This window comes from Urtica dioica, chromosome 12, assembly GCF_054948205.1.
Source record: "Urtica dioica subsp. dioica isolate 48M chromosome 12, U.dioica_male_clone48M_v1_H2, whole genome shotgun sequence".
NCBI classification, from domain to species: Eukaryota; Viridiplantae; Streptophyta; class Magnoliopsida; order Rosales; family Urticaceae; genus Urtica; species Urtica dioica.
The window spans coordinates 8,119,493-8,191,581 of NC_142767.1; the positions used below are offsets into that span (position 1 = coordinate 8,119,493).

Consider the following 72,089-nt stretch of genomic DNA (forward strand, 5'->3'; position numbering starts at 1 on the left):
CTCTCTCTCTCTGATACCTCTATGAAAGTATGAGTCTAGGCTTGATCTCACTGAATCAATCTGTTTGATTTCTCATACAAGGTTTGTACGAGAGGTGCCAATCGAAGAGAGAGGATACGAGAGGTATCGAAGCGTAGATACTTCTATCTTTGCTATTGACCATTGAATTCATGTCAGTTAAGTTATATGTAGTCATATGAATGAATATTTGGGAGCTGATATCGAGCAACTTGTTGGTCTGAAATTATGATCAGAGTAGAAGTTATGTATCTACTTATAGTTTATTTTGCCCCTTCTCGGTATTTCTCCCATTGAATGGAACAACATTAAGTCCTAGTCATTAACTCATCATTGAATGATTACTCGTAGGCAAGTCAATGTTTTCTAATCTATAATGATCTGTAATGCAGCTTAATGGGAGTTTCTTGATTGAATTCATGAATTTCTTATTGTATAGGAAAGGGGTTGTCTACTTGTGTTTCTATAAAAATTTAAGAAGAAGATAGGGCAAAGTAAAAACTCATCTCGCATACTTGAAGATATTAAGAATGGCGTGATAAGACTTCAAAAAAGAGATGGAAGCTACATAACTTTGCTCTGATATAGTTGTATCATGGTGGTTATTGGTTCTATTCTATGTTTAATGTTTCTCTCTATTAGACTAGACAGTTGAATTCTCAAGACTGTTCGCTCATTTGATTTTTGTATCATTGAATTTCGCTTCTCTTAAAGCCAGCCTTTTATCGTCTCATGTATGGTTGGTTAGTTTTATGGCATGGCATTAAAGTTATTGAATGGCTTTGCTTACTCTTTTATGTAACTTTCTCAGCTTAATCTGTAGTCTTCTCTTGGATCGTGGTTATATCTTTGTTCTTTGTTTCATGAGTAGTAAATTAAGTTCATTTTCCTATCCTTCTATTCCAAATTTTGGACATAATTGAGAATTGGGAAAACCATTTCCATTTTGTTTGAATTTATCTTACATTCTACGTAAATGTTATAACTAGATTATATATGGATCCTATAAAATATACCACATTTTCTATGATCATCTCAAAAACAACTAATTGGCTTATTCGAAACCAGATAATACACTCAAGCTCAAGTGTACGTGCGTTGAGAGTTCATTCTCTTTTGGTTTCATTATGGCATTCCATGAAGATCTGTCTTTTTATTGATCTGCTGCCTAAAAGCTATTTTTTCTCTTCATGGACTCTGACCTTTATAGAGGGGTTACTCAATTTGGGGGATTTTTCTAGAGTTCGGCTAATTGTGCCTACGTCTGGTGGGATGATACTCTTGATGGAAAATAATTTCACAATTGATGGTAGAATAAATAAAAGTTGGTCTTAGCTTAACGATCCACCTTTAAGAGCCTTCTATTTCAAACTCCCCGTGGATTTCAACGTAGGCTTATCCTGAATTTGAGTTCGCTCACTTCCACTCAACTCACTCCCCAAATAGTTGATCTACGTTCATAATGATACGTGATCTACAATACCATAAATACATTGTTGTCAATGGTGCCCACAAGAAGAGTTGTAATCTTTATTTTGTACATTTGATGTAATAAAGTCTCATGAAGACTCTTGCTTGTAATTGCCTATTCATTCATTAATAAATTTGAAACGTTCATTCAATCTTCCTTGTCTGAAGCTTTATGATAAAATCTTAGTCTTTTAGACCATAAACAAACTAAACAACTTACGAAGAGACAAATGTAGATTTGCATGAACAAACTCTTCGTAGTTTGCTTAAAACGATATATTTGCAATCTTAGGGTCAAAGGACTATTGACCTCAGTACGATTGTTAGAAGAATCTATGATGTCTGGTTATGAGGCATTGAGAGTTGGAGACTCTATAGTTCTTCTAGGTATCTTCCGAAGGTACTGAATTGACCAGTGCACTTCTAGAGACAAGATAAGAACAAACAATTTAACCTCTTATGTCTCGAAGTCACTATGTATGAATTGCATCATGCTTACCTTAATCCTGAAATGAGACATGTCATTTCACACCTTAGTATTCTCATTTGAAAAAGTCAGAGTTCGGACTCACTATGTGATTCCGAACAGGGCCTATTGGTGAAGTACTAAGTTGTGAGAATGTCATGAGTAACTTTGTGAAGTTCTCATAGATATGGAATTCATGTACAAGATTGCTGAAATGCAATGTATGTCACCTCATGCTTTGTTCCTTGGAGTGTGAATAAATGAACTGGCCAGTGTCCAAATTGAGTCCTGACTCTTTTGGATGAAACAATGTGACTTGTTAGCTCCTCGTCAATACATTGTTTCTAACTTATTCACAAGCGACAAAGGAGTTGAGGAAATAACAGCTAGAAGGGTAAACTGGTAATTTAGTAAATCCCGACTAGCTGATGACATTCATGAAGGGTAAACATAGATAATATTCAGTGGATCCGCTCATCATAATTAGGTCGAATTCTTGAGTAGAAAATAAATTCATTTGAACCGAGAGATTTTCAGTGTCAGCTCTTTAGTGGAGTCAGTTGGCATTAAGCTAAACTTGGAAAAGGTTTGTGAACTTTTGAGTCCAAGTGTTTAGCTCAAGCTTTGTTCATTTGGGTCCATGAGGTCACTGTCACGAATCACATCGATAGGAATAGTTAAACTGGAAGCTAAGTCAAAACAAGAACGAAAATTGTCAAAAGAGTTTTTTGTCTTTTGAGACAAAGGATGAAATGAATGTCAATAAATTTTTTGACAAGTTCATTTGATGACTTAATGTCACTCGGCCATGACTTGATCATTGGGCCTTGTGATAAATTTCATTTCATAAGAATTTTATTGAAAATTCTTAATGGGCCTTTTTCATGTTGTCATGAACAAGTGGAAAAGCTTCTAGAAGGCCTTTCTAGTATTAGAATAGGCGCCCACCACCCAAGAGGAAAGATAGATTATTTTGTGCATAAATGTATCAAGATACTTGCCAAAAGAAAAAGAGGAAACAAATTTGCATATGGAATGCATAGGGGAATCGGCCAAGTAGAGTCAAGGCAAGGCAAGGAACAAAAAAGGAAACAAATACAAGCCTTCTAGAAGGCTGCCTTGGCCGTGTGACTTAAGTGGGAAAGAGGCAATATTTGCTCATGAATATGTGATATTCTATAGAAGAGGAAACTACCTTATTGAAGGTAAAGCCTCTCCTATAAATAGGAGCCTCATTTCCTCACATTTCATTCATCCAAGTTTAAGAGATTTGAGAGACTCTCTCTCTAGAACTTGGCCGAACTCCTCTCTCTCTCTCTCTCTAGTTCATTTTCGATTTTTCTTGTTTTGGCACCTAGGTCCTCACTCGACCTAGTGTTTAGCTCTGCGACTTCAAGACTTGTTCTTAAGTCGTAGTGTTTAAAAGTGCCCACTCACTGATTCCTTTTATTTCGAGTGATTTAGTGATAGAAACTTTCGTGGTTGCTCGAGGTGCCGAGGAAAGGAAGAGAGACGTGCTGCGAGGGGAGACGAGCGTTGCAACTTTCCAAAAGCTTCTTCAAGGTTCAAGCTTCAAGAAAGGTTAGTAAACTTCTTAGCTTATAATAGTTTTTAATTACATGTACTTGCACTTGTCTAGGTTAGTAAAAAACCGTTTTTACTTGTAAAATAAAATTTTTAAAATTCCGCCGCTTAGCGAAGCGTTAAAATTTTTCTTAAACCCTAGATCGATTCCAACATACATATACTATTCTGTCACTAGTACAAAACAACGGCGAGAAACAGACATAATAAAAACAGTGTGCAAAGACAGGTGTTTTCGCTCAATACTCTCACAAAAACATAAAGTGTGTAACCGGACTCCTATGTAGAATATCTCTTTTATATGAGTCTAAACATGGCCTTCGATACAAAGCTAAAGTTTCCATGTCTAGAAGCCTATAAAAATATTTAATCAGACTTGCTAAAAATACAAATAGTATCGAATCCGTTGCGATCTGCCAAACAACACATGTCCTCCAAGATGCTAAAAATATGATATAAGGCATCTTGGATGCAGTTTTTCTTAACTACAAAAATAGATAAACAATGTAACAACACATATTATCACATGAAATACTAAATCTAATCAAAGAATGTAATATAAAGAATTACTTAAGAGTTTTACCAAGGACAAAGACAAACAATGTAGTAAACTTGGCCCAGCTCTAGCCCGACTCCAAGGCCAGCAGGGAGCCATCCAAGAAGACGCTTCATCGCTTGGCATAGCCCTATTGCATCTAGGTGCTCATCGTGGTGCACGAACGAACGCCGCCAAACCCGTCCAACAGACTTGAACAAAGATGGCGCATATGATATTGTTTCCCACAAAAAGATTATTGTGATCGTTATTACATTTGTTGAATGAATAAAAGAAATAGAAACTTTCAGCAGCTGATTAGAAACCTTATTTCCTTTATGTTTTTTAAACATTCATCAAATCAAAAATTAGCTTTATGCCACTGGGATCTATGCCCACAAAAAAAATGTAAGATGCACAATATATCATATCATTCATGAATAATATGTGACGTGCTAACGCAAAAGATTGATAAAGTAAAACTATGCATTCTTTCAAGGATAATCTAGCAATGTAGCCAATTTCAATCATTGGTATTAAAGATGTAGTCAACGTTTTGATAAATTTTGTAATCTAGTCATTTACAGAAATAAGTGGTTAGAAAATATCAAAAATACTCTTATGTAAACATAAATTATAGAAATCAACTACTACCAACGTTTCAGCCAGCCAAAACTTATCGGGTGTAAAATAAACGAAAATTAACTTAAATTAACCCAAGAACACAACCAACTACTGTCAACGTTTCTGGCAACCAAAACTTATCGCGTGAAAAATAAACGAAAATAAACTAAAATTAACCTAAGAAAACAACCAACTATTAGTCAACGTTTCAGCTAGCCAAATAAACGGAAATTAACCAAAGAAAACTTGCCTTACATTATGGATTACGCAGCTATGAATGCCTTTTTTAAATCAGCTAATTAAACTATAAAAAATGAAATAAATATTATGGACTATTAAAAGTTAACGTGTGTTTTTTTTTTGTAAGGATAAAGTTGACGTGTGTTAATTGCATTATTTGGCCGATCAAAATGTTCGCTATATGTTGATGTTAGCCGATTTTAATAGTGGATAATGTAGTAATTTGATAAAATAAATAATAAAGTCACATCATCATTCGTGGCTAGATTTGAAACTTAGATGAAACATTGGCTAGATTGGAACATCAACGCTTCAAGTGGTTTAGTCCGACTAATTTTTCTTCTTTCAATAGTATTTATGTTTGAGTATAATAGTTTACGTTCTAATTATGCTAGTTGTTGTTAGTGTGTTGTTGGCTTATTTTTTAGCGCAATTCGTTTGAAAAAAAATGTCTTGCAACATGCTCCAGAATATGTCGAAACATCTTGGTCATTGTGCACAAAACTATATTTCTGGAAAGTTTCTTGTTTCGCCAGAATGATTCACGGATGATCTTCTACATTTATCATCTCTCGGTAAATGAGTAAGGAAACCCTAATTCGACTTCCAAATGTGTGCACTACTATTAAAGAAAGAAGTTATGCTCGTAGTAGCGTTGACGCATTCGTTCACTTTTAGGGTTCTTAGACGTGCACAATCGATAGACTGTGAAATTAATTGTGTGATATATGTGGTGTGATTCTCTATACACTTTCCATACTTATTGAGTACCAGAGAGTTTTTTGGGTTTTGTGATTTTGCGGTTGATGTGTTAACGACCGATTGACGTTGAAGATTACCAAAGACTTGGAAGAGTGTTTGAGAGTGGAAGTAATGGGATCTAAGATTCAAGGGGGGGCCTAAGTTGAAATTCACGGGTAGTCATATGATAAGGACTTTGAAACGGGAGTCGTTCATATAAGTTCACTGTTGTACTATTGACTACGTGAATTTTCTTTCCACCAGTCACACTCCCCCCATCCACCTTAGCACGCCACCAGCCACAGACCGAGCCTCCTTATGCGTGCGCTCCGACCGAGAAGAGCCACGACGGCCGTGAGTCACCGGAGCACGCCGACCATGATTCACCCCCGGGAAAAGGATGAGAGAGCACCGGGAACAAGAAATTTCACGAAATCAAGGTAAGAAAATTCTTACCCGAAATGGATTTTTGAAAAAATTAGGGTTCTTAGTTTGGATTTGGGGCTTTTGATTTCTGAGCTTGGGTTGTGGAATTTAAGTGAGTTTGAGCTCGTTTTGGTGCTCGGATTGTATTGCTTGTGCTCGGATACGTGAGTTTGAATCGATTTTAAGTTCGCTGTGAACAGCCTCTGTAAATTGACGTGGTCAGATCAGTCTGGATTTAATTTGGATTTGTTGATATTTTTCCTGGAAAGTAGACGTTATGGACTTTCTAAAATGACCAAGACCGTGTAAATCCATTGAGATTTGAGTGAGTTATGAATTTTTGAAAACAAGGTTTTAAAACTGGGAATTCTGAGCGTGTGTTTGAATTTTTGGCCGAAAATTGGAAAAAAAATTAGGGTTGAGGAATTATGATTTGGGGCTTTTAATTTCTGAGATTAGTTTGATGATTTTGGAGTGTTTTGTGGCTTTTTTGGTGTTTGGGTTTCGATCGACAAGCTTCGTTTTGTACTAAAACGATTTTTGGACGAATTTTTGATGTTTTTGTTACTCTTGGCCGTGTAAAAGGTTTGGTGTTTGACGCATGTTATTGCAGCCACTGATGAAAGTGGTGCTTGTACACGGACTTTGAAGGTTCTTATGGCAATTCTAAATGGAAGATGGGTTGTCAAAGTTAATTGTAAGTTATTGACTCAGCTTCTACATCATGTTTCATTGCTAGTTTATATTTATTCAAGAGTTTATGTTTTTGTACTGATATTTGATGTTTCTTTTTGAATAGTTGGCATTATGTTGATAATTTGAAAGTCTGTGTTCATCGAAAATCAACACTTTCAATCGGAGACCTACCACCGCCGTCTTCGGTGGAGGAAGAGAAACCGGGAAACTCGACGGTACTATGGTCAACCAGCGTTTTTATTTTACATGTTGATTTGCTTGGTTTGGTTTTTTAAGTTTGTAGGGCTTATTTTATTGACTAGCACTTGGATTTGAGTTGCATGTTGTTTTTCAAATTACTTATATTGTTGGGATTGATGGATATTATCTTTATATGCTTTGTGTGCCTCCCATTATAGGACGAGCCAAAGTTAGACTTATATTGTTGGGATATGATATTGAAAAAGTTTGAGGCTGAAGATCTCTTGTTCATACGTATGTTGAGGATGTGTTTCAAAGTTTGAGGCTGAATGTATTTAATTGCTTTTTATTTTTATAAATAAATTAAGAATTGAAGTCACTTTTAAATCAGGTGACAACTAAAGCATAGATAATAATTACGTTTTTTCAAAGATTTAAAGTCACTTTATAATAGAGTGACGTCTAAAGCACTATTTCTTCTCATGGCGGGAAATTATCGGGTGCGACAAAGTCGCACCGAATGCTCTTTTACCCGCCTTTTCCACGGATTTTGGTGACATTTTAGGTGCGACTTTAGGTGCGGAAAGTCGCACCCGAAAGTCAAGACTTTTGGGTGCGACTTTTCGCACCCAAGACTTTTAGGTGCGGACTTTCGGGTGCGGAAAAGTCGCCCCCAAAGTCGCACCTAATGATATCTTTGGGTGCGAAAATTGACTTTTGGATGCGAAAAAAGTCACACCCAAAGGTCTTTTTTGTACTAGTGGCAGAATGATAAATAAATGCAATGTTTCATGCTCATGATTTAAAGCAACTGTATGCTCTGTTTGCTTAATTGAATAATCTTGTTTAAAATTAAAAGTTTCAATTTGATAAAAAGCGATGCGGCTATCTAGCCATTTTAAAGTTTGGGTTTAGCAAAATAGCCCAACTTTTCAAAGTTGAGACAAAATAGACTGCCAAAAATTGACAAAACCCCCCAAAATATCCTTATACATCAAATACTCAAGTTTACCCAAACAATACAATCGATGAAAAAATCCTAAAAATAGCACTATTGATAATTGGAGATCGTCGCTGTCGTCATCTTCGTCGATCGTCGCCGTCATCGCTGTCCTCATCTTCGTCGATCGTCATCGCCATCCTCGTCTTCGCAGTTTCGTCTTCGTCGATGAATACAAATTGTCGTACTCATCGTCGATGAATACAAATTGTCGTACTCATCGTCGATAGCTCATGATCTTGTTCCGTCTCGTCATCATCATTATCGATTTCTTCGTATCAGTCACGAAGTAGGTTGTTCGTGTTCTATCACCGTTGGAGATCGTCGTCGAGTTTTTTGCATCTTCTTCTTCTGATTTATCGCACAATATATTAAAATTTTTGAAAGCGGGATTAAATTTTTTGACATCTTATTCTTCTTCCTTTTCTTCTCCTGATTTATCGCACAGTGGATTAAAGTTTTTGAAAGCAAGATTAAATTTTTTGACATTTTCTTCTTCCTTTTCTACTTTTGGTTTATCGAAGAGTGGATTATATTTTTTGAAAGCAGGATTAAATGTTTTGAAAATAATTAAGAGTATATTAGTACTTTTACATTATAAGTGACTATTTTGCATCAACTTGTGAAACCTTGACTATTTTGCTAAACACTAAGTTTGAAATTGCTATTTCATAGAAAAAGTCCAAAATGACTTTAATATCTCTTAAAGATACTCCAATTATGTAAATGATTTTCTATATGAACACTATTTATCTATGTACTATTTATATATTCATCACTGATTTTCAATGACGTTTTATTTTTTTATTTTTTTTTAAAAGTGATTTTTGTAGTGTAGTAAATAAAAAATTGGAATACTTTTATTATATGTTTGTCTATTTTTTTTACCAAATTAAATTTATCAGTTTCCCTTGATAACCATTAAGCGTGTTTCGGAACCAAAAAAAAAAGGGAAAAAATATGAAGCTGTTTCCACGAAAGTCTGGAGGATGGGCAATACAGAAGTTTGACGGGATGGCTAAAGAATTCGTTGGAGCTTAGTCCCAATGTCCTTTCAATCAAAGATTTGCTAAGCCACTTTCTTTTGTTGTGTTATAAGTCAAGCCTTCAGTAACAAGGGGCATTACCTTTTCACTTTTTGCATACATAATAAAATAAGAACCCAAAAAATAAAGACCTTTAGATTATTCCTTAGTTTATATGTATATTCAACTCTTATTATATTTAATAGGTTTACACTCTACTGTAGGTCCCTTTTTTATTTATCAAGATCGCAATACTTCATATAAAATTTAAGTACGGTTTAAAAGTAACAATTTATAGTTCAAAGCAAATAACAATTAAAACAAAAATGGATAGCAAGAAAAATTTAAAAGAGGGAAGCTATAGACAGCTTTTTGCCAGTTGATAGCTCCCTTTCCTAGCAAGCTCTTTTTTTTCTTTTTTTCTTTTTTTCTTTTTTTCTTTTTTTCTTTTTTTCTTTTTTTCTTTTTTTTGAAAGATCCTACCAAGCTCTTCTATACCAAGTTTTCTATTAAAGTTGAGGCATAGATTCTCATGTCCAGTGAGTGAACCCAATTTATTATATTTTCTTAAAAATGTTTCAGTTAAAACTACTCTTTCGATATATCCTTCATGTAATTAGTCAAAGCCTTCTATAACAAGAAGTCTTGCACTCGGAAATTAAAAAGAAATAAATAAATAAATAGTGCTTTGCTGATTTGCCAACCAATCATTAGAACCTTACTGTTAGTGACTTTTTGTATAAACTAATCCATTTACGTCTATACTTGTTGAAGAAGGAGAGGTAATATGACTATCACACTCTTTCACTTCATGCTATCTGGCTCTATAAATACCATTCTCAATTCATCTCATGGCCATTTACAGGACCATCAGTGCACATTTGTGATTTAAAGAAGCAGTGTTATATTTGTCTTACGTGAGTCAGTTAGTCTCTCATTTCACAGTGCTTTTGGTCTCTCTTGTTTCAATTCGTACTCCGTATTGTGTTTCAGGTTTTGATTATTCGTATCTGAAGAGTGTTTGAGATCTCCTACAGGTTCCTATTTCCAGTTTCAGGTAAATAAGAAAACTCTCTCTCTCTCTCTCTCTGTTTTAACAATACAATCTCTCTCTCTCTCTCTGTTTTAACTTGTATTGTATGCACGAACGCGATGACGTAACAACATTATACGTTTGACTTGTTGCAGAATGGAAAACACGGTTCTGTTGTACGGATTTGCATCGGTGGAGACCCCCGAAGTGGTGAAGGCTTTTGTGGAGGAACTCACCGGAGAAGGAAGTGTGAGCGGAGTCGAGGTCGGGAAGAGCAAAGCCTCGCCGCGGGCCCACGCCAGAGTCGGATTCAGAGATGCCGCGAGCGCCAACGCTGTGATCTCATTGGCCGAGAGCGGGCTCTGGTACGGCACTTCATATCTGAAGGCAAAGAAGCTCGGCCACAGCAGCATCGATGACACGACGCTGCACTTCGGGTCTCGGGTTTCGAAGAACGAGTTCAGTGTTCTGTGGAGGAGAGAGAATGTGTGTGTGGGTTTCGGAGAGGGACTCAGAACGCTCTGCTTCATGTTCTCTTTTGAGTCTGTGGAATACAAGCTTGAGCTCTGCCTTGACAACATTTGGCAGACTGAACTTCGTCGTCCTCTGGATCAGCCATCAAAGTTTCTTCTCCTTCAGGTTTGCTTCTTTAGAGGAATTCTCTTACTGTATTTTTAAGCTTTGCTTTCAGTGAAAATGCTTTCTACTTAATATATTTGCGACAAAGAAACAAGTAAATCGAATTTGGTCACCTTGATTACACAAAACCAAATTGAAGTGAAACGATTCGAGTATTATTAAGATTAGCATTTCTTGTTTTCGTTTACTTTATTGGAATTTTTATATATGGCCCCTCTAAAATTTCCCTTTATATTATTTAAAAAGCACAATTTTTTAAACAAACTATTTTAATCTCTAATGAGAATTTTGACAATATAACTTATTATCATCATGTACACTACTAAAACAAATAATGTCCTTGTATTTAGATCGGTTGTGAACGCCATAACCAATTGAAATATTTTCATATATGTGAACGGTAATCATAAATAAGAAGCATTTAGGAGATTAAGTGCAACTAAAATTCATAAACCACTGTTATTATTATTAAGATTAGCATTTTTCGTTTTCGTTTACTTTATTGGAATTTTTATATATGGCCCCTCTAAAATTTCCCTTCATATTATTAAAAAAAAGCACACTTTTTTAAACAAACTATTTTAATTTCTAATGAGTATATTTTGACAATATAACTTATTATTTCATCATGTACACTACTAAAACAAAAAATATCCTTCTATTTAGATTGGTTTTGAAAGCCATAACCAATTGAAATATATTCATATATGTGAACGGTAATCATAAATAATAAGAAGCATTTAGGAGATTAAGTGCAACTAAAATTCAGAAACCACTGTTATTTTAAGGGTGTTATAAGTTATAACTAAACAGCCAATTGAAATGAATGAATTTATAAAATAGCCACAATTTGTCTAGAATTAGTGAAAATAACCAAGTGCATATGTCATTTTTCAATAAATTCTTTGACACAGTGATTAAATTATTTGAAAGTGATAAATGGTTAATTTTTCCTTATTTTTATCAGCTCTATGGTGGGGTGCGCATTTTTCGGAGACAAACTGGCAATACGGCATGGGTGAGGGATGTGGATTTCAGTCCTTCAAGCAGCATTGGACAATCTTCATCCTTGTGCTTGGAGATTCCGAGCGATCGTCAACTTCCCGAAGTAAGCGATGGCTTTGTCCAATACAAAGAAGACCAGGCTCCATTTGGCTTCAAAGAAGGGTCTTCCTTCCCTTCACCCTCGGGCCTTGTCCCAACGTTGCTTCCGCCCCAAGGAATCGAGCTACCTTACAAAATCCTGTTCAAAGTGAACTCCTTGGTTCAACACGGATGTGTTCCAAGGGAAGCATTGGATCTCGACTTCTTTAAGTTAGTTGATCCGACAAGAATTAGGCTTGACTACATCGAGTCCGCGCTCGACAAGCTCTCTCACCTGAAAGATTGTTGCTACGATCCACTGAGATGGCTTTCAAAGCAATATGTTAGCTATGGAAAAGGTGGGCAGATTCCAGAGACGCCCACTATCGCTCTAGACGAGGGTTTGGTGTACATTCACAGGGTTCAAATTACGCCAACCAAAGTGTATTTCTGTGGCCCTGAGATCAACCTCTCCAATCGGGTTCTTCGAAACTACCCGAACGACATCGACAATTTCCTTCGAGTATCTTTCGCCGACGAGGATTTTGAGAGGTTGCACTCAAAGGATTTGACTTCTTCCGACAGAAAAGGGAGAACCGGAGTTTATGAAAGGTTGCTTTCCATTCTAAGAGACGGCATAGTAATCGGTGAAAAGAAGTTTGAGTTTCTCGCGTTTTCGTCGAGCCAGTTACGAGAAAGCTCAACATGGATGTTCGCTTCGAGGGACGGGCTTAGCGCTGCAGACATCAGAGAATGGATGGGCGATTTCCGATCCATCAGAAACGTGGCGAAGTACGCAGCTAGGCTCGGACAGTCCTTCGGCTCTTCCAGAGAGACTCTCAAGGTCCACAAGCATGAAGAGGATTTTATTCGCGATGTCGAGGCCACAAGAGGCAGGAACAAGTATTGTTTCTCCGACGGGATCGGAAAAATATCTGAAGATTTCGCCAAGGAAGTGGCGGCAATGTGCGGGCTCCACAAGTTCTCACCGTCGGCGTTTCAAATCCGATACGGTGGATACAAAGGAGTCGTGGCGATAGATCCCAATTCGTCGAAGACGTTGTCTCTGCGAGACAGCATGTTCAAGTACGAGTCGCAGAACCGGAAGCTCGACGTACTTGGTTGGAGTAAGTACCAGCCATGCTACCTCAACCGCCAGCTCATCACACTTCTGTCTTCGCTCGGAGTCTCGGATCGCATCTTTCAGAGGAAGCAAAAGGAGGCCGTTCGTCGACTTGACGCCATTCTCAGCGATCCTTTGAGGGCACAAGAAGAGCTCGGTCGGATGTTCCCAGGGGAGATCACGACTATCCTCAAGGAAATGCTCGCGTCTGGGTACAGCCTCGAACAAGAGCCTTTTCTGTCGATGATGCTTCAGACTCTGCGCGCCTCTAAGCTGCTAGAGATTCGGGGAAAAACGAGGATTTACATCCAAGACGGAAGAGCCATGATGGGATGTCTAGACGAAACTGGTACTCTCGAATACGGACAGGTCTTTGTGCAGTGTTCTGATAGCCAAAACAAGAATTTCATCGTCAAACAAAACATCGTGGTTGCCAAAAATCCTTGTCTACATCCGGGGGATGTGCGAGTTCTTTCCGCGGTTGATGTTCCAGAGTTGCACCACATGGTGGATTGCGTTGTTTTTCCGCAGAAAGGAAAGAGGTAATCAATAAATTTATTAAAACTTGTAGTAACTTGTTTTAGTTATGTTTGATCTTCTTGTTTTGATTTTCTAAAATAATAAATTTTGTTGTTATGATTTCAGGCCTCATCCGAACGAGTGTTCAGGGAGCGATTTGGACGGAGATATGTACTTTGTGTGTTGGGACCGTGACCTCATTCCTCCTAACCAAATTAAGCCCATGGATTATACAGCAACGGAAGCTATAAAACTTGATCATGATGTTACCATTCAGGTACACTAGTCTATCTACATTAGTTGAAAACTAAATTGAAATTCTTTCTTAATGTGAAAACATTTTCATTTGCTAGATTACGAAGAAAACTAAAAATTAAAATGGTTTCCCTTGTTGTTGTGATGATAGGAAGTAGAAAAATACTTTGTGGATTACATACTAGACGACAATTTGGGAATCATCTCAAACGCGCACACAGTCTTTGCGGACAGGCTGCCCAAAATGGCTCACAGCAAAGAATGTATCAAGCTAGCCAAGCTCTTCTCGATCGCCGTCGACTTTCCCAAAACCGGTGTGCCCGCCAAAATCCCACCCCAGCTTCGAGCCACAGAGTACCCAGACTTCATGGAGAAGCAACACAAGCGCACTTACAAGTCCAAGCGTGTCATTGGGAAGCTCTTCCGACAGGTCAAGGGGATCGAAGATTGTCGTTCGAGCTCACTCAAAGCCTTCACCCGGGAAGTGGCGAGTGAGTGTTACGACCCCGAGATGGAAGTGCGTGGATTTCAGGACTACGTGGATGATGCCTTCAGGCACAAGTCTCAGTACGACTACAAGTTGGGAAACCTTTTGGATTACTACGGAATCGAGACCGAAGCAGAGTTGCTGAGTGGGAACCTTCTTAACTATTCGAGGAACTACAACAAGAAAAGGGATATGGAATCGGCAAATTACGCGGTCAGGTCGCTCATCAAAGAGGCTCGCAAGTGGTTTGACGAGTCCGGGAGCGGAGATGATAACGTGTCAGCGAAGAAAGCCTCGGCTTGGTACCACGTCACCTATCATCCTCTCTACTGGGGTAGATACAACTACGACTTGTCTCGAGACCATTTCCTGAGCTTTGCTTGGTGTGTTTCTGACCGACTCTGTACTATTAAGAGGACCATCTCCGAGCGAGCCAATCAAGTTTACTACCAGGTTGAGTAATTTGGGTTTAGATGAAAGATTTTAATTTTGTTTGATAATAACCTTTGTTTTATTAGTATTTTGGTGTGAATGTAATATACTACATGTGGTATGATCAGTACTGGATTAGGAAGAAGAGTGTTGGATTTTGTGTTGTATCGTTGTAATGTGTGATTGGTATGAGTACTTCTGGTGGTTATGTACTACTGGAATGAATATATGTATCGTGTGAGAACTTAATTTGTTATATTTTGATATTTTTACTTTTTCTTGGGCTTTAGAATTGTGCAGAGAAGACGAAGCTTTGATTAATTTTGAGCTCCTAGCGTTTGTGTTTGAATTATTTTTTATTTGATTTTTAAAGACCTTCGGAGCTTATTCTCCATCTTCAACTAATTTCTTCTTTTCTCATTCCCTTAACTCTGTAAATATGTTTTTGTTTATAGATTTTATTTTCATATTATTAATTATACACTAATTCTTTTTAATTGAAGCTAATAATGTAATGGCGAATCGTTAGTTACTCTTCTCTTGCACGACTTTGGCGGACTTTGGATATTTTTATTTCAGATTTGGTTATTTGCATGTTCGAGATCTAGTTGAAAATGGTACAAGCTGATTGTGTGTTTCAATTTCAAAGAAATTTTTTTAGAATCAATTTTATAATCTGAAAATTTTTCAAGTATTATAGTTGTGAGATCTAAATAAGAAGTTACTTTGTCGCTCAAAAAAAAAAAAAAAAAAAAAAAAAAAAAAAAAAAACAAGAAGAAGAAGTTACAATGATAAAGAGTAAAATTAATATGATTTTTCGAAGTTTAAAATTTTTGTTTTCTTTTTTATCTGTCGTATAAAATTCTTTCGAAGCCTATTTATGAACTATATAAGTTTCTACTCATAACTAGGAGCGAAGCCACCTGGGACTTAGGAGGGACAGATGCCACCCCCTCCTGAATTTTTAGAAATTGCAATTTTTACCGTTAAGAGTTTTAACATTTTATTTATATTTTTTTCATTTGTTGTATAAAATTTTGCTTTACCCTATATAAGTTTCTACTCACAACTATTGTATAAAAAACGCATCCATGTCAATTCCGCCAATAACCAACACCTAAAACGAGGCCGGGTTTTTTAATCAGTGTAATAGTTGATTTTATAGTTAATTAATACTACAATTTACATTACCTCGATTCCTTAGACAGTCGATCGATTGGCTTCTGAACCAACCTTCTTCGGGTTCAGAATTGAGCACAAGGGAAGGCCATAACAAGTCCTACATAATCGAACTAACCTCCAAGACCAGTAAGCCACGTTGTGCATGCTCACGTACCAGTAATGCTTCTCGTGCCTCTCGAGGCCGCTGCAAAATCTGTGAATTCATGAGCCAAATCACATACACACTCTTTCAGTCACAACTAGGATCAGATTCAGTTTGGGCGTCAAAAAGTTAAAAAGAAATACTTGTTGCCTAAAGTTGCACACAGAAAAATAAAAAAAAAATAAAAAACCTTCAAGCCGATGTAGAATTCTCAAGCCTGTTTTCTTATTCAAAGAATTTATTTTCAAGCCTGTTTTCTTATTCAGAGAATTTATTTTCATGCGCATTTAAATTTACCTTATCAAGTGCTAGAATCTTTGTCCAGATTCAAAAGTGCCTACAAATTCAAAAGTGAGTTGGAAGATTACTGTTTATAAGGGGGAAAAAAATTGAAAAAATCTGAAATGAAAAATAATTTAGAGGAAAAAATGAGTACCAGATCAGGGTCCCATGTCAAGTAATCTTCCAAAAAGAACCAAAGCTCAGAAGCGATGGCATTGACTATGCAAAAACCTGACTTTGGTCAGCTTCGGCGACGAGATCGACATGTCCTCGTCTTTGTGAATTTGATATCAAGTCTCACGAATTTCTGGACACGAAGACCATCAAGATTTAAGAATTTGATGGCGACGTCAAACCGATTACATGAAGTAATGCTAACAAAGTCCTTCATAACAACAAAATAACACTAATAAGTTAGTTGACACATAATTCCAGTTACAGTAGGTAAGTCACAACATTACAAGTTATTAGTACTTTAATCTCACTAAATAATGAACCCAACTCACGACAGTTTTTCATAATTATATTAGCGAATGCGTTGTGAGCGACACCAATCTTAAAACAGTCCCAAACGAAGTACTTTGGTGCATACCTTTTTTCTTTTTCTTTATATGCAGAACATGAAATTTCCACCATTATTAATCAAGACAAGACACCTTAGAGACCTAGAAAACAATAGGATGTTACAAATTTAAATAATTAGCAGTATATATATTTTTTAAATAATAACTGTAAAGATAGAATGAGTCGAGTTTTTTATTTACACCTCGGCAGCCATGGTACCCTGACAATTGGAGTCAGCTCCAGACATGTCCGTGGTTTCAAACAAGCTATCCATGCCACCATTCTCGAATAGCGCTACTGAGTTATGTAACGCCATTCCGAACAGCTCTTCGTAGTTTTCGATTTTCAGGTCCACATCATCCATGTCCAAGTCCGCACACAAATCATCGTTTCTGCAGAGCCCACCACTTCTTGCTCCCGAGAAGCTGCTTAACTGTGTGTCAAACATTTTAATAACTGTAAGTCATGTTCTAACTATTGTCAAATAATTAATTTGGACCGTCTAGACTTTTTTTTTACCAAATCCAACATAAAAAAAACCGTCACTACGAGAGAATAACAAAGTCTTGATTTTGGAACACTATATTGCAGAACACACACACACACACGCACGCACACACACACACACACACACACGCACACTCACTCACTCACATACACACACAGAACGCGTGCGCGCACACACTCACACACAAACATGCACACATTCATTCGCTCACACACACACACTCACACACAAACATGCACACATTCATTCACTCACACACACACACACACTCACACACAAACATGCACACATTCATTCACTCACACACACACACTCACACACAAACATGCACACATTCATTCACTCACACACACACACAGAGTCACACACAAAAAACAGGTTTCACCTTTTGGTAAAGCTAATAATTTTTTTACTACAAGATTTAAAACATCATTATTTACAAATGAAATTGCGTAAAATATGAGAAGGTGTTACTATTATCATGTTGGTAATATTATGTCTTAAACTTTCCTAAATACAATAAACAAAAAACCTACCAGTTTAAATTCATAAGAAATTAATCAGACATAATAATCATACACACACATACAAACGAAAATAGACTTAATAACAAAAATTTAAAGACCTGTGGAGAGGGAAAGTTGGAGCTTGATCTTTGCAGGGGGCTGCTTTGGTTTTGGACTTGAAGAGGACAAAAACAGAGCGACGATGAAGACCTGAAAAAAAGGGGTAAAAAGAAATAAAGAAAAGAAAGGCTGGAATCAGAAAAGGAATTGAACCGGAAATTCTTTCAGATCCTGAAATTTTTCTGAGTTATGACTTGGAAATTTCCAAGTGCCGAAATTAGGTCACAATACAATTCGGCAACGCCAAAATGAACGCCATATACGAAAATAGAGAAAAGAAAAAGGAAAGAAAGAAAAATGAACGAACCCAATCGTTGGGATCAGCAGTGACGACGTCCATGTGACAGCCGACGAAGGAGAGCATCCTGTGCGGCGGCGGCGGAGGCGGTAACCAGAAACCTAGACCCCAAGGTCACCGGACATTTCTCTCTGGCTCCGTCAACCTCGCCTCCTTCCCTGTCCTCTGCGCCGCACGGCGGAGCTATGCGCGGCTTCACAGCGAATCTGAGCAAGAGAGAAAGAGAGATAGCGTAAGAGGGAGAGAGAGCAATATAATGATTGAAAGAGCTTACAGAGTGAGACTGAGGTGTATAGCGGCGGAGCAAGGTGGCCGGCGAGAGCGCGGAGATAGTGAATCGAGAATGAATCGGAGAGAGAGGCAAATTCTCTGAAATTCTCAAATGAAACCAACGAAGAAAATAACTGTGTTTAATTGGGTTTGACTTAATTTTGATAAAAGCGGGAAATAATTGTCTAAGACGAAATAATAAGAGGAAAAAGTTTCAGCTAAAAATTTCGACTATTGGATGCATCCAATGGTCAATCAGACTTTTGGATGCAATAAGTGAAAAAATCAACTTAAAAAAATTATTTTATTGCGAAGTTCGGTGACAATTTTTTATGACACATGTCTTATCTTATCCTTACGTTATTTAGATGTAATTTTTTGATGCGACTAATCATATTTAAAATTGTTCGAAGTTAAAGACTCGTTTCGCCGTAATGAATGAATTTTATTTTTCTTTCATTAAAAACTTCTTTTTGTCTCTTTAAAAGTGTTTTTCTTATTGGGAAAAGTGATACATGGATCAAACTACTGATATGGAAAGAAAGTCGGTTTCAAGCATTTGATTTATTTTTTTATAATTCATTTTCTAGTTATTTAAGTGCTAGAGCCTAGAATAACCTAGATGATATAGATTAAAAAAGATAAGGTGAGATGGCAACATTACCCTGTTGAATGTTACACAAATAGACCTTTAAGTTTTTTTAGCATAAAAGAAGTTATATAATTAGACTTGGCAACGTACATTTTTCGTGGCCCATCAATCATTTCCAATATATATGTGATATTTATAGAATCTGTAGATAGTAGATACACAGCACGATTTAGAAAAGCAAAATTATCATGCGTTGTGCTTGGTGACAAATTATTGAATACACAAGTGGGAGATACGGGTATTATATTATAATGCAAAACAGCGGAGACGGTCAATCATCACCAAGGAAGAAAATGGTGGGTTTGGATGGCTGTGTGATCTCAACAGTCCCTTCCAACATCTTGGCGACCTTCCCCATGGAGGGACGGTTCTCGGGGCGGCTCTGGAGGCACCACATGGCGGTCTTGACCATCCGGTTGACCAACTCAAAGTGGGCCCGAGTGTCGTAAGAGCCCTTGATGTGCGCGTCGAGAATATCCTCGACGCTCACCTCTTTGTAGACCTTGTCGAAGGCCCAGGCGGGGAAGTACCAATTCTCGCTCTCCCCCGAGCTACCCTGGACCTGCGTGTTGCGGACCCCGCTCACGAGCTCCAGCAGAACCATCCCGAAGCTGTACACGTCAGCCTTCGCCGTGATGGTGTCGGACTTGACCCACTCCGGGGCCATGTAGCCCCGCGTCCCCCGGATCTTGGACAGGCTCACCATGTCCTCCTTCTTCCTCAGCTTGGAAAGCCCAAAGTCGGATATCTTGGGGCAGAAGTCACCCCCCAACAGAATGTTCTCGGGCTTGATGTCGCAGTGTAGGACCCACTCGAGGCACTCCTCGTGGAGGTAGGCCATGGCCCGCGCCACGCCCACCGCGATGCGGTAGCGCACCCCCCACTCCAGCGCCTGCGCCCCGCCCGACCCGAACAGGAACCTGTCGAGCGACCCGTTGGGGACGTACTCGTAGACCAAGATCCTCTCCCCCTTCTCGGCGCAGAACCCCCAGAGGCGCACCAGGTTGAGGTGGTGCATCCTGGCTATGATCGTCACCTCCGCCCAAAAGTCGGGCTCCCCCCCGGCCACGTTCCTCAGGCACTTCACGGCCACCACGCGCCGGTCCGGGAGCTCCCCCTTGAACACGTCCCCGAACCCGCCGCGCCCCACGAGCTCCGAGAAGTTGCCCGTGGCCGCCTTGAGCTCCGCGTACGAGAATCGCTTCGGCCCGCCCGCCGGGAGGAGCTCGAGGCCCAGCGTCTGGGCCATGTCGCGGTACTTGATGTACTTCTTCAAGAAGGCCCAGAAGAAGAAGGCCCCCGAGAGGAGCTCCGCCGCGAAGAGCGTGCACGTGATGGCCACGTAGCGGGCGGTGGTGTTCGAGTCCTTGGGCGGGAGCGGGAGCTCGATCCTCACGGGGCAGGTCGTCTCGAGCACCTCCGTCATGCCCTTGAACGTCGACGGGGTCGCCGCCTCGGACTCGTTCACGCGCAGGAACATCACGCTCTCCGTCCCGGGCGACCAGTACCCGTTGCGGAGCTCTCCGCTCTTGATCGTGCACTGACCCCGGCCGTCGTACTGGAACATGAACCCCAGGCAGCCCGGCGTATCGGTGCAGTTCGACTCGCACTCGCGCAGGTTCTTCCCTTTAAGCGTGATCTGATGCGTGCCGGTGAAGTTCACGTAGTCGAGCCGGATGAACCCGCCGGCGCCCTGGATCGGGATTTTTGCCCGGCAGCCGTCACGCCTCGCTCCACCTGCTCCGGCGACCGGAGAGAATCCCGGCGGGCAGACGCAGGTGGTTGGGCCGGAGCCGTCTCCGGTGCAGATGGCGTAGGGCCCGCACGTGCCGTGGACGGTGCAGAGCTCGTGCGTGGCGTGCCACACCACCGTCCAATCCTTCAGCTCCTCGTCGAAGCCGTAGATCCTGAGATTTCCGTCGTCGTCGAGCTTCATGCGCCGCCGTCTCACTCCCAGCCCGAAGTCGGAGGTGACGAGCGACCCGCCGTTACGGAGCTCCACTTTGCCGTCGCCGTCGAGCATGGCGAACCCTTCGCTGGAGTACCAGTACCGGTCCGAGGAGTTGAAGAGCAGATCCGTGCCATTGCGGAAGCTGAACCGGCCGTTCTCCGACGTAAGCTTTCTGTCCTTCATTGTCTGGTTCGGGAGGAACGTATCGGTCGGGTGGTCGAAGCTCTTCCAGCCGCCAAACACGAGGTTTCCTTCGTTTCCCAGGACTAGAGTCGTTAGATTACTCGCCGCGGAGGCTCTCCCGGGCCAGAGATTTGAGCTTGATGTGAAGTTCCCGAGATGGAGATCTCCGGAGCGAGTGACGGAGAGCCCGCCGGAGAGGCCGACCGGAGACTTGTTGGCGTACCAGACTACGGAATTATTATTGGGGATTTTACTGTACCAAACGGCGAATCGGAAGAGAACTGAAGATCCCGGGAGGGGAGTAAACCCGGCGGCGAAGCGGGAGTTTGGCGAGAGCAGGGTCCGGTTCTGGCTCGGACGCCATGGGAGCTCGGCGGTTAAGTTCGGTCGTTGTTGTTGGGCTGAGACTACGGAAACAATGAAGAAGAAGGAGAACAAGAGAGAGGCTTTCATTGTTGCGAGGTCTGAAGTGAGAGAGAACAGGAGATGAAGACTTTAAAATAAGGTCCTCTTTTTTGACGGCTAACGAATTTTAATGACTTGAAGCGTTTTGTGGGGAATGACTAAAAAGAGTTGACCCACCAAATTGACGTTTCATACGTGTGGCCTGAAATGAGACGTTGTGACTTGTGAGTAAAAAGAATAGATCAACTTTACTTGCCGTGTTTCCTTTCTTTCATCTTGTTGTATTTTTCTATTTGTTTGTGTCGTTTATCGTAATTACAAATTAGTTTTAATGAAATGAAAAATAGATTTCTACACAAAAATGAGAACATAATCATAGCTAAAATTTTAAATTTTTTTAATAAAAATAGATAAATTTATGTAGTCTAATATTTTTTATATTGTAATTAATTTGTGTGATTTGTATAAGTAATTTATCATTTTTTAGAAATTTAATTATAAGAAAAAAAAATTATGAGAGCGCTAGTCATATAGCTCATTTAAAACCTCTTACGCTATAAATCTTTCTTTTTATATTATAATAATTATACTATAATTTTTAGGAAAAATTATACAAAATAGTCATTTGAAACTTATCGATTAGCAAAATAACCAAAGTTTCAACAATTCAGCAAAGTAGCAAAATTTACGTTTTCAAAAAAAATTTGACAGCCAAGATTAAAATTTTTGACGATTATTATAAGTAATTTATCACTTTCAAAAAAATTAATTTTGTGGTCAATTTTTTTTTTTTTTAAATCAGATTAATGCACATTCATTTTGGCTATTTCACTAAATTAAAACAAACTTTTGCTATTTTGCAAATTCATAACTTTAAATTGGCTATTTAACTACATCACCTTAATTTTAATATAAAAAATAATCACTTGACTAGTTCCAACAATTTCTTCAAAAATTATTTACACATTTAAGATGTTTTACTTAATTTTAAGTAAACATGGACTATTTTTGTGAATATTTTTCAATTAGCTATATAACTATGTTTAAAAAAAGCCTTAATTGCTTGCTATAGATTGTTTCCAGAGGGGCATTAGCTCTATAAATTTCAAGATCTCGCCATCTGTCCACGATTTTGGCATGACTGAATCACTATCTACATTCTTCAATATCAACCTGGGCATGGGAAGGAAGTTGAAATACCACTTCCGTTAGAGTGTCTTCCATTGCTAAACATAAGTGGCAATTCCGTTAGGCAATTCCTTGCTTTCCGGAGGTTAACGGAAGTGGTATTTCCATTAGACTTAACGAAAATTAGCATTTTCGCTAATTTATGATTTTTAATTAAAAAAATCAAATTTAAATGGTAAATCAAAGAGACTAAAATGTTAAAGTTGTAAACTTAATTGCATCTTTATTAATAACTTTTTAAAAAAAAAGTTAAAACATTACAACAAGATTACAAGTAAATGAGACAACACTTCGTGATAGTCATGTTTTGAAAGTTTACATCAAAATTATTAACAAGATCAATGTTCACAAATGTTTCTTGAGAACATTCTTTGTGTTGACACCAATATTTGTAAACAGTGAGTGCATCGACCTTTTCGGGTTTCAAACTCTGCTTTTGATCATCAATGATGCGACCCGAGCTACTAAATACGGATTTGGACGACACTGTTGAAACCAAGATCGAATGTACATCTCGGACCATCTTGGATAATATCGAAAACATGTTTTCGTGTTGCCTCCACCATGCCATCTTGGAAAATTGTTGAGAGTTGTATAGCGTGATCTCTTCGTGTTCAGATGTCTCTTTAGAGGTTACGGGGTGTAATGACGATCTTGGAGACGAAGACATGTTTTCGTGTTGCCTCCACCATGCCATCTTGACAAATTGTTGAGAGTTGTATAGCGTGATCTCGTCGTGTTCATATGTCTCTTTAGATGTTGCGGGGTGTGGTGACGATCTTGGAGATGAAGTTATGTCTCGGGCAAAACACGCTATATCTTCATTTACCTGTTGAGGCATGTCTGGGTGGACTCGACTCGGGACGAGTTGGAATTTTGTCATTGGTAAAACATGAAAAAAGAGTAAAACTCTTCCACGGCCCTACTATGATCATGTACCATGTAATCTTGTCCAGCATGACGTTTTAAATACTGTAACATCTAGAAGGATTCATAATATGGGTGTGACTACTCTCTATTATCTTAAAGGCTATGATCCGCTTGTTTAAGTTCCAAGCCTTATCTATGCTATGAACTATAACACTCATGCAGTCAATTTTGGTGTTTCCCGACCAAATATCATACATCAACGCTACATAAACCTAGTAGACATGAAGCAGGCTATAAGTATATATTTTTCTCCATGAAATTTTTTCATAATTTATATACGGAGAGTTTTTCTTGAAATCAGCTGAATGCCAGGAACTGAATAATGCACAAATCTATTTCTACATGTGAAAATGATTGACTGGTAGAAACTATGTATCTAACAAGTTTTTTTCCTGAATTCATCAGGAGCGGTGGGTACGTACTTGAGATGAAGAAGATTCGGTCTTGACGCACATCTTGTAGTGATGGCGCAATGAGGAAGTCTCTTGAAGTATTGTCGACTTTGATGAGCTTCCCCTTTTTTCCTTCAACATCGTAGATCTCCGAGAAGTATTTCCACATTTCGGAACGTGATTTTCTTTTTTCTTTGTTTCATGAGTTTGTGGGTTTTCTTGGCCTTTAGGATTTGGTGGATCTTTATGTGGAGGTGGTGGAGGTGGTGGAGGACGACGATGAGGTGACTCACGTTGAGGTGGTGGAAGATGTGACTGGTGTTAAAATCTACAAAGTTTTTCTTAATATATCAAGATCTTCGTGTGGATGTTGTTGTGAGCTAGAAGGTTGGTCATGAGGAGGTGGTTGAGGTTGTTGTGCAAAATATTGCTGTTGCTGTAGAGGAGAAGGTGGTGGAGGTTGTTGTGAAAAATATTGTGGTTGATATTATGGTCGAAAAGAGGATACCGAGGCGAATTGAGACAATTCTAGAGGGATAATTGGAGGTCAATATGAAAAAGTTGGATCGGGGACGGGTTGATATTTTGTGTTTTCGTAATTCAAAAATTGAGAAAGGTTTAACCAATTTTGTGGAAATTGTCGTGGTTGAGAGGTTGTTGATATTCTTCGTGTTGCTCTTCTTGTTGTTGTCATTGTGACAATGTGAGAGTGCAACTAAAACTTCGACGTGATCTCAACGTGAAGCTCGGTGAGATGATGACCCACCAGACATGATAATATATAAATTAAACTATATAATATAACTTATACTTATAATAGAAATATAAAACTATATAATATAAATTATACTTATAATAGAAAATTAAAAATATATAAATTTTACTTATAATTTATATTTTTATTAATTGAAACTATATATTATAAACTAAATAATAACTTAACTACATAAATAAAAATTATGCGATACTTATAAACTATATAAATTATACTTATAAATGATATGATACTTCTATATTGTAGATAAATATTGTATAAAAATATTTATAGAGAAATCAATAGAAAATTGCAAATAAATGTTATAGAGAATGTGTAGAGAATTGTAGAGAAATGTGTGTTGTGATTGTGAAGAATGATATCAAATTTGGTCTATTTATAGTGTTGGAAACGAAAGAGGATGAAAGACCTTAATAAATTTTAGACTCAAACGGTAATAAACGGTCATATTTTTCAGCCAATCTCCAACTGTACAAAATTCTTCAACGTTACACAATTCTCTCTAATGGTACAATTTTCTTTTTTGTCTTCTTACGACCTGCCCCTTTGCCACTTTCGTCAGGTGTCGGAAGTTTTTTTGCCACTTCCGGACACAAAATCGGTAATACAGTTAGTCAAAACTAACAAACGGTAGCCTTCCTTCCGTTTGCTTTCATACCGAACATCCATCATGACTACAATACGTGTTCCTCTTCTATTAATGCAATCCAGAACAATGTCAAATTGTCAACTCTTTTAGCTAATATCCTTTACTATTAAATTTCCTAGTTTGATTTATGTATAATATTTCGAGACTAAACAAAGACCATCTAAATAGACAAACTAAAGCAGACTAAATTATTGTAAACTAGTCCGGTCTAATTTGTTCCGGTATATACTATTTAGAGTTTTTTTTTGCAACTATAATTTGATAAATTATTAACAAAACCTGAATTATTTGAAACACAATAGCATGAAATATCCTATCATTGAAACACAAGTTTTTTACTTAAAAATTTCCTAAAATTAACGAAAGAATTAAGAAAAATAATGTCATATTGTAACCAGTCTGATATTGTCTGTGTACAGTTTCAATTTTTGAAATCTTATTGGACCGTCATAAACTGGTTTACAAAAATAGACCGATTATTAATGTCGAGTTTGGTTTTTCAACAATCATGAACAACTTAAAGGGTGGATTGTCGTTTTTTTATTTATATTTACGTGAATCTCGAGTTTTTGTCGAATAAGAATTGAATTAAACTTTTATTTCTAAGTAAAATGGACAAGAATAGTCAAAATGAATACACAAAATGCAAAACTCGAATATTCTGAATGTCGAACAATCGAACTCAAATCGTGCAGTTAGATGAGCAACTGTTCTTCCTTATTGAAAAAGTGTATCAAGTGTTTTATGTGATATCTCTAAAGATGTTATAACAAGTGTAGTGACAATATCAATTTAGCTTATTAATGTGAGAACTAAAACTGTAAATAAAGAGACACGTGATTGGTAACACAGTTCGGCAAATCATGCCTAACTCTGAAGAGATGATACTCCCGGTCAAAAATAACTTCACTATGGATTGGCCTAATTTTAACAATTGTCAACTCTTTTAGCATTATCCTTTACTATTTTAATAATTGGCCTTATTTGATATTTTGAGACTAAACATGACCATCTAAAAAGTAAACTAAAGCATACCAATTATTTTAAACCAGTCTAAACCTGGGCATTGGAAGGAAGTGGAAATACCACTTCTGTTAATGTGCCTTCCATTGCCTAACGGAAGTGGAAAGGAAGTGGAAATACCACTTCTATTAATGCGCCTTCCATTGTCTAACGGAATTTCTTTTTGGCTTCCGAAGGTTCACGAAAGTGGTATTTCCGTTAGGCAATTTTTTGACTTAATGGAAGGGGTAATTTCCGATTATTAATTAAAAATAATAATTAATAAGAGAGAAATAATACCAGCCATTAGATGTATAATTATCAATGGTTCAGAATTTTATGATTAAAAAAATACAAATACAAATACAAATGACAAATGGAAGTTAACGGAATGAATGTTTTCCGATAGTCTTTTTCCACTTCCAAAACGTTATCGAAAGAGTTCATTCCGATACCGTTAGCTACATAAATGGTACTTCTGTAAAGCACAAAAAAGCAAACGGAAGTCATCCTTCCATTAAATTTGTATATTAGGTGAAAAACATGCTTCACATGCGGTGAATATGAATAATATGCAATGTAAAGTTTGCAAGTGGTTTTAAATTTCATCGTAATAGAGAACCAACTAAACAAAGTAGCAAATATTGAATTTGGTAATCAACTCAAAAAGAGTTTTTGACTTTTCAAGAAGTGAAAATAGGAAACAAAACTGAAAATGTGTTTGGTAAGGTGCTTTCGGAAATTTTTTTAAAAATTTTTTGACGTTGTTTTGAAAAAAAGTAAAGAAAACTGAAAACAAATAAAATGTGTTTTTGGAAAAAAAAAATTTCTTCTCTTCTCTCCTCCTTCTCCTCACCCGCGCGCAAGACTTGAAAAAAAAAAAAATCCGGCCATCTTCTTCAATCACCACCGAGCTTCACCATCGCCGCTAAATAGTTTTCATTTTTTTTAATTTTGTCAAAAGGTGTACCAAATAGTTTTCATTTTTTCAAAAAAAAAAAAAAAAACTGTACCAAACAGTTTTTTCAATTTCTCAAAAACAAAAATGAAAACTGTAGCAAACAGCTTTTTGAAAACAACTGCAAAATAATTTTTCAGTACAACTACAAAAATTAGAAAATAGAAAACAAAAACTTTTTGAGTTAACTAGCAAACAATTTCTAAACTTCTGAACCGAATGAAGAATGCTTAATGTATTTTCATGAGTACACTAACTGACGACTTCATGTTCCTTTTAGTTGTATGCAAGAAGCTACAAGCCTACAACAATAAAAGATTTTAACATTCGTTTTCCTTATTGATTAATTTGATTGTGAGTGAATTAAGTAATTTTAAATAATTACCATGCAAATAGTCTGACAGAATCAGGGGAAAAAAAAGTAGAAGTCTTACATAATTTGAAATCAATTCAACAAACTTCTGGTAGGCAAAACGACAAACGTCTAAACAACGCTTAAACACACAAATTAGGGTAATTTGCTTACATAGAAGACGTCGTTCGTCGTTGAACAAACCGTTTTCAATGACAAGAAATACAAAGCTGAGTGTTTTATTCATACCGATGAAAACTATAAATAAATAAAAAGATGACGAGTTGCACTGCCTTCTCTTACCGTAGAGCGGCAACGATGAGGTACGAAGGCCGCGATTCTGCAAGGTTAATTAAAGAAAGAGAGATTGACTGAGAAAACGAGAACATGGGATTCTAAGACTTAAAAATAAGGTCTTACTTTCATGGCGGCTAATGAATTTTGATGACGAATTGTTTTATGGGGAATGACTTTAAGAGTTGACCCACCAAATTGAGGTTTCATACGTGTGGACTGAAATGGGGCGTCGTGAGTTTTTTTTTTTGGTTCAAAATGGGGCGTTGTGAGTGAAAAGTATAATTCAACTTTACTTGCCGTGTTTCCTTTCTTTTAATCTTCTTTTGTATTCAAGCGGCTATATAACCAAATAAAACTTAAGCTTTTGTAAAATAGTCATAATTTGTCAACTATAAGCAAATTAGCTAAAGTAAGATTAATCTAAGTTGGATTAAATTTAATCCCACGAACTATAAAGACAGAATGTAAGTTTTATGAAGGCTGGATTAAAATTAATCGAGGCAGGATTAAAAGTCGTAGTACTCTCAATTGGTTATTTTGCAATACCTAATGAAACTATGACTATTTTGCAAAAGTCATAGTTTAAATTAGCTATTTCATACCATTTTTCCTTTTGTATTTAGGTTGTTTATCATAATTAAAAATTAGTTTTAATGAAATGAAAAATGTTTTCTATATAAAATGAGAACAAAATGCAAAATAGCTAAAATTTTAAATTTTTAATGAATAATCAAAGTCACGTTGTCAAATATTTTTTGATACTTTGATTAATTACATTATTTTTATAAATAATTTATCACTTTTTAAAAATTGAATTATAAGATAAATTTGTTTTTGAGAGAGTTAATTAATAATTTATTTAAACCTCTTATGTTATAATTATTTAATATTAGAATAATTAGACCATAATTTTAATTAAAAAATAATTATTTAACTAGTTACAACAGTTTCTTCAAAAATTATTTACACATTTGAGCTATTTTACTTAATTTTAAGTAAATCTGGACTATTTTGTGAATCTTTTTCAATTAACTATTTAACTATGTTTAAAAAGCTTTAATTGCCTTCTGTAGATTGTTTTCAGAGGGCCATTAGCTCTAAAAATTCTGAAATCTCACCATCTGCCAACGAATTTGAAATGACTGAATCACTATCTGCATTATATAGTACTTGCTCCTTTTTCATTATTGGAAGAGCAACCGGAATAGATAGTCCCCAAACTATGTAAGCTTAACTATTACATCCTTAAACCTTAAAAAAAAAATAAAAAAAAATTTCGTCCTTCAACTTCTTTAATCTTAATTTTTTTTTTTTGAAACGTGGGCGGCACCACGAGAAAATTATATTAAAAAACCCTCACTTAAGTGGCGGAGGAAAACCGTGGTTACATCAAGGACTAATACCACGAAGGTCGTTCTCGGCTTCGTGTAACACACACGGAGGAGCCGAACCCAACCAACGGGCGCCCGAAACAAAATTACAAGCATAGCTAGCAAGAACATGGGCAGCCTTATTACAACCACGCGGGTGAAACATAAAGGATACATCCTCAAATCTAGGTAAGAGCATAAAAATATCATTTAAGACCATACCTAGTTCTGTAGCCGTCGCTCTATGTTTCCGAATAGCCGAGATCACCTCAAGACAGTCCGATTGGATGATAACCCGAGACCATCCCTCATCCAATGCAAAAAGCATACCATGAAGAACCGCCGAAGCTTCCGCAATTTGCGGCAAAAGACCGAGATGAAACACAATTGTCTCCGCCCCAAGAATCACCTCCTTGGAATCCCGAGCTACAATCCCCAAACCAATGCGTCTATCCTCCGCTCGTACGGCGGCATCCACCGAGATTGCCACGACGTCGGTCATGGGAGGGCTCCACCTACTTGGTAAGACCTTTGCCTGACCATGATTAAGGCCAAAACAAGCACTCATGTAGTCACGCAAAAAACCGGCCGACCACTCGAGAAGTTCCCCGGATCTCCACACCTTCTTCCCCGAACAGGCGTTGTTCCTGTGATTCCAGAGTTCTCACATAATAATAATGAAAACTTCGAGATCACTAACCTTGAGTTCCGTCGAGGCAAGAAGAAGCATCCCTATCATATCCCCATCACGGAATTTCTTCACGAGAGTTTTAAAACCCCCAATCTTCCACACCTTCTTGGTCCACGGGCAACCCCACATGGCGTGGAAAGTGGTCTCTCCCTCGGACTCACAAACCGGGCACCTCGAATCTGTAATAACATGGCGATAACGAAGCATGGTACAAGTCGGAATCCATCCCCGACACAGCCTCTACACAAAAATCTTCACTTTTGGGGGAATCTTGAGACGCCACAGCTTACTCCACCACTCCCTATTCCCGGAAGGTCTCGACGGGCCATCCCCGCACGAAGCCTCCATCGCGATCTGGTACCCACTCTTCACCGAATATTCCCCGTCTTTGGAAAAATGCCACTGAAGTAAGTCCGGACCTCCTCCCCGGCATACCGGGATACTCAGGATGGCTTCAACATCTTCATGGGAGAACATAGCCTCGATGAGAGGGATATTCCACTCCCCGGTGTATTCTTTAAGTTCTGACACCCGCATATCAGTCGAAATCAGGGGAGTGTCGCTGAGCATAAAGGTCGGGGGCCGGGGGATCCACCGATCGAGCGAGACCGAAGTGGATTCCCCGTCCCCAATCCTCCACCTAGACCCCTGCAAAATAATGTTCTTACCCCAACATAGGCTCCTCCAGATGAAAGAGCCCGACGACCCGCAAGTGGCGTGAAGGATGTCCCCATTAGGGAAATAGCTTTGGTGAAAAACCCGTCCCACGAGACTCTCCGGACGCCGAATCAGCCCCCACATACTCTTAGCTAGCAAAGTCTGGTTGAACTTTCCGATATCAAGAAATCCGAGACCACCAACTGACTTGTGACGAGAAAACTCCAACCACTTGCACCAGTGGATCTTTTTCTCCTGCTCTGTGTCCCCCCACCAAAAGCTCGCGATGGCACTATGGATCCCATCAACGAGCCCTTGGGGAAGGCGGAAACAGCTCGCCACATAAGAGGGGATCGCCTGGAGCACCGCCTTGATAAGGGTCTCTTTGCCGGCTTGCGAAAAGAAGAGACCCCTCCACAAGCTAATTCTCTCCCAAACCCTCTCCCGGATGAAGGCAAAAATATCAGCTTTCCTCCTACCCACCGTCGTGGGCAACCCCAGATATCTATTATGACAAGAGGTGATCGATACCTGGAGAGACTTGGCCAACTCTGCCCCGAGTGCTTCGTCCACTTCCGAACCAAAACAAATGTCAGATTTAGAAAAATTAATTAACTGACCTGGAGCAGCCGCATAGGTATCAAGACACCGAGCTACCTCCCCACACTCTTCTTCATTGGCCTGGAAAAACATAATGCTATCATCTGCAAAGAAGAGGTGAGACACAACAAGATCGCTCCGGCCGAAACAAGCTCCTCTAATAAGGCCTTGGGATTCTCGCCTCCGAAGAAGGCATGAACGACCCTCCGAGCAGAAAAGGAAAAGGAACGGCGAGAGAGGGTCTCCCTGTCGCAGCCCCCTCTCCGGCACAACCCGGCCCCGGGTCTCCCCATTGACGTTGAAGGAGAAGTTTACCAATGTCACACAACTCATCACCCTGTCCACCCATCTCGCATCATACCCAAGCTTTAGCATCATAAACTCGAGAAAGGACCACTTTACCCTATCATATGCTTTGGCCATGTCGATCTTGAGGGCCGCACATGAACCGTTGCCAAACCTGCCTCGAGACAAAGTATGCATAGCCTCATAGCAAACCGTAACATTATAAAAAATTTGGCGTCCCCCCACAAAAGCACTCTGATTTTCAGAGATAGCGAAAGCCATAGTGCCTTTGAGTCGGTCCACCAAATATTTAGAGATTACCTTGTAAAGAACATTGCATAAGCTGATAGGCCTGAAATCTTTGACTCTTTCTGGTTTGTCAATCTTTGGAATAAGCGTAATGATCGTATTATTGATATCCCTCACCGACCTACCATCATTCAGAACACTCAGGCAAAAATCAACAACCAGCTTTCCGACTATACTCCAATATTTCTGGTAAAACAGCGCCGGAAAACCGTCCGCCCCTGGAGCTTTGATCGGCTCCATATCAAACACCGCCCGCTTTACATCCTCGTCCGAAAAGGGGAGAAGAAGCGTTTCGTTCATGGCAGTTGTAATCCTTGGAATCACCGTCTCGCGCACCTCCTCCAGGGCCTCCTGCGTGGGCTGCATAGAAGAGAAAATAGACGAGAAGTAAGAAGAAATAATTTTTTCTATATTATGTATACCTTCTACCCTGGTTCCGTTGTCATCCACGAGCCCCTGAATCCTGTTCCTCTTCCTTCTCGCCGAGGCCTTACGGTGGAAGAACTTAGAGTTCTTGTCCCCACACTTCATCCACGTAGTCCGACTGCGCTGCCTCCAGTAAGCCTCTTCCTTTTCGAGAAGAGCATCCAGCTGGCGCTCCTCACGACGGATCTCCTCCACGTTGTGACCCTCCTCCCTTTCGCTCGTCAACCGAAAGACCTCATTCTGTCTAGCAATTCGATCCCCCATGACTCGCAAACTGGCTCTCCCCCACCGTTGGAGCGTAGTCTGACAGTTTCTAAAGGAATCGTGAATGCGAGCATCAATCCCCTTCGACGGATCCGAATCGCAGGCCAAACGAATCATATCTTCGCAGCCATCTTCAAGGGACCACGCTTCTGTTAGGAATAATATTGCCCACTTGAAGATAATGAATAAATGATTACTAAATTCGATAATAAGATTACTTTATTAGCATTATATGATTAATGGGTTGAGTTCTAAACAATTAGAATCAATAACAACTATCTTCCATAGCCTCCCTGTTAAACTGAGTCACGTGCTGGGCACCTGAGTTCGGGCGGTGAACTAAAACGAGGTCGATGACTGATATACGCCTGGAAAGCTATATCTAAAGTCATATATGTGGAACACATAGGTGAAGACTGATCACTAAGTGGGAGCATTCTACACTTGTGGTAAGTGTACGACTTGGACAGGTCTTGGTGTAGATGTGTCGTTTAAGGACCGTTACGATACACTAACTGAGGCCATTATGATGGTCACAGTGAGACTTGATCTAAATCCTGAAGTGATCATGGACACTGGATTATGTTACTGAGCTCTTTGACTCATTCGCTAAAAGGCTATTCATGCTAATCACAGCTTATGTCTTGGGAGTTTTCTCAGAGCATAATTCGAGTGGGAAATGATTTACAGATACGGAATCCAGTCTTCCTGAAAGAAGGTTAATGTTCTCTCACCTAAGGGTTGATTCCAGAACCGATAGATTGCTAGCACTTTCGAAGTAAGTAACGTTCGAAAGAATCTTTCGCTGGGGAAGCAACAATGCTTAGGGCTGATATGTATCAAGAGAAGTATAACGGAAAAATTGACTTCTCTTGACACGGGTTGAACCTGGAGGATCTTGATCACGAACTGACTATATCAGTGGACACTCGTCACGATGAGTAAATACAATTCTAGTATAAAGGAGAGTTCAGTCTTGGCTTACAAGGTGCAGTATTTGACCAAGATTAAACGAATCGATGGAAAAAGAGAAAGGACTATTTCGTCTTTTTCATCGGATTTGTTAAGCTTCTATTACTAGGTCCATAGTCCCCGATTCGGCTCTGATAAAGGCGGATAAGAACTTTCGTATAATAATGTTTATCATTATTAATCTCACTTGCTGTAATTGTGATTGACAACATTAATTATGGAAAACGGGTATTCGCAGAATTAAATGAATATTTATGGTAGAATTGTTTATTTATTGTTTGATCAAGTAAATAAACAATTATTATTATTTGTTTATTGTTGGACCAAGTAAATAAATAATTAATTGGGTTTTAAGCAATTGAGCCTTACACAAAATATGAAAATCGGATTTGAGAATTTTGGCATGAGAGTTGCGCAAATCCCCTTGGCCGTGTGCCTAAAAACCGATTTTTATAATATTGGTATTTACCAATATTTTCTCTTTAGTTGTTTAAAATAAAGGAGAGAGAATAATATAAGATATTGTCCTATATTTTCTCCTTATTTAAAGGAAAGTATTTAGGAGAATATATTTAAAGGGAAATAATATATTCTCCTATATTCTCTCACTAAATAAAATATTCTCTATTTAAATAGAGAATAATATCTCATAGATATTGATCTGATGGATGAGAGAAAAAGTAGGATTCACTTGTTGAGATCCAATGGCCTAGATTTAATCCACTAGTGTGAACACAATAAAATGAAATAAAATATTCTAGAAGATTCCATGAATATCTCATTTTTACTACTATAAATAGGGGTTCATGAGAAGGCAAAAAAAAGAAGTAATTTTTTTTGTGAAAATTTCGTGCATCACTAGCCTCCCTTGGCCGTGCATCTGCCTCTCCCTCCCCTCGGAAATTCGTTTCCATTCTTAGTAAAATAAGAGAGAGATCTCGAAACACCTAGTTTCGTGATCTAGTGAGATAAAGACTGTGCCCACTCATCTTTCTTATTCGTCTCGGAGATTACGTTTCGGAAGACTAAGGTGTCATCCTCGAGTCCTTCATCAAGACGATGCAAGGAGTACGCAATTGGTTTAGGAGCGTTCTGTAGCTGAACCGAAAATCAATGTAAGTACTCGTTTTGTTTTGCTCAAATCGGTTGCTTGATAAATATGCTCTCGTGAATTAAATTAATTAAACATAACTAGATCTTGTTAATTATAACCATAATTTAATTAGCTTATGATCAGCGTAATTAATTATTTTTCCGCATTAATATGGTTATATGGTGGAATCATCTCAAACGAGTAGCATCAGAGCGATTGTTCGTGTCTGATACGCGCTCGATTCCCCGACAGCTTCTTCTAAAAAGAAACGGCTAGGACCCCTGCTCTCTCTCCTTCTCGGGGTTCCCGTCGTGCAAAGCAGAAGTGGCCTATGGTCAGAGCCCCAGAATTCGAGATGGAGAACTTTCGTGGAGGGGTGCAGGTTTAGCCATCCCGAATTCCCGAGGCATCTATCCAGGTGGCCAGCACTACTATCCGGAGAGTCACTTCGATGCCACGTGAAAGGCTCCCCCTCAAAACCGAGGTCGCAGAGGCCACAGTCTTCCATCATCCTACGAAACTCCTCCATCAACCCCGGACCTCCCGATCTCTGCCCACTAAGCTCCGAGTTAGTCACCACCTCATTTAGGTCCCCCCCAACGAGCCAAGGAAAGTCAGGCCATGGTCGCAGTCGACGAACCAACTCCCAAGACGATTTCCTCTGCGCCGCCACCGGGTCCCCGTAAAGGCCCACGAAATTCCAGCATTTCCCCTCTTCGTCCGTAACCAAGCCCTCCACATGAAATCTCGAGAAAGACCGAACCGAAAAGCCGATGGGATTCTTCCAAAGCACCATCAAACCCCCACTACGACCCACACAATCCACCGTAAAACACCCTTCGTACCCCAAATACACCCGCACCCTCTCGGCCGCCGCACTCCTCATCCTGGTCTCCGAAAGAAAAATAAGGCCGGGACTATGCGCCAGTGTGTGAGAACGGAGTGCCCTCCTCGTCCGGGGACTTCTCAGCCCCTGGACGTTCCAGAAAACGCTAATCATTGCGTTCGGCGGCCCTCCACGTCGAGGGGCGCCGCTTCATTAACAAAAGGGTTTCCGGCTGAATCCAACAACGAGGAAACGGATGGAGACGAAATAGGGGACGAAGCAAGAACAAAGATCTCCTGTAGGGGCTTCAAGTCCACATGAGGCTGCAACACGTCAAAAGTACCTTCAGAGCCGTGGCAATGTACCCTTTTCAGACAAGACTCGAAGCCCCGGTTGCTCACGGACTTCCTCTTTGATCCAAGGTCACAGCCGTCATCGATCACAATAGGCGCTGGGATGGGACAACCTTTCGATTGGCTTTTGCCCCCTTTCCTCTTTTTTCCAGGTTTAGCCGAGGGGCCCTCCGCAGTGAAGATCATGGCCGGTCTCGAGTCCGCCCTTGTCTCCCCCTCCGACGTCAGAGTAACCTTCCGCGCAACCCCCTGAGAGGTAAAAATAGGAGACCCCTTAGACCCCGAGTCCACTCGGGCCAATGTCTTCCACTTGGTGCCATCCCCCCTGACTCGGAGCGCCGAGAAGGGGTTCAGCTCCGTCTCCAGCTTTCCCGACTCCCCCGGGAGCAAAGAGACTGCCTCAGAAATCGAAGAAGAGGCTCCCTCGGCCTCAACTGGCTTCGTCGTCTTGGGTATCGCCGCCGGTTCGCTGCACATAGGTTCCTCAGATGATAGGGGGTCGGAGGTAGAAGCAAGATCCTTAGCCGACTTTGTCGACGCGACCAACGAAGCATTAGCACTCCCCAGTCCCGTCCCATTAGGCGATCCTTGGCCCAAAGAGAAATAGAGAGCCCGCGAGCCCAAAGGGAGATCCTTTAAGGGAGGACTCGGATTTGGGCCGAGGGGGCCCAACCCAGAAAAACGGCCCACCTGCTGAGGAGCCTTAATAACACCAAAAGCAGCCGACCCATTCTTATCCCCTTTCTTAGAAGGCTTCAACGCATTTAAGGGGGGAATAACGTCTTTTTGTTTCGCCAATGAAGAGCCAGAGGTGCTATGATTACCTACCTCTTTTCGAGACTTCTGGGATAAAACAACATTCCTTCGTCCAACCCCCTCATTGGCCTCGATCAAAGAATCACTTAACTCAGATCTCTTATTCCCAGGGGAGACGGTATTCACCAACGTGTCCTTCTCAGTACTGGTGGGATTTTTTGGCTTTTTGGTTTTCCGGTTTAGATTCGCGCCTCCTCCGCCACCAAGCCCGGGGGCGGCGCCAGCCCAGGCGAGGAAGGTTGGACAGGTAATCCCGACTGTTTTCCAACACCATCGAGCCCCGAGCCCCGCCCAGCACTCCTTCCTGAGCCTCTGACCGTAAATGAAGATTGGAGGAACCTGTTGGGGGCCTCCGCTCTCATCCACGCTCCAAAATGGTGAGAAACAGGGTCCGCCCCTCCCTCCTCAACATCAGTCGCCGCCCCAGGTCCTCCCGCGGCACACTGACGCCAACTGTGACCCAGGCACCCACACGCGAAGCAAAAGTCTGGGAGTTTTTTGAATTTTAAGTCAATCCACAATTTAGGTGTGTTAGAACCCAGCCTAACGTAAACCCCTCTCTTGAGGGGTTTAGTGATGTCCAGGCTCATTCTCACACGGACAAAAGGATCTCTGCTGCGGCCCTCTTTGTCGGCATCCACGCGCAAGACTTTACCAAACTGTTTCCCGATGGACTCACCCATTTTGGCAGAGCGAGCGAGCAAGGAGAGCCCATGGAGTTGCACTCAAAAGTCAGCACGGTCAAAAGACGGGCTCAGATTCTCTCGACCGCAAGGATCGAAAAGAACCAAAAGCATCCTGTCGAAGAGCCAAGGACCAGCGTCCAAAATTTTTTCCTTGTCAATCAAGAGATTAAAAGAAAAACAGAAGATGTCCCCTTCTAAATCAGTGATTTTAACATTCCCGGTGGTTCTCCATAAACCTCCGATGAAAGCTTTGAAGACTCTCTTGTTAAAAGATTTGTTAAACAGTAATTTACCCAGCAAGATTTTATCACCAGCAAAAGAATTTTGAACTACCGCCTCATCAGCAAAGGCAATAATTTCTTCTTCCTCATCCTCCAGGTCCAGAGAAGACCATTGGTTGCAAACATCATCCATCGAACCCCAACACGCAGGGAGAAGAACCAGCCCTCAACTCCTCAACTACCGGCGGACACGAGTTCACACCTATCAGTACTTTCCAAGAAAGCGACAAAGATAGGGTCACTACGCGGCAGAGCAAAAGAGAGAGAGCAGTTCAGAGAGAAAACTCAGTTTCTTTTAGAGCTGTATATTTAATCTTAATTATTAAATCTTGATGTTTATGTTTTTTTTTTTTTTTTTTTTTTTTTTTTTTTTCTATTTTTAATTGATTCATAATATTATCTTATTAATATTTATCTATGATGTTGCTATTTGAAAGTGGATACTTAGGTATATTCTATTTCCTATATGAAATACTTTTATATGAACTATGAAGAGTGTATACTCGGGTATTAATGTTTACTTACAATAAAATGTTTTTTTTAGGATGATGTAGCTAAATAACTAATTTAAAGTTATGAATTTACAAAATAGTCAAAGTTTGTCTTAATTTAGTGAAATAGCATAAATGTGCAGTAATCTGATTTCAAAATTTTTTTTACCCCAATATTAATTTTTTTGAAAGTGATAAATTGCTTATAATAATCGTAAAAATTTTTAATCTTGGCTATCAAAAAAATTTTGAAAACGTAAATTTGACTATTTTGCTGAAAAATTGAAACTTTGATTATTATGCTAATCAATAAGTTTCAAATGACTATTTTGTATAATTTTTCCCCCTTTTTTAATCATGTTGAAGGGTTCATGGTTTAGGGACTATTTAAAGCCAATCGCTCATTATTGGAATCCAGAACAAGTTAAATTGTCAACTCTTTTAACATTATCCTTTACTATTTTAATAATTGCATAATTTGATTTATGTATAATAATTAGACTTAACAATACCATAAAAAAAAAAACTAAAGCTGACCAAATTATTGTAAACCAGTCCGATCTAATTTGTTCCGGTTCAAACTATTTAGAGTTTTTTTTTTTTTTTTTTTTTCAACTATAACGAGATAAATGATTAACAAAATTTGAATTCTTTGAAACACATTAGAATGAATATTATATCATTTAACATCCTTAACACAAGTATTTTAGTTAAAAGTTTCCCAAAACTAAATAAATAATTAATGAAAATAATATCATATCGTAACTGGTCTGATACGATTTGTGTTCAGTTTCAATTTTTGAAATATTATTGGACCTTTATAAACCGGTTTACAAAATAGACCGATTGTTGATGTCGAGTTTGGCTTTTCAACAATCATGAGCAATTTAAAAAATGGAGTATCGTTTTTTTTATTTACATTTATGTGAATCTCGAGTTTTCGTCAAATAAGAATTGAATCAAACTTTTATTTCTAAGTAAAATAGACCAAAATAGTTACAATAATATACGAAAACAATTGAATCAACAAAAATAAATCAATTTTATTAATCTGTCAAAATGAATGCACAGAATATTCTAAATATTGAAAGATCGACTCAGATTGTGCATTTCTATGTTAATGTAGTCTATTTATAGATGAGCGACAGTTCTTCCTTCTTGAAATATTGTATCAGGTGTTTTACATGATGTCTCTAAGGATGTTATAACAAGTTTAGTGACAATATCAATTTAACAGATTAACGTGAGAATTAAAATTGTAAATAAAGAGACGCAAGATTGGTAACCCAATTCGGTATGCCTAAGTTTGGACGGATGATACTCTTGGTGGAAAGAAAATTCACTATCAACTGTTAGAATAAGTACAACCCGATCCAATCTAAATGTTCACGTTTCAGATACTTTACTTCAAAATTACGTATCGACTTCTGACTCAACTCACTCACCAAATAGTTGATCAACGCTTATAATTGTACGTGATTACAGTACCACGAATACAAACCAAATTTAGTAAATTACACTAACAAAGGAAATAAGAAACAAAAAAAAAAATTGACCACACAATGAACAACAATGTTTTAGGTCAAAGAGTCTCTTATAAACTCAAAGGGTGTAATACAGACTCTTGAGGAGAGTTTCTCTTTTATAGGAATCAAAACCTAGCAATTGACGCCTTGTTAGGGTTTCCCTAATGATCGCCTTGTTCTTATGCGGTAAAGAGAAAATAGGAAAGCGAATGAAAAAATAAATCATACTTGCGCAATATATCCACATAATCGTATTTGTTGCGATCGTAACCAAACGGCACATGTTACATCAAGATGTTAAGAACATGACCATGAACATCTTGGGCACAGTTATTGCCAAACCACAAAAAAAAGACAATCAACATAACAGCAAACTCCCGTTTTTGCCATAAATTGAAAGAAATGGAAATCACATCATGGCCTAACAGTAATGTGTGCTTGACTGCATAACAAAAGTCAAACACGCTTGTAAAAATAAATGACAAAGTTATTGTCTCCTCCATGTTTGCTTTAATGACGTCAAAGGTAGAACCACATACCAAGGGGAGGAAAAATGCAAAAAGAAATTGCAATGACTAGATACCAAAACGAGCACACATCATGAACATCATAAGTGTCATTACTAATCATAGCAAATAAAAAGGAGGTTCGTGGAACGGGAAGAACAAACTGAAACAAACTAATATCTTCAACTGATAAGGCATTATCTGTAGTAACTTGATCTTCACCATGTGGGACAGCAACAACATCATTAAAGTATGTATTGGTTTTGGAGGCTTTGTTGGTGATGCACATGAGCTTCAAGACTTCTTCAATCTCATTCTTCCATCAGATGGCATTTATGATCACGTCGTCAAGATGCTTGATCTCACTAACCATGGTGCTTGCATCGAGAGCACGTAATTTAGGGGACATTAGGGGAATTCATGACCATCTGCACTCATAGAAGGAAAAGTGAAGCTCTTGGGAACATAAATAAAGGGGGGGGGGGGGGGGGGGGGGGGGGGGGGCTGACAATGTCTGCAACATGCTCACCCTGAAAGAGCTTATAGTTGAAGGAGATCCAAGCAGATGCGAAGCCAATGCTATAACAATGGACTTATATGAACGATCCCTGCTTCAAAGTCATTTTCCTATTACTACACGTGACTTTCAACTTAGGCTCCCTCTGAATCTGAGATCCCATCACTTTCAGTCTCAAACACTCTCCCAAGTGTTTGCTAATCTTCAACGTCAATCGGTCGTGAACACTTCAATCACGAAATCACAAAACTCAAACAACTCTCTAATACTCAATAGATCTGGAAAGTGTATAGAAAATCACACCACACACATCACACAATTAGTTTCTAAGTCCGCCAATTGTGCACGTCTAAGAGCCCTAAAGTGTGAATGAATGCACCAAAACTAATAAGAGCAGAACTTCTTTATTTTATAATAGTCAACACATCTGAAAGTCGAATTAGGGTTTCTTTACCCATTTACGAGTATAAGATAAATGTAGAAGGTCTTCGCGAATCATTCTCGTGAAACAAGAAACTTGCCAAAAAATATAGTTCTGCACACAATAGCCAAAATGTCTTAACATATCTTGGAGCATTTTGCAAGAAATTTTGTCAAACAGATAGATATGCACTAAAAAAAGCCAACAACATACACAACAACAACTACCATAACTGAAGTTTTAAATAAAAAATGCTCGCATATTATTTACAAGTTTAATTTATTGAGCTTAATTGTGACAATGCTTCATAGCCTTCTAATGCATTGTTAATTTGGATCTTATGCTCTTTATTTGTTGTTAAGAATCTTTTTGTTTATTGAAAATTTTGACTCTAACCCTTATTCGTGGGTTGGAACTGTAAAATTAAGGTGGTCTAAAAACAATATGTTGATGGACTAAGTCTAACTATATCTGTTTGGAACATCGGATACATTACAAAATTAAAAGAATAAGAGGTCGATGATTGTTTCTCCGCCTGAATAGCGAGTCATAGATTAATGCTGATATGCGAAGATGAGATAGGCATCGCCTTACGGCACAATGGGCAGAGGTGATTCGTCTTCAACCACCGAACTATGCAATCTCTGTGATAATAATGCTCGCACGGCATCTTTACCACCGTCCGATGGCGATCACAACCATCATCTTCTTCTTCTGAATCGTCGTTGAAGCTGTCCCTACAAATACAACACATTCCCAGATCGCGCTCCTCGCTGTTGTCCATCTCTTGAAGACCTTCAAAGGCCGCGTTGTTGTCCCTCCGAGCCGTGGCAGAAGCCAAGGCCTGGTTCACGGTGCGTGCTGCCGAATAGCGAGCCTCTCTGGGGAAAGAGGTTTGAGCTGCGACGATTAAGTGGACACTCAGCGTCTCGGCATTCGCTGCCTCGGCGGAGATCCACGTGGACGCCTTCGAAAGTAGCAACGCCAACGACTCGACCAGCGCCGGCGGCGGCTCTGCCACTCCGATGTCGGTCAGGACTCTTCGGACGATCTCGCCGCCGCCGTCGAAGAACTCCTTCCCCGAAACCACGCGCGGCGGCGCTGAGATCCGGCGGCCATGTGCCGAGGCTTCGTGATATCTTCCGGTGAGGGTGACGGTTAGGTTTTGGCCTCCGCCGGGGGCTCCCGTTGTTGTTTGGAGTTTAATGACGCAACCGTAGCCTTCAGTTGACAACGTGAACGACTGCATCTTTGTGTTTCACTTCGTCTGATTGATTTCGGAGTTCGTTGATTCTGTAAACGGGATTGAGCAGCAGCGTAAACTCTCGTTATAACCTTTCTTGAAAATAGAAATAGAAATTTAATAAATAAATGACGACGACTATACTAAAAGACGAGTATTTATACTTTCCCGAAAAGCATTAAAACTAGTAGGATTTAATCTTATACTACTCCTCCTAATAGAAATAGGACACCGACTTACAGAATCAATTTTAATTTACTTATTTTACAAAAATAAGGATTTAAATTTGTACGATTTAATAATGTAAACGAATATTGAAAACTTTAAATAGAATTTGAACAAGCATATTAAATCTCTAAAAGAATAAAGAAAACGTTTTAAAACTGCATACTGAACCCATGATTAGACAGAAGCCAAGTTTTTTTTTTTTTTTTTTTTTTTTTCATAAATAATTTAGAGCAGTTTATAAAGAATAATAAAAAAAACCAACCCATTAAAATAGTCAATATTTCAAAATCTTTATAAAATAGGCAATTTGTATATAATTAGTCTCTTTCCGGAAATGAATTATAACTATAGCCAAACATTCATTTAATTCATAAATAGTCAATTTATATTATCTTCCCAAATTACCCTTTCTACCATCCGAGAGTCGAGATCTCATCCGTTTTTTTTTTTTTTTTCTTTCTTTAAAATTTATAGAAAATCATAAACTGATTAGGAATTGTCTCTTTATCTGCTAAGATTATTTATGTGTCGTTTAGCTTAATTTGTCTAGGAATTTGACTTAGTTCTCTCCTTTTCTACACACACATATTTTATTCCACCGTTAATCCATAAATTTTATCTGCTAAGATTATTTATGTGTCGTTTAGCTTAATTTGTCTTGGAATTTGACTTAGTTCTCTCCTTTTCTACACACACATATTTTATTCCACCGTTAATCCATATATTTTTCCATTATTCATCAATTACAATGAATAACGTCTTTTACAGTTGAGTTTATTGATGATTATGAAACGCCCCCAAAATTGTGACTCTTGGCGATCCTCATCTGTAGATTTTGTCCTCCACATGAGCGATTGCTTTTTCGCCTCACCAAAAGCGGATCGCCTCACCATATCAAAGATCTCTATATTGGTATTCTATGATCCGGGTAGTTCTTCTTTAGTGATCTTAGGTTTGAGGGCATTCGTACTATATGCGTAGAGGAAGGCTTGGGAACAATGTGTTCATCCTGAAATTAGATATGGCAAGCATTATGATCAGGTTAGAAGAGATTTCTTTTAGTCATATTATATGAGGATTGAAGTTTTAGCATTGTTATTATTGGGGGATTTGGACACATTCGTCATCTCAATGTTTTTTTTTTTTTACCAAAATCAATCAGATTATAATTTTGGACACTTCTATTAATTGTCAAATGTGCATTGTACATCTTATCATTTAAATTAAATTTCTTCTCTCTCTCTCTCTCTCTCTCTCTCTCTATCTCTCTTTTTCTTTCCATTTTTCTCACTTTGCCTCGGTTCTCTTTCTATCTTATCTGCCTCAGCGGACCATCGACGCACCTCAACTTCTCCGACCTCCTCGACTCTGCCGCCGCCGCCTGCGACACCTCCCCCACTCTTTAAGATGTTTTCATATGAAAATGGGTTCTTTTATTTTTGTATTGGATGAAATGTTTTTTTAACTCGTATCAATTTTATGTTATTGTAGACATATATTACAATTTTATGTTAATGTAGCCATGTATTACAATTTTATAAAAAAATTAGACATACATGTCTATTTTTTTTTTTTTTTTTTTGGTAATTGTAGACATATATGTCTACAAATAAAAGATTTATAAACATGTATACCTACAATTTTTGTATTTGTAGACATGTATGTCTACAATTTCGATAAATAAATTTTTGTAATTGTAGACGTATATGCCTACAATTTCAATAAATATATTTTTATAATTGTAGACATGTATGTCTGTAATATTTGTAATTATATATATCTATGAAAAATACTTTGTACATAGTGAACAAATACCAACAAAGCTAGGATAAGTGACCAACAAAGCAATAACTCTGAACAAAAACAGTGAATGCAAGTATGCAACCACCAAGGAATGCAATGAGAGTCAGAGACTCCTGAACTTGAGAGATATGAATAATGAACTTAAGAGCCAATAATTACCTCTGCATTTCATTTCACTTTCCTATATATAAAAAAAAACTAGTCTTAATAATCCATGAATTATTGAATCAAATGCCAAAAATATTGAATCGATCAACATCCACCAAGGGAAGGAAAAAAACGGCCTTGACATGAAAGCGGGCCCAACCAATCCAGAGAATATCCATATTCAATGACGAGACTTAAGAAGGATCTTTGGGAAATGACCCGATCTAGTAGTGATATTATTGTTTTGGACTAAAATATTGAGTTCCTTGTTTTGGATACTTTTAGTAGTTGCTCATGTGAGCAAGTACAATCTTGCCTTTTAGTTTGATTTTTTATGTTGAAAATACCCACAATTTTGGCCGGTTCATATTTGAAAAAACAAAATTCAGTTTCACTTTCTTCTAGATTCGCGCTCTCTCTCCTCCGACGGTTTCTCTCTCTAAAACCATCACACCCACATCGCCGAAATCGCCGGGAAATCAACAACAACAACAACACATTCTCTCAGGTATATCTCTACATTCTCTATTCTTTTTTCATATCTCTACGAAGCCCTCTTTCTCTCCATTGGTTTTCCGGAAAAGAAGGCCAAAAAACGTGCACCGGTTCGGGAGAGTCCGAGAACCAAGAAACCACCGAAGCCGGCGAAGAAAAGTATTTCTCCCACGAAGAAGTCTCCTGCGAAGAAGCCAACACCGGCTCGGCGATTGAAGAAGCCAGTGATTGAATTGCCGGTGTCAGATGAAGAAGAAACATCGCTATTCGAGTTGAAGGTCCGAAAGCGAAAATCAAGTATAAATGAGATACATATCTTCACTTTGAGCGTTTGGGTAGCTTTATGATTGCATGTCGAGTGAGTTTGGGTTATTATTTATGTAAACATGATTGGGTGATTATGTAGTGATTGTAGAATTCTTTGATCTACATTTTCTGTGTTTGGAAGACTTAATTGGCTATAAGGATGTAATTGTAGACATATAAAGCTATAGTCGCTAGAATTGTAGATGTTTATGTCTACAATTTCATACCACTCGTGTAGTTGTAGACTTTTATTTTCGACATCTACAATTTATGAAATTGTAGACTTTATGTCTACAATTCTTACCTATAATTATAAACTTGTAACCCCACAATTATAGGAACTGTAAATATAAATGGCTACAGTCACAAGAATTGTAGAAATAAAAGTCTACAATTTCAGAAATTGTATACTTTTTTTTTTATACATTACATAAAATCTTAGACTAATTATGATGATATGAGGACTATTTGTGTAGAGTTTCATGTTTTTTTCTTGACATATGTAGGGATTTATGAGATTTGTCCCCGAAGACGAGATAGTGGACCATAACTTTAGCTTCTTCGACGCATTGGATGAGTTCGAGGTGATAGTGGCCACGTCACCTGAGGAGAAGGAGCTTTGTAGCGCGTCATGTTTCGGCCAATTCCTTGATCATCAAAAAATCACAAAATCATCGAAGATTATTAATCACCTGTTGATGAGGCTGGGTGATTTTGATGGGGCCGAGTCAGATGACACTCCATACATAGAATTGGTGGGGAACCAAGAGCGTTTACAGGAAAGCAGTTTGCAGAGATTACTGGTCTTCGCTACATTGACGATTACAGCCACTGTGATTATTCGACCGATGTGGACGGTAGTTTGTACAAGGAAATCTTCCTTGGAGGCGTTGTCAATAATCGTGGAGTGCTATCGTCGATGCTCACTAAAAGCAAGGCTTGGGAGTACAGTCAAAAGCGACTGAAGTTGTTATTGCTTCACTTTTTCACGAACATTCTCTTCGCCGTTCTAGCTCACACCCCGATCCAAAACATGTCTTGAACAATGCTTGTGGAGGACTTGGATAAATTCAAAAACCATCCATGGGGGAACGTGACTTGATATTTCTTCCACGGACAAGCGTGGAAGTATGTTCTGAAGATGGCCTCCAAGGCTGAGTCGAAGCATAAAATCAACTTTCTAGGTTTTCTCTGTCCACTTCAAGTATGGGTCTATGAGTGCCTGCATGTGCTGACCAGTCTGAAACTTTACCAAAAAGTCTCAGAAACCGCCCTACCACTTATGGGGTGGTGGAAAACTAATGCTCATGTCTTGGAGTCAAGACTGAAGGAGATTACTTTCTACGATATAGTTTTCAGACCACTTGGCGCTGAGGTTGATGATATACTTCCTCAAATGAAGAAGCAGAAGCTGAAGCAGAAGTAGGTCCTTGCCTCTGCGTCCACCTCCACCTCCAGGTCCAACAATGATGATTCATGGGTCAGTACCAATCCTTGCTATATATCTACAATCACCACAATTCTAGACATTCATGTCTACAATCAGTACCAATTGTAGACGTCAATGTCTACAATCAGTATCAATTATAGACGTCAATATCTACATTCACCACGATTAGATATATAAATGTCTACAATCACTAGCAATTGTAGATGTATATGTCTACAATCCTTGTCAATTGTAGACATATATGACTACAATTAGATAAAATTATATACAATGTTTTGTAATATATTGTACATTTTTTAACCTTACAGACCCAACTTAAGCTCCTGGAGCTAGAGGATTCAATCCTTCAACTGAAGGCCGAATGGACATGGTTTAAGGCGGCTAATGATGATTTCAAGAATGAGATGAGGGAAATTGTCAAAGCCCTTTATGCGAAGATTGATCTGCAGCCGGAGAAGAAGAACAACGAGGAAGATTCATGGCCGTGGGTGGAGGTTGATTATATCTATGTGTCTTGTTGTATCAAGAAGTTGTCTCATTGGGTCCTTGTCGTAGTTCATCTTAAGTCACGAAAGCTAACGGTCTATGACTCCATGTCCAAGAGCAAAAGGAGCTACAAATCTGTCAAGATACACGTGCTCAGACTCGCTGAATCATCCCAATGATTCTGTGTTCGATTAATGCTTTCGATGGATTGGGCATCGAAGACACAAGCTCGGCGGCGTTCAGCGTTGAGGATCATAATGAAATGCCACAACAAGAGAATGGGTAATGCCCTCCGCTAGAATTCTTGTGTATTTAATAATTTTTTACACTATAATAAATATATATATTTGCAGATGGGATTGTGGCATGTTCGTGATCAAGGCAGTTGAGTACTTGACCCACAGAGTACAGTTGTCTGCTTTAGATGCTTCCCACATGAGCATGTTTAGGCGTAAACTCACGATCGATTTATACCGCCATGGGGCGGTGAAACTTGCGATCGGCTGCGAATCTGATGACGAATTTCCGACATCTTTGGGCTAGGATGTTTATATTTATATGAACTCAAATATTAAACTATGAAGTTACTTGTAAAACTATGTTTTATATTTTTGTATAGTTCTGTATGACAATTTGGAGATTGAATGCCTAAAACTACTATATATTTTGGTATGGTTTTGTATGACAATTTGGAGTTTGAATGCCTAAAACCGTTTTATATTTTGTTATGGCTACGTCTGCAGTTGTGTACATCATCAATGTCTACAATTTGAAATGATTGTAGACATTTTATGTCTACAATCACCACAATTGTAGACATCACTGTCTACAATCACTATCAATTGTAGACGTCAATGTCTACAATCACTATCAATTGTAGACGTCAATGTCTACAATCACTACAAATTGTAGACATCATGTACTGCATTCAAGATATAAAAAAGACATAATTTAATAAATTCTAACATATAATTAGTCATTCAAGCTCCAAGACAGAGGAAATACACTCCTAGTTAAAAAAAAGATTAAATACACTCCAATTTCCAAAACAAATAATTCATCAATTCCTCTCGGACAAAGGAACATGACTGCTGCATGTAGTCCGGTTGTGACCAACTTCTTCACATCATGAACACTTCCTACGAATAGGCTCTTCCCCTTGAGAAGGTATCCGTCTCTTCTTTGGTCTACCGGCGGCACGTGCTCTGTGTGTCGGAGGCTGAATTACGAAATTCGCGACCTCGGGAGAAATAGTCCACGTCTGAATATTACCATGGGGATGGTGGACACCTGCATAACTTGCCCTCCAGTACTCTGTATTATAGTAAGGCGAAATATAGCCCTCAACCGAAAAGTCACGATGTCCACACGCAACAATACCATGAGCACATATGAAACTGTTAAGTTGAAATTCCCGACACGAGCATGTTTTTTTTGTGTAAATTCACAACCCACGTTTTTCCCTCTCTGTCACCTACCTCAAACTCAAGGTATGATGATGGCCTCTGTTGGCATTAATGCCCACAAGAAGAGTAGTAGTTTTTGCTTATATGCATTTGATGTAATAAAGTCTCACGAAGACTCTTGCTTGTATCTGCTGAATAATTAATAAAGAGTTGAAAATTTCATTCATTCTTCTTTGTTTGCTTGAAGCTTTATGATAAACCTTAGTCTTTAGTCCTTAAACAAACCTAACAACAAATGAAGAGTCAAATACAGATTTGCATGAACAAACTCTTCATGGTTTGCTTAAAACAATATATTCGCAATCTAAGGATCAAAGGGCTATTGATCTCAATATGATTGTTAGGAGAACCTATGATGCTTGGTTATGAGACATAGAGAGTTGAAGACTCTATAGTTCTTCCTAGGTATCTTTTGAAGATACTAAATTGACTAATACAATTCTAGAGACAATGTAAGAACAAACCATTGAACCTCTTATGTCTCAAAGTCACTATGTATATATTGTATCATGCTTACATCAATCCTGAAATGAGACATGTCACTTCATAGATTACATAGTCTCATTTGAGAAAGTCAGAGTTCTAGATTCATTATGTGATATATACAAGACCTATTGATGAAGTACTAAGTTATGAAGATGTCATGAACGACTTTGTGAAGATTTCATAGATATGGAATTCATGAATAAGATTGATGAAATGCAATGTATATCACCTCATGCTTTGTTCATTGGAATGTGAATAAATGTACTGGTCAGTGTCCAAATTGAGCCATGACTCTTTTGGATGAATCAATGTGAGTTGTTAGCTCCTCGTCCATACATTGTTTCTAACTTATTCACAACTGGCAAAGGAGTTGAAAAAATAACAACTAGAAGGGTAAAATGGTAATTTTATAAATCCGATCTAGTTGATGATATTCATGAAGGGTAAACATAGATAACATTCAATGGATCCACTCATCATAATTTAGTAGAATTTTGAGTAGAAAATATATTCATTTGAACCAAGAGATTTATAGTGTCAACTCTTTAGTGGAGTTAGTTGACATTAAGTTAGAACTTCGAAAAGGTTTGTGAACTTTTGTGTCCAAGTATGCTAGCTCAAGATTTTTTCATTTGGATCCATGAGGTCACTACAACAAGTCATTAGAGTAGGATTTCTTAAACTAGTAGCTAAGTGAAAACAAGTTCAAGGGTTGAACTAGATGAATTTTACGAAGATTGTCTAAATGGTAATTTTGTCCATTAGGACATAAGATGTTATAAATGTCAAAATAAGATTTTGGACATTATCATATCATGATAATGTGAATTAATTCACACGGCCAAGAATTGGATTTGGGCCTTGAGGATTGAATTTCATTTGATGGAATTGTATGTGAAAATTCTACATGAGCTTTTCTTGTATTGTCTTGAACAAATAATGAAACATCTCGAAGCATGTTCTAGATGACAAACTCGTGGACATCATCAAATAAACAAAGAGTGAAGTTATTTTACGCATTGATGTATGAAGATACTTGCCAAAAAGGAAAAGAGAAAACAAATTTATAGCACAATGCTATGTGTTGCACGTCAAAGTAGACACGAATGAGACAAGCTAAGTGGGGAGACGAGAGATTAAACGAATCCACAAGCTGCTCAACGTTAAAGCTTCAAACGAGGTTGGTACCGAGTGAAAACTCAATATAGTTTTATTTTATATTACATGTTCATGCACTTTGTCTAGGTAGTAGAATTGTTTTACATGTTTTAAATAATTTATTGTTTTTCGTCGCTTACAAGAAGCGATAAATTATTCTTAACCCTAGATCTATTCCAACAGCCTCACCTACAACAGAAGAATAATAAGATTAAGTCATGTAAGTGTAGACATATGACTAAAACTGTAGACGTAGATGTCTACAAATACCTGTAAATGTAGACTTCAACGTGTACAACTGTCTATCGCTGTAGACTTTATTGTCTACAATTACTACAATTGTAGACATCAATGTCTACAATCACTACCAATTGTTGACGTCAATGTCTACAATCACTACAAATTGTAGATAACTTATATGACTACAATTAAAACACAGTACGGAATAAAAAAAAGATCAACATACCAGCATTCCACAAGCTGCAGCATAGTTAGTCTTAAGTTTCTTTTGGGCCTCTTTGGTCAGTAACGTTGTTGTTTTTGCTGCCACCTCTCAACGTTCGTGATATCATCCCAGACTTCTTTCTCGCAACCAGTCGAACAACTTCGAAATAGGAAACTCCCTAGGCTTAATGTTGAACGCATTCAATTACTCCGCATTGTTGTTCGTCATGATATCGTACCTGTTTTCACGAAAACAAGATCGAGTCCACCTTTGATACCCAAATTCCTTCTCCAGGTATGGGTGTATTTTTGAATTTTCAGAGTCCAACATACACATGTACTTCTCAAATTCCGGTTGAGTGTACGATTTTGCTGCGGCGTAAAATTTCCACTTCATTTGCTTTGTTATGTCCCCTTTGAATGTGGTCTTCAAGTTACCAAATAGATGATGTATGCAAAAATCGTGTTCATGGGTTGGATACACCTCCTTGACTGCATTAATTATTCCCTGGTGCCTATCAGATACAATTACCGTATGCTCCCTATCCCCAATAGCGTCTTTCAACTTTCGCAAGAAGTAATTCCAAGTATCATTAGATTCATTAAAACCATGAAAGAAGGCGAGTGGAAATATTTGTTCATTTTCGTCCATAGCACACGCTGTAGACAAAGTTCCTTTGTAATAGTTCTTTAAGAAAGTAGTATCGACAATGATAATAGGCCTGCAATACTTCCAACCCCTTCTCCATGGGCTAAGTGACATGAATAAGCTAACGAACTGATTATTCGGCCCCGTAGTGACAAGGTCAAAGAGAGAACCTGGATTCTTAGTCTCGATCATGTACATCAACTTAGGTAGGAACGCGTACGACTCTGCTTCAGTGCCGTAAAAGGGACTTTAGAGCCTCTTCTCTCGACCACCAAGCTTTTTTGTAGGACCTACGAGCTCCGTAATCCATTTGCATGTAATTGATGATCTCTTTTGGTTTACACAATCCCAATTTTGGACCTATGCACTTGTGCTTCACAATCTCTCCCATTACTTTGGATATGGCTTGAGGATGATATCCTTGTCTCTCATTTATAGCACAAATATGTTCAGTCTCAAACCTGAATAAGAAAATTCAGAATTACTTTCGATTGATATGTATAATTGTAATAAAAACTGTCATAAATTGTAGACTTATAAGTCTGCAATTAACAACAATTGTAGATATCGACGTCTACAGTTGGAGTAACTGTATACTTATAATATCTACAATAGCAGTCATTTATAGAATTACAAGTCTACAGTTTATGTCAACTGTAGACTTGCACGTCTACAGTTGTAGTTTGTAGACATATAAACTAACAATTATTGTATATGGCAAACTAATTACCTTTTAATCCTAAAAATTGGAGTGCTGAGAATTCTAATTGCTCGAACACTCCATTTACATTGCTCTCCCGGAACGAGGTTTGATGTTCCCTTACTTCGCATGCACCTTCAAAACAGAGAAAATGACACGCAAAATTAGGACATGAGTACCGAAATCAAATAGCAAAGCAGATTATTTTTCGACGCTATTGTAAAAAGTCCCCGACAACGGCGCAAAAAACTTGTTGCAATATTTTTATAACTAGCACGCAAGCGGACGTATCGAACAAGTAATAGTGTTACGTAAGTAACAGATATCGATCCCACAGAGACTAGTTACTATAGCGACGTTAAACAATCTAGAGCGAATTGATTTCACGGAATTAAAGTGGGTGATGCAAGGATTGACTACAATTAAACTAACAAAAACAATAACAGAAATTAAACATGAAACTTTGAATAAGAGAAAATGGGGGTAACGACTTCACCGAAAAATCAAGATGCGGGGGTTTCAAGCTTGAACAACTTGAACTACTCTATTCACGCTAATCTCACTCTCCCTCTGATATTACTAGCCTCTCTCAAGTGATCTAGCAACCTACGTAATTGACGGATTATATATCCTCTCGGCCTCTAATCCTATTAAAACAATTACGAGCAATAAACGCGAGAATTCAAACAATTACATTAAGCTTAATCCGTCTAGCAACCTAAGAACAAAATGAAGCATGAATTATGAGCTTGAGTTTTTGCCCTCTCTCGAGTGACGAAAACTCCTAAAAACAATCCTAAAGATGACCAATCTAAAGGACGCATTAAGACCACATTCACACAAGCATGAATAATTAAGTAAATCAAAGCATAATTTCACCCTAATGAAACCCCCTAACCCAATTCAATCCGGCTACATCGCAACCCCGCTAAAGACCTAGCCTCTAACGGAATTCATATTCATAAGCATAGTGATCAAGACGAGAATTAACATAACCATAAATAGGAGAAGCAATATGAAATTCATGAACGAGAAGAATGAAAACTATCAATTAACGAGAATTAGAGTAATAGAGAATAAGGGAAAGAAGGAAAATAAAACGGGAGTTCACGGTTGCTTGTTCGTTGGATCTTCGACTCAACTTTGCTCCTAAACAAAAGCTCTAAAAGAAAAGTGCAAAGTAGAACACAACTCTAAGAATGAGGAATCAGTTAATTAGGTTACAAAATGTGTTTTTAGCTCTGAATGTGTCTTTTTTCGGAGTCATATGAGCCTTCCAATTAAATCCAAGGGTCAAAGATCTTCAGAAAACATTAATTTCCTATTCCAGTAAATCGGAGGTGCGCGGCACGCGGACCAGACTTCAGCTTACACGCGCTCCGCGCATAAGACTCTGTGAGTTTTCTCGGTTTGTGCTTCCAGTATGCGCGGCGCATGAACAGAAGCATGCGGCGCGTGATCTCTAAGTCTGTCTTCCTGCGGTGCGCAAGGGTGTGCGCGCGGCGTGCAGAGTCGCCAATTTTTTTGCCTATTGCTTTTTGACTCCATTTCGACCGTTTTGTCTCCAAATCACATCCTTTTTCCATGAAATTGACTGTAGACACTCTATTGTTCCTTTGAACCTGAGACTAATAAAAAACCTACTAAAAACTATTAAAATACTCGAGGACTCGTCGGGTTTTGGTTCGGGAAATAGGAGTTTTACGCGTGATTAACACACCTATCAAATCCCCCAAAACTTAAACCATTACTTGTCCTCAAGTAACAAAAGAAAAATAAAATAAAATCACACAAAAGAAGTTATCTAGACTAAATTTGGTAAATTTCAATGCCCTGACTACAATGATCGACTCATGCTTGCCTCAACTTCAATCCTCTAGACTTACATCGACATAGACATCTGTGGTTTTAAACTCCAAGTAACCTACCAAGTGTAAAAGAATCCTTACAAATTCGTGTTAGCCCTAGCCATTTGCAATGTTCTTTTGTCTCGATTAACTTTTGATTCCCAAGTCTTGTAGCCTGTCCAATCCAAATACGTGACCACAAGAATCGTTTCCTTTGAATGATTCATTTATTTTGGCCTCACAAGAAACTCAAGTGTTTTACGTATCAGAACCCGTCAATCCAGACTTGTCATTAGTAGTTCACATGAAATCGAAAAATATTGACGAATATGAAGACGAAGACATGTCTAATATACCCCCATTCACATCCGGCTTACCACTTGTTGATGAAGAGATTGAAGATTTTGATGATGATGATCTTTCTCATTTACTTCGTTCGGATATCAATCCTATTTTTGTGTGAAAACCAAAAAACTATATGTATTTTATGATTCAGATTATGATACATTCATGTTTTCTTCTATGATATATATTTTGTAAGGTTATTTATTTGTGTAGATGTTATTGATAAACACTAATCTAGGAATATTTCGCCGCGACCAACAATGCACATGGCCGCGGCCAATTGTACAACCGGCCGTGGCCAAGTACATATTTGGCCGCAACCAACATTATACGTCACCGCGGCGAGATGAGTTCCAGAGTTAACATATTCCTGGTAACTGATTTCGCCACGGCCAAGTATAGATTTCGCTGCGGCTAAATAGTTTGGCCGCGGCCAACATCATACGTCGCCGCGGCGAAATGAGTTCCAGAGTCCACGTATTCCTGGGAACTCATCTCGCCGCGGCCAAACTATTTAGCCGCGGAGAAATCTATACTTGGCCGCGGCGAAATCAGTTCCAGAGTCAACATATTTCTGGGAACTCATCTCGCCGTGGCGACGTATAGATTTGGCCGCGGCCACCATTATACGTTGCCGCGGCGAAATGAGTTCCAGAGTCCACATATTCCTGGGAACTGATTTCTGAGTTATTTTACTTACAAATACCCTAGTTATCCTGTTTTTCTTAAATAACATCAAACACTATCAATACATATATTTCAAATACTCAATCATCCATAGTACTCAATCAAACACTAATTCAAATAACCATAACAATCTCAAACACAAAATAAAAACTGAACCGAGTATCAAACCATCTCATAAAACACATATAAACATAAATATTTAAGTCTCACACATATAAAAAAAACTTGAAAACAAATATTAAACTTAGAAGGGTTAAAAAAAACATTAAAAAAAGTTTACTCGTTGCCGTCGTTGTTATTCCCAGGTGGTTATGTTGGTGGTGGTCCCGGGTACTGAGGAGGTGTCATATGCGGTGACCATTGCGGTGCTTGGGCCGGATAGTATATGTATTGAGGATATGGAGGGAACTGGAATTGATTCTCCTGGTTGATGTCCCACCGACCTATGAGCTCGTTTAATCCCTCGAAAGCCGCGGCGCCATATTCTCCTTATCGGTGCATGTAGTCTTGGGTGTGTTGATACCCGCCGACGAGATAGTGGTTACACCGAGCAATGTAGTCTTGGGTGGCGGGATCATACCTCGGAGGTGGTTGTAAGCACAACAGTGGCTTGTTGAGTGACGGTTCGTCCTCCTCTTCTTCATTCTCTTCCTCATCTTCCGGCTCTTTTACTATGTATCTCTCGATCGTCTTGTCATTAATAGGCGCCGCACACTTCTTGGTTGTGTCGTGTTTTGAGCCTCCAACACCGGCATTCAGACACAAGCCGTAGATGATTGACGGATACGATAACCCATTTTTGATATTCTTGTAGTCGATTCTCTTCATCCAATTGTAGATGAATCGACCGACATTGATGGTTTTTCCACGTATGACACAAAACAGAAGGTGGACATGTTCCTCGTCGAGACGGATGAAGTGCTTTATCGGAAAGAGACGAGAGCAAATGAAATAAATCCACGTTTTTGCGAGCCTGTAAAATAAACACCGTTATATTGAAAACATGCAATAGACAATAATACACACACAAAAGAAGAAAAGTTTAACCTCGTCAACGATTTTCGAGAAGCTTTCTAACTCCTCTGTCCATGACCCAATTCTCTCCAGGAGTAGTCAACAAACTCAACATTTCGTCGAGGCTAGGATCTCTCAACCATTTTCGGTAACCCTCATTCTCGAAATCGATGTCCGGAGTTCCTAGCAACGTGTTGATAGCTCCGACACTACAGTCGACCTCTACACCACGAACCGTCACCACATCATCCACTTGATCAAGTAAGTTCGCGTAGAATTCGTACATGAGAGTGACATTTGCTTTGTGTTCGGGTGTGGCACAAAATTTTCTCCACGAGAAACCTTCGATGGTGTTGTGGATTTGACCCCCTATAGGCGTGCTTGGGCTCACCTTCAACCCTCGTTCAAAGATCGGACATCGTTGAACGAGAATGTCATATCGATCTTCCGTGGTCTTACTAGTGAATATATATCCGACTATTATAGTTCACTTCGGGTTCGGGTTCGGGTTCGGATTGACGAGGCCTCTTACTTTTTTTAGTGGGGGGCCTAGAAGAGCTAGGGGCGGCTTCTTTGTAACCGGCGGGGGTTTTTGATCGGCCCATTTTCTAATTGAACAAATGAATCCAAACTCAAATTCAACAACATTTTCAAACAATAAATCATTTTCAACACAAAATTAAACTCAATTCAACACTAAATATCAAAATTCAACACTAAACACATTATATTCAAATAAAATAAGCATAAAACTCATCACAAACACAATTCAAACTCAAATCCGAAATAAATTTAACCATAATATCAAAATAAAACTCATTTTCAACCTAAAAATAACATTATACATAAAATCATAAACTACAAAATAAAACCCAAAACAAAAAACCCTAATTTCGGCCAAATCTACAATCCAATATCATAAATTACAACCAAAATCCTAAATTAGTTTATAAATTACACAAAACATTCATGACATTTAAGATTTTGATATGAAATTGAGTTACAAACATACCTCTAGGTCGGTGGGAGAAGGAGCAAGGGAGGCTAGACCGAGAGAGAGAAAGAGATGGCGGCGAGAACTGGCTTCGGCGAGGAGGCGCGGCGAGATTTGGAGTCGGCAAGAACGCGGCGAAGTTTCAAGGTAGGTTTAGGAGAGAAAATTGCACAGAAACAGCCGAAATGAAGGTCTGAGGCGAGAGGAAGTGAAAAAAATGGAGAAAGAAATCGAAATGAGGCTTTTATAGTGATGACCTAAAATTTTTACGACATTTCGCCGCGGCGAAATGTTTCCATGACAGTACACCCGTTGTGGAAACACTTCGCCGCGGCCAAGGCTTACACTCGCCGCGGTGAAATGTCGTGGTTACACATGTTCCCACAACGGGTTATTGTACCGTTGTGGAAACGTTTGGCCGCGGCGAGATTAAACAACGGGTCACAATCCCGTTGTTTAAATTTTAAATTTTCTTTGAATTCCACAACGGGACAACTGTCTAGTTGTGGAATCATCAGAATTCAACAACGGGACAACTTTCCCGTTGTGAAATATCCGTTGTGAAATCTAACATTTGTAGTAGTGTAGGAGAAATAACTAAACTAAGTAGGCCCGCTCTGTTATCTCGGTTGGATAGAGCTTTTGATTAATTATAACCTAGTATGTTATTGATATATGAACTAGAATAAAATTATTTCGTTATCGGATAATGCGCTTCCGTCCGAGGACAATATTATCCAAAAACATTGATTAGAGGGACCGACGGTGCATTCCGCTTCCCTTTACCGATCGTTGGGCCCACCTCGCCCAGTTACTTTGAGTAGAGCATCGGTTGTGGGTTATGCGTGTCCACCTGGAACCTTGCAGTCCAAGGTAGCTACTCTAGGCTTCAAGCCGGAGGTTTTGTTTATAATCTTAGTTTTAATAAAATTGCAATTAATAATAGGTTAATAACGTAGTGTTTGTAACTATGAGTTTTGATAAATAATGCGGTTTGATATATATTAAAATTGAACAAAATCTTAAGTTGGGTAATGGTTCTCCTGCTGAGCACATGAAACCTCACCAATTTTCTCTTAATTCTACTCCACGTGTATGAAAATAGACGATATGATTGTAGAAATATTGTGGCATCCCAACAAATGACATGGAGAACACTTTTCCTAACGTATTCCCCTTCTTGACTATAATACTTTGACTTATATGACTTGATGATAATTGTCGTTATTATATATTAATGGTACTAAACTTAACTGTAGTGATTTTTTTTTTATACTATGAGTTTTATTTTGTTGTCGTGTTTAAATCGCATGGGGTGAAAATTTATTGACTTAAAAAAAAGCATGACGTGGTATTTATGTTGTTATCTAGTGTGATTTTCCGTTTTGGGTCCTTTATTTATTTTTTTTAACCCCTATTTTGGGGCGTCATAAATTTTGATATCAGAGCCTAGGTTTTGTATCACCTAGGAATGTAGCATTATTTCATTTGTGTTGGCAGATGTGATATTTTTAAATTTTATTTATCATCGATTAATCTTGAGTATGAAGATATGTAGTCGATAATAACGTCATTGAGATTGTTCAATCTTGGAAGTGTAGTTGTAGATTCGCTTGAATCTTTAGTTTGATGGGTGCAATCGTGTTGGTCAAATTATGCTCTAAATTTGACACCTATGTTTGATACAATAGTAATATTACGAAATGCAGTTGAATGTATGTTTTGGGTATCATGTTTATATACGAAAATAAGGAAATATGTGGGAATTTCTTACATTCCTTATAGTTTGTAAAATATGTGCGTTGACTCTTAAGATTTCATTTCCGTTGTTGGGTTGATTTGTTAAGGTATTTGATTTACAAGTACGTTATTAGGTCATTGGGAACTATAAATCCACCATTTATTTGTTTGTGTTATTTGATTTAATTCAACGTAAATTCTTGTGGTGGACTAAATGGCACATTATCAAGCTAATGTGAATTGTTAAAGATGCTCTCTTATGCAATAATGGACAATTTGTGTAACACACAAGATCATGGATCGTGACCGATGCCCATATATATTACGAGCTTGTATCGGAGGAAGAAGGAATCTAGAAAGTCTGAGGATGACGTTTGCGAAGGGGAGACAACAATTGGAAATTTTGTTTTATCTTGTTGTCAAAGAATTTATTGATGTTTTCCCCGAAAAACTTCTAAAACTCCCTCCTAGCTGAGGGAATGATTTTCATATAGATCTCATGCACGTGACATATCGGATCTCCATTACTTTATATTGTACTTACCGTGCCGAATTTTCAGAATGGAGGAAGCAATATCTAAGAGTTGTTGAGTAAAGGATTTATGTGCCTGAGTGTTTTTCTTTGGGGAGCTTCGGTCTTAATTGCAAAGTAACATGATGGTTCAGTAAGGTTATGTGTCGATTGTCGCTAATTGAATCGCGTGACCATCAATAACAAATACGCATTAACATGTATCAATGAGTTCGACCAACTTGGTGGTTCTCGATAGTTAAAAAAATGAGTTACGGTCTGGGTATCACCAACTAAGGACCAGAGAAGAAGACATTCTCGAGACAACCATTCACACTCAATATGGACACTAGTTATGGTATTGTTAAATTCCCTGGGCATGGCGCGTCGCAAGATGGAATCCTTGTTGATCCGACGAAGGTTGGAGCAGCAGCAGCTTGGGAACGCATGAAGAATGTGTTTGAGTTTATGAATCGTCTTGGTTTGGCTGGGTATTATAGGCATTTCGTCGAAGGCTTTTCAAAGATTGTTGCTCTGTTGACAAGGTTGACAAAGAAAGATGTCAAATTTGACTGGAATGAAGAATGTGAGAATGTGTTCCTTGAACTTAAAGGACGACTCACTTACGCACCTATTTTTTAGTTCCAAGCAATGATGTTCCGTATATTGTATATACCGATTCTCATGGGAATGGTCTAGGGTGTGTTCTTATGTAGGAAGTACCAGTGGTTGCTTATGCCTTGCGACAACTAAAACCTCATGATAAGAACTACCTTTGTCATGACTTAGAGTTGGGAGCGGTAAAGTTTTGCATTAAAGATATGGATATTTTATTTGTAAGTGGCATAGTTAGTGTTTTCACAATAATTTTTATTTACTTGTTTACAAAAAAAAAAAAAAAAAAGTCACTTCCTTCCTGTTAGCTCACATTACTAGGTTCCAAAATTGTGCGCTATATGAAATTGTGAGGTTGAATGACATTTCTGCAACCATTGTTTCGGACCGAGATGCTCGTTTCACTACCAAATTTTGGCAAGAATTACAAAATGCTTTGGGGGCTGAGCTAAACTTTAGCACAACTTTTTACTCTCAAATTGATGGACAATTCAGGCGGGTGATATACAAATTCTTGAAAAAAAGATATGGACATTTTATTTGTAAGCGACAAAGTTAGTGTTTTCACAATAATTTTTATTTACTTGTTTACCAAAAAAAAAAAAAGGTCACTTCCTTCCTGTTAGCTCACATTACTAGGTTCCAAAATTGTGCGCTATATGAAATTGTGAGGTTGAATGACATTTCTACAACCATTGTTTCGGACCGAGATGCTCGTTTCACTGCCAAATTTTGGATATGGATATTTTATTAAAGATATGGATATTTTATTTGTAAGTGGCAAAGTTAGTGTTTTCACAATAATTTTTATGTACTTGTTTACAAAAAAAAAAAAAAGGTCACTTCCTTCCTGTTAGCTTACATTACTAGGTTCCAAAATTGTGCGCTATATGAAATTGTGAGGTTGAATGACATTTCTACAACCATTGTTTCGGACCGAGATGCTCGTTTCACTACCAAGTTTTGGCAAGAATTACAAAATGCTTTGGGGGCTGAGCTAAACTTTAGCACAACTTTTTACTCTCAAATTGATGGACAATTCAGGCGGGTGATATACAAATTCTTGAGGATATGTTGTGAGCTTGTACTTTGGATTTTGGAGGAAAATGGTTGATCATTTTCCTTTGATCGAGTTCGCTTACAACAAGAACTATCAAGTAAGCATCGGTATTGTCACGATCAGCAACATCTCGTCGGCGATTCACGGACCGAGACGGTGGGGTTACGTCTCAGATCTCACATCAACATATATATATATATATATATATATATATATATATATAAACACCCATAATACTCATAACGCTTATATTAAACATAATATGATGATATATAAGTATTATAAGTGGTTATACGAAAACCTGGGTAAATTTTTCGCGTTTAGAGTTTAGGAATTAGAGCCTTATAGCGACTCTTATTTATACATCAACTCCCGAATTTTAAGTATATATACGAGGGATAGTTTGGGGGTCATAGTTTACTGAAGGGGTTCAACAAAATATAGATATTATTATAGAAGGATTTGAACCCGGGTGAGTTCACATTAGCCCAAAGGTCAAGAGATACTCGTCCGGTCTTCATCTTCAACTTCCTTGTTCACATCGGCGCCTTTCCATTTTCTACATTACCAAGGGTCATAAAACTATGAGTAGATTGACTCAGTAAGTGGGAGTCTAACCTAGAAAAATAAAGCGACCAATGCCATGTGATAACATGTGACGTGCAAACAAACACATAAGAATGCAAAGATGCAAATCTAACAACTTCTAGAGCATGACTGATGCGCGCATACTCTAACTAATACTTGTCGTCTTCAAGGTTACACACATCCCCCGCTATAACCTTTAGAACGACAAGAGACCAGCCTTAGACTTCGAGCAACAGTCGTCCGGCGGCCTAAAAGTTTTAACATCTGTCTGGGATCCACTAATGGTACCACTTCATTCGACGTCGGCGCGACCCCCAGGCCCTCATAGCCCGTCAAGGTGCATTCTTCAGGCCCTCATAGCCTGGCAACATGGTCGGGTACGACTCTTGGTCGACTCCCCGAGATATGAGTACTCAGCGCCATCCCCCAGGCCTTCATAGCCCGTCAGGGTTCAATTCCTTTTGGTACCATCGACACATCAATTCTTTAGGGTTCGGGTACTCTGCTGCACTCATAGTACACACCTATGCTACTTACAGGAGAGCGACTCGGGTTAAATCCCGAAAGAATTATCATTTCCCTTTTATGCTCGTTAGTGTTTTAAGTTGAAGACTCGGGATATGACTCCCGGTACTTCTACCCTCGGCTCGAATCCGAGAGTCCAACATGCTCTCCTGTCACCTCAGATCTAGCTAAACTCTATGGTTAGCAGAGAGATCTAACTACAACAAAGTAGCAACGTGGCTGGTTCAAGTTAGCATTTGAACCTCTGGGTATAAACCCAACTAAATTTTCCAAAAAGATTGGTCGAAGCCTTAATCTTTGGTGTTTGTGTCTTTTAAGGCTTTTCCTACTCTTTTTAATTATTAACATGTAAATGCACGTAAACAGGATTATTCCCTTGGTAAGTAGTTGACTTATGTCTCCACACTTACCTGAAATACTGCGACAGAAGCTCGACGACTTCCGACAATGTCTTGCTTTTCACGTTCTCTGAGATACTTGACGCTTGTCGAAACGTCTAAAGAACTAGCATCCGAGAGTGGAAGTCCGTTAGTTATTGGATTCGAGATTACTTGAAAAAGATAGGGTCCGGTGTCGGGATTAGATTTGAGTCGGTTCGGAAATTCGATAACGAGTTACTTCCTTAAATCCAAACTCATATGAATTCCGAAATTCCAAATCCGACCTCTCGACTCAAAAACCCGAACCCAAACAAGTCACACAACCAAACACGAATCCAACTAACTTGTCACAAAATCCTTAGACTTGTCATAAAAATTTCTAGACTAGTCATAAAAATTATAGACTTAACTTGAAGAAATTCTAGACTTGTCATAGAATCCTTATACATGACAATAAACCACATTAACCCAAAACTCAACGAATCTCAAATCCAAATTCTCAAAATTCAAATTTACTTCCAAATCAAATCACACCAAATCTCAAATTCAATGAACACAATCATATTCAGCCAGCACCAAAATCACACGGCCAAAGCAAAAGAATGCTCATGGCCAAAGGCACACATACGGCCAAAGATTTCACACACACGTTCATAATTTCCAGCTTCAATACCCTGTTTTCAAAAATTCATAACTCACTAAATTCTCAACGGATTTACACGTTCTTGGTCATTTTAGAAACCTCATAACGTCTATTATCCAGGAAAAAATAAACAAATCCAAATTAAATCGGTACCGAACTTTCCACGTCAATTTACAGAGGCTGTTCACAGCGAGCTCAAAATCCTCAAATAATTCAAAATCGACTCAATTACACAAATCCGAGCTAGGAACATCATTAATCAAGTCCAACAACCAAATACAACCCATCAATTCCACTGATTTTAGCTCGGATCAAAAAGCCCCAAAAAAAATCATACTCATGAACCCTAACTTTGAAATTCGGCCAAAAATCAAGAATTCCGTTTTTCAATCCTCAAATTCATCTCATAATCAACAACAATCAAGCTCAAGGAACACTTAAAACCAACCAATTTCATAAGATTCAACTCGGATTCAAAAACCCCCAAAAATGGATCTATGAACCCTAATCATGAATCAAACCAAGGAGAAGAAATTCCTTACTTTCAATCACGAAATAAGCTTCTCCGGTCCTTACTCAACCCTTCTCCGGTGGTCACGCTCGCTCCGGTGTCCACACAACTCACGGCGACCTCGTTCTTCCTCAGCTGGAGCGCGCGGCGATGGAGAGCTCGGCCGACAGTGCGCGAAGAGGAGAAAGGAAGGAGAAGAGAGAGAGAAGATGGCGGTGAAGGTAAGGCTTGGTGAAGCTTGAAGATGGCCGAAGCTTTTGTTGCTTGAATTTTTTTTTTCTTCTTTGTTATCCTTTGCAGGGAAAGAAAAGATAAGATTTCCACGTGGCAGCTCAAACCTTATCCTATTATTCACAAACCAATCTCTTTTCCCTGTTTTCTTTCAAATGGGTCCCTTAAAAAACATTACAACCAAGTCCTCTTCATATAATTATTTAATTAAACCCATAACCAAATGGATTATAATTATATGATTCGAACCGAGAATTTTCTCGTTCGTTCTAAATTAATTAAAATATATTTAAGGTTTCTCGGAATTAATTCTCGTTCTTGAGAATTTATTTCTTAAATTAATTTCCGGAATATTTCCTCGGAAATAATTTATTAGTCGAGATAAACTCGATAATTCCTTTATTTATTCTGAGATTTCTCCTTACCTTAATATATTTTAAATTAACTCGAGAAACTTATACGTCCATCATTCACTCAATAACATAATTGTAACAAACGGGAGCTCATTTATTTTATTCAAATTCACAAGTCAAGCGTTACAAAAGTTTGTGTATTACAGGTATGACTCCGTACAAGCATCTCTACGGTAGAGTGTACAGATTTCCCTTGTGCTGGGCCGAAAAACGAAGATGTCATTGCTCTTGGGTCAGACTTGGTACAAGAAACAACAAAGAAAGTTCAAATAATCCAAGATGGTGGAAGGAGGCGACAATAGAGCTCTGTAGATAGAAGGAGGCAATTATTTGAATTTGAAGTGCTAGATTATGTTTATGTTTTATTGAATGTGTCACCTAAGCAAGGGTCATCCGCGTTTTGGTGTTTGAGGCAAGTTTGCACCGGGTTACAACGAACCTTTTGAGATTCTAGATTGAGTTGGACTACTTGCTTATCGATAACTCTCGCATGTGCACAATGTCATCTATATTTTGATGCTACAAGCCATTCTCGTGTCATAATGTAGACCGATGGGCCGATTAGAGAGTATGTGACTTATGATGAGGTTCCTATCTATATCTTTGGACGTCAAGTTAAAGTTTTACAAAGATGGGAGATTCCAGTTGTCAAGATACTTTGGCAACATCATGTATCAGTCAAAGATTTGAGAACTTTATCTATATATTCACATAATTTCGAGGAAAAAAATATCTTAAGGGGAAAGGTATCGTAAAACCCATATTTTTTTAGTGTATTTTAATTTAATATTTCTTGGAGGCTGACTCTTTAACTTTAAAATTGGGTTCACTTTTCTTTCATCCCTTTCTTATCTCTCTCTCTCTCTCTCTCTCTCTCTCTCTCTCTCACACACACACACATACTCCCTCTCTCTCTCTCTCTCTCTCTCTCTCTCTCTCTCTCTTTTCGTTTCTTTTTCTATTCATCCACTTCCAACGTCTTTTCCGATCAAACCAGATGGAGGTAAAGTACACCTCCACCATCAAAGTGTAGTGCTTATGTCAATGAGTATTTTGAGCTCACTCTTGATCTGTAGAGCTGTTGTTCGCATGGCCGAGGTCAAAAAATCGGTGAGTTTGGGTTTCAAAACTTCACTTGTTAATATCTCCACCGTCCTAATTCCGTTTGACTTGATTCTTTTTAGTTGTGTTTATCTTGAAGAGATCTTTATATGTGGAAAGTTTCGTACCAAGATTAGCACGGAAGGTGGTCGGCGGAGAACTCGCCGGAAAAACGTGAGTTTTCAATCTTATCATAGATCTACTTCGATATGTGTATATATTTTGGTAAAAAGGGAATTGACACAAATAATACCATCTCCATGTTACTTACCAGATATAGCCCAAAACAAAAACAAATTGACACGTGTAGTACCTAGGCCATTATGTAAAGACATTATACCCTCACAAATCTTTTAAACGCATGCAAACCCATTCCCGGATATTCTTCATGTTTTTCCAAAAAAAAAACCCATCATCTTCTCTCTCTCTCTCTCTCTCTCTCTCTCTCTCTCTCTCTCTCTCTCTCTTTCTCTCTCGCACGATCCCCCCATTGTTTCTCAATCAAAAAATTCGTGCGTTCTTAGAAAAATCGGCCACATACTCTCTTGCACGTTCTCAAAAAAATCGGCCGCTGCCGAGGACGCCGGACTGAGAGGAGATGTCGAGAAAAGAGGGAGAGGCCGCCGAGGAGACCAGATTTCGGGAAGCAAGGTAAGGAAATTCTCCTTCCCCAATTCTTAATTCGGATTCTAGGGTTTTGGAACTGGATTTGGGGGTTTTCGTTTGGGGGTGTTCTAGCTGTGATTCGATGATGATTTATGTGTTTTGATGTCAAGATTAGTTGAAATGTTTGTCTCCCACTCCTTCCAAAGTTCCGACTATGATATTATGCTCTGTTCTCCATTTTGTTCCTCGTTGTCCTCTGTTGGCCGACTATGTGGTTTGAGAAATTGATATTGTTGTTCCTTGTTTTGCGTTTGTGAATGTTTGGGATTGGACGTGAAATTGGTTCAATGGTATTGCTGGCTGTTTCGTTGGTTAGCCTTGTGATGTTCTGTTGTGCTAGCTACAAGTAATGGCCGGGTGTGATGTTTGGGTGTTTGTGTGTATTTGTGTTTGGGCGAGTGTGTGTTTGTGTGTATTTGTGTTTGGGCGAGGGTGTGTTTGTGTGTATTTGTGTGTGTTTCGGACTCGTGTGTATATTTGGTTGAAGAATGTTTGTGTTTGGGCGAGTGTGTGCTTCGGAGTCTTTTGTATTTGTGTGTATTTGGTTGAACAATGTTTATGTGTATTTGTGTGTTATTGCATGAATTATTCCTTGAATTATTGAAGTCTTTTGGTCTTGAATTATTGATGTATTTTGTGTTCTCGGATTGTATTTGGTCTTGAAGTTGTTGAAAATTGGTGACTTGATTTGTTTTAGGTTTGATATTCAATGACGAAGTCTAAAGGAACCAAGGTCGAGGAGGCCTCCAAAAGTGTCCGAAGAAGTCCTAGGACGGCTTCGAAAAGGAAAATAATTTCACCGTCCAAGCGTTCCGACGATGACGACGCGTTCATCGTTGCACCACAAAAGATGAAGAAGGTATAGAATAAAAATTAAGTGACTTAATTAGAGCAATGTATGGTTGTATGGTTATTTGATTTTGTTTTGTGTTTGATATACACAAAAAATAAGGCTGAGTCCTCGGGCGTTGCGGCCGCCTCGGAGATTCCTACCACTGTTATTTCCCGAAAGGTGAGTGTCACAAACTCGTTTTGATCCTGGTTCGTAACAAATGTGTCACGAACTCACCCACTTCGTGACAGATGTGTCACGAACTCGCTGACTTCGTGATAGATGTGTCATGGACTGACCCAGTCCGTGACACATCTTTCACGAAGTCATCGAGTTCGTGACACATGTGTCACGAAGTGGGTGAGTCCGTGACACATCTGTCACGGACTCAAGCATAATGGTTTCACTAATAATTTCATTGACTCATATGTGTAGGAGTGGACACAGTGTATACCGGAGTCCAACGCTGAAGGATTTTCCTTTAACTTCCATGGGGGATTGGAAAATTTCCTCGCTCTCTTACTCGGCCGCAGTGCCGAAACTCAAGCTGGTTTCGCCCAATCATGTTTTGGGCAGTTTGTGGGGCAATCCAGAATAGTCCGGTCATCGGCGATTATAAGCCACCTGGTGTTGAGGATCGGGTGCTTTGAGGGCGAAACCACTGATGGGCTTCTAATTGAGATTGGAGGCCAAGTTCGGGAGTTCACGAAGAGAGACTTCCAGGAGATTACATTCCTCAAAGTCGTCGATGACTACGAGGAATTCAAGTTCGAGGGGGTTGTTTCTGATGACAGCCTCTTCAAAAAATTCTTCCCGGGGAAGTATTTGAGCCGTAACTTGGTCAACCAATTCTTGGAGCCGAGCATCTATTGGCCGACATAAGTTAAGGTAAATTACCTGAAAATTTACTTCGTCTTGAATGTCCTCTTGGCGGACGACACGAAGAAAAGGACACCGTGCTTAGAGCTCATTAAGGCGGTGGAGGACACAGACACATTCGGTCGTCATCCATGGGGCAACGTGGTGTGGAACTACTTTCTCGGCGAAGTCCGGAAGTTTGTGGAAAAGGGTGGCGAGCCATTGGAGCAAGGTAAAAAAAGGAAGCTCCATCTCCCCGGATTCGTCGAACCGCTTCAGGTTTGGGCGTACGAGTGTCTTCTTTTCCTGACGAACATGGGGGTTTGTCAGAGAGTCTCCACCACAGCTCGGCCAATAATGCGTCGGTGGAAGTCTATCGGACTTGTTCAGGATGCCGCCATGAGAGGAATCAACTTCAATGAGGTAAGAAATTTGTAGGTTAATTCATAGTTAATATTGATCACACTCATTTGTTAACTTGTCACAGGTATAGGTTGAATTTCACGGACTCGGCGACACTTCTTCAAGCGTTGCCACCCCTTCTACGACGCTAGCGGTGGTGGACAAACGCCCGGAGAAGAAACCCAAAAAAGACACCCCACAACCAGAAGTACCACCACAATAACCACCACGACCACAAGCACGGACAGTTGAGGTAACACAATTTTGGGTTTCTATTTTAAGTTAAATAACCATTGTCCATGTCACATCTGTCACGAAGTGATGTGTCACGGAGTGGATTCATTTCGTGACACATTTGTCACTGAGTGGTTTCATTCGTCAGCCAGTTTACTTTGTTATTTTGCTCATGGACAGTCCCGGCTCGACTCTCTCGAAAATTTAGTTGGAAATCTCCACGATCGTTTCTTCTATATGCAAGAGGACTACAACAAGTTCAAAAAGGAGATTTTGGACGCGGTAAAGAGCTACAGAGTGGCTCTTGATGAACTAGATCAGTACTACGATTGGAGAAGGGCGTTGCAGTTTGAAAAGAACCAAGAGAAACATGTCCGATTATCGGCCGAAGAGAAAGTGGCCAAAGTCAAGAAGTACGAAGAAGAAAGCGGAAAAAGAAAAAAAAAAAGAGGAACAAGAGATGGATGAGAAGCTGAAGAAACTGCAGGAAGAAGATAAGAAAATGTAGGAAGAAGAAGAAGAAGAAGAAGAAGAAGAAGAAGAAGAAGAAGAAGAGAAGAAGAAAAAAGAAGAAGAACATAAGAAGAAGAAAGAAGAAGAAGAGAATAAGAAGAAAGAAGAAGAGTAGAAGAAGAAGAAAGAGGAAGACGAGGAGAAGAAGAAGAAAGACGAAGAAGAGAAAAAGAAGAAAGAAGAAGAGGAGAAGAAGAAGAAGAAAGACGAAGAAGAGAAGAAGAAGAAGAAAGACAAAGAGGAGAAGAAGAAGAAAGAGGAAGAAGAGGAGAAGAAGAAGAAGAAAGACGAAGAAGAGAAGAAGAAGAAGAAGAAGAAGAACGACGACGAGGACAAGAAGAAAAAGGACGATGACGGCGACAAGAAAAATAAGCAGGACAAGGACGACAAGAAGAAGCAGGATGATGACGCCAAGAAGAGCAAGAAACCAAATGAGAAGAAGAAGGATGCCGACCAAAAGAAGAAGAAAAACGAAGTCGAAAAAGGGAAAAAGAATCAAACGGGTCAACAAGAGGTACGAGATATGCACTCGGTATTATTTTGTTGTTTAAAGTTTTAAATGCGGAGATGAGTGATTCACTCCGTGACGTATGTGTCACGAAGTAAATCCAGTCCGTGACACAGTGTCACGGAGTCACTGAGTTTTGTTATTTTGATTACACTCATATTCAACTAAATGATTTTGAATGGGTAAGAGGACGACACTGATGTGGAAAACACACAAGGTCATCAACCTTGGGGTGATGAAGATTCGCCTCTCAGTTTGAAAGTCCAAATGAATGCAGAGGCTATGTAAGAGTATGAGTTGTTAGGGACGTAGAGGGTTCAAGAGGTACCTCCATTAATTTGATGGTTGAACTTAATTCTTGACTTGTTTAGAAGCATGACTTCATAAGCATATGAATTGTTATCAGATATAATTTACGGTTGAACTCAAATAAGCATATGAATTGTTATGAGTTATTATTTTATGGTTGAACTCAACCAAAAACTTGAACTCTATTTTTCTTGTGGGATAGATATATGACTTGAACACACCGAATCCCCATATCCTGATTGAAGACTCATCTGTCAAGAAACAGTTGACCCAGCAACGACGCAACCCCGATACTCCTTCCAAAAAGGCGTTGCAATTTCTGAGGTTCAAGAATGCTACCGACGTGCTTCTTGATGACCTGTCGCTATCAGAGGTAACCAAATGACCGGACCATGATGACATTGACGTCATGAAGTTGTAGATCCAAGTCGGCTTGAAGATGGGCCACAAGAACATATCTCAGGGCAAACCAAAATATAAGCCGGATGAAGAAACCATAACGCCTTCAATGGAACTTGGACAGATGGCTATCAACCAGAAGACCTTCTTCTACAACATGTGACACGCGGACGGTTGGTTGTCTGATCAGGTATTACTGTGTGTTAGTAATTTTTAAAATAAGTCTTGTTTTGCAGCTCACTTCGTGACAGATGTGTCACGGAGTCAATTCACTTCGTGGGATGTGTCACGGAGTCAATTCACTCTGTGACAAATGTGTCACAGAGTGTACTTAGTCCGTGACACATGTGTCACAGACTAAATTGACTTCGTGACACATTTGTCACAGACTAAATTCACTCCGTGACATATATGTTACGGACTGAGGTTTTTAGTGCTTATGTTTATCTTTTGTCGTGCAACATGTGGACGTCGCGATGTACTACCTCCGGAAGAAGAAAAAGGCGGATTTGTTACGTCACTCCTTCACCATCATGTCCACGGTCTTCTTTAAGTATCTCCGAGATACTTACACTCAGTTCAATGCTAGCCAAGATCTGGGTGTATTCTTAAAGAAGAAACTAAAAAAATGTGTCGTCGACCACATTACCGGGGAGTCTGGAGCGGAGCAACTGTGGACCCATGGGACGGGGTCGATGATGTCTTCATCCCTGTCATAGATGGCGGGCACTGGTATCTTCTTGTTGTCAACGTGCGTTCAAGGTGTATAATGGTGTACGACTCCATGAGTTCCACCGGTGGACACCAAATGCTTGTGAACATATGTTCTGCATGTCGCCGGCGTTCTACTCTCAAATGAAGAAATATTCAAGATCGTCCACTACGATTAAATGCCACAACAAGACAATGGGTAAATAGTTTAATTCTTAATTTTACATTCTTAATGACACATTTTAATTAAAGTATGCGTTTTTTGTTCCTTCAGAAATGATTATGGCATGTTTATGATCAAGACTGCCGAGTTTTTGGCGCACGACCTTCCATTGTCTGATTTGAAACAGGAGTACATGCTCATGTATCGACAAAAAATGACCACCGAATTATACCGACACGGAGCGCTAAAACTACACACGCGTAAAAATGTCAATGTTGAGGCTACTTAAAATTATGTGTTTATGATTGTATGTATGTGTTTATAAGTGTATATATGTGTGTTTAGAACTTTATGTATTGTCTTGACATCAATTTCTTAGTTTAGAATTTTAGGTATTGTTTCGAAATTAATTTATGTGTCACAAAGTGACCTCATTTCATGGCAGTTGTGTTTTATAAACCATTCTTAACAATAAACTCAATATCAGGAACTGAGATCACTTCGTGACACATGAGGTGAATTATCACAATTCCAATATCACATTACACAGGCGAGTCCAACAAAAGTCAAACCAAATCAAATGTAATTTCATTTTTTAAACCATTCAATACATCTCCGACTCATTTGAACAATAACACAATACCTATGAACAAAACAACAACAACCAACATTTTAATCTTGAATAATTCAGATACAATCAGTTGTTCCAATTCATTGGCTTCAGTTGGTTCTTCGTGTTTAAAGTCTTCATCGACAAAAGATGGTATCTGGTTTTCCAATGAATTTTTCTTCCTTAGCAGCCCTGGAATGATTTGAATAGATCTTGGGCACATAGGTGGGTCAATCCATTTTAAAAATCTGCATCCATTTGATTTCTTTATCTGTCACAACCATATAAACCAAAGAATATTTATTTACAAACACGATTCTCCTTATTTATAAGATTTCTAGACGG

The 72,089-nt window shown here is 38.9% G+C and overlaps 2 protein-coding genes across 3 annotated transcripts; one reads left to right on the forward strand and one right to left on the reverse strand.

The window, feature by feature from the left end:
* The first annotated feature begins 9,866 nt into the window (after window positions 1-9,866).
* LOC149378906 (putative RNA-dependent RNA polymerase 1) lies at window positions 9,867-14,873 on the forward strand. The gene is made up of 6 exons (XM_089603239.1): window positions 9,867-9,922; window positions 9,999-10,062; window positions 10,194-10,677; window positions 11,645-13,425; window positions 13,529-13,679; window positions 13,809-14,873. Exons 3-6 carry the CDS (start codon window positions 10,195-10,197, stop codon window positions 14,604-14,606), a joined length of 3,213 nt encoding a protein of 1,070 aa, XP_089459365.1. The 5' UTR covers window positions 9,867-9,922; window positions 9,999-10,062; window position 10,194; the 3' UTR covers window positions 14,607-14,873.
* On the reverse strand, window positions 9,979-21,766 carry LOC149378907 (G-type lectin S-receptor-like serine/threonine-protein kinase At1g34300). Of its 2 annotated transcripts, none has more exons than XM_089603241.1 (9): window positions 18,454-21,766; window positions 18,189-18,385; window positions 17,881-17,971; window positions 16,950-17,180; window positions 16,776-16,848; window positions 16,338-16,490; window positions 16,199-16,238; window positions 15,769-15,952; window positions 9,979-10,704 (listed from the first exon to the last, which is right to left on the reverse strand). In XM_089603241.1, exon 1 carries the CDS (start codon window positions 21,686-21,688, stop codon window positions 19,373-19,375), a length of 2,316 nt encoding a protein of 771 aa, XP_089459367.1. In that variant the 5' UTR covers window positions 21,689-21,766; the 3' UTR covers window positions 9,979-10,704; window positions 15,769-15,952; window positions 16,199-16,238; window positions 16,338-16,490; window positions 16,776-16,848; window positions 16,950-17,180; window positions 17,881-17,971; window positions 18,189-18,385; window positions 18,454-19,372. The 2 variants fall into 2 exon arrangements, with proteins under 2 accessions (XP_089459367.1, XP_089459366.1); XM_089603240.1 differs by having other exon boundaries at window positions 16,338-16,568.
* Window positions 21,767-72,089: the final 50,323 nt, after the last annotated feature.

What these genes read in the sequence shown, in the direction of transcription:
- LOC149378906 (XM_089603239.1), top strand. Translation starts at nt 10,195, where the DNA reads ATGGAAAACACGGTTCTGTTGTACGGATTTGCATCGGTGGAGACCCCC. An exon ending in CAAAGTTTCTTCTCCTTCAG is followed by an intron (nt 10,678 to 11,644) that starts GTTTGCTTCTTT and finishes TATTTTTATCAG; the next exon opens with CTCTATGGTGGGGTGCGCAT. An exon ending in TTTCCGCAGAAAGGAAAGAG is followed by an intron (nt 13,426 to 13,528) that starts GTAATCAATAAA and finishes TTATGATTTCAG; the next exon opens with GCCTCATCCGAACGAGTGTT.
- LOC149378907 (XM_089603241.1), bottom strand. Translation starts at nt 21,688, where the DNA reads ATGAAAGCCTCTCTCTTGTTCTCCTTCTTCTTCATTGTTTCCGTAGTC.